General features: G+C 41.1%; 2 long non-coding RNA genes across 3 annotated transcripts in view; both read right to left on the bottom strand.

The window, feature by feature from the left end:
- Positions 1-32,274: 32,274 nt before the first annotated feature.
- Positions 32,275-39,409, bottom strand: LOC134316684 (uncharacterized). Its single transcript, XR_010013120.1, has 3 exons — positions 38,348-39,409; positions 32,519-32,705; positions 32,275-32,430 (listed from the first exon to the last, which is right to left on the bottom strand). It is a non-coding gene; the product is annotated as an uncharacterized LOC134316684 (long non-coding RNA).
- A 23,627-nt stretch (positions 39,410-63,036) lies between these two features.
- LOC134316682 (uncharacterized) overlaps positions 63,037-72,089 on the bottom strand; it is a 12,236-nt gene continuing 3,183 nt past the window's right edge. Inside the window, exons 2-3 of one of the 2 annotated variants that reach the window (XR_010013118.1) lie at positions 63,620-63,889; positions 63,037-63,413 (exon numbers count right to left, since the gene is read on the bottom strand). This is a non-coding gene — a long non-coding RNA (uncharacterized LOC134316682). The remainder of the gene's footprint in view (positions 63,414-63,619; positions 63,890-72,089) is intronic. The other variant, XR_010013117.1, reaches the window with a different exon arrangement.

The raw sequence follows: 72,089 nt of genomic DNA, 5'->3' as shown, positions 1-72,089 counted from the left end.
CTGGCGCCCCATCCAGGGTGTTACTGTGTGCCTTGTGCCCATTGAAAAGCTGGGCTAGGCTCCAGCACCCCCTTGCTTGAACCCTTGATTGGAAAAGCGGTTAAGAAAGTGAGTGAGTGAGTTTAAGGTCTTACTCTCGGGCACATTATGGGCATTTCTGGGATCGAACTCACAACCTTTTGGGCAGCTGATCATGCCCTTAACTTTGGAGCTACCAAAACCCATAATTGGTAATAAATATTATTATTATTATTTTTATGTGTGCATAGATTTGAACTACAGAACCCAGTACATCATTGTTGTGGTGCTGTACCAGATTGAAGCATTTTTGGAGCTGAAGTCCTAACCATGGTTATTGTCTCAGATAAAACACACTTAGCTCTGATCTTTCACTACGGTGAAATCCGTCTTGTCATCCTCTATATTCAAATAAGTGGCCATCAAGCTGTAAAAAAAGATAAGCCGGTGGAGTAAATATCTAATGGGTACATGAAAAACTCCAGTGAGAGCGGTGCCAAGTGAAAGTGCTTGAGTGATATTGGCAAAAAGGCCGAAGTGTGTAAGATTTAGGCATTTTCCTTAATGCTATAAGAGGTTATTGATATTTTGATTTTTGCTGTGGGGCAGCCTGTGCTGACGCAGCACCTTTTTACTCGTCCGTTTATGGGAGAAAGACGTGCAACTTGCTTCCAGAAAGCTGTCCTCAGAGAATACTCTAACACAGGAGGAGAGAGAGGGGCGTGGGTATACACGAAAAAAGATAAAACTGACCCTGATCTGGTGTGAGTATAAAACACAACATGTGGACTTTATTATTTTAGGGTCTGTTTTACCACTTTTTTTTATATCATATTTAGGGTTGCATTTCACACATTCCAAAAAAAAAGTTGGGACAGTAAAGCATTTACCACTGTGAAACGTTGCTGTTCCTTTTCACCACACTTAAAAGACGTTTTGGCACCGAGGAGACCAAGTGATTTACTGTTTCAGCTTTTATTTTGTCTCATTCTTCCTGCAAACACGTCTTAAGATGTGCAACAGTACGGGGGGTCGTTGTTGTTTCAAAATTCTCCACACATTCTCTATTGAGAACAGGTCAGGACTGCAGGCAGGCCAGTCCAGTACCCGTACCCTCTTCTTGCGCAGCCACGCCTTTGTAATGTGTGCAGCAGGTGGTTTTGCATAGTCTTGTTGAAAAATAATGGACGTCCCTGGAAAAGACGACGTGTTGAAGGCAGCACATGTTGCTCTAAGATCTCAATGTACTTTTCTGCATTAATGCTGCATCTCAGAAGAGTTAATGACCTTTGACACACCCCCATACCATGACAGACCCTGGAACTGACACATCCTATACCATGACAGACCCTGGTACTGACACACCCCCAAACCATGACAGACCCTGGTACTGACACGCCCCATACCATGACAGACCCTGGTACTGACACACCCCCATACCATGACAGACCCTGGTACTGACACGCCCCCATACCATGACAGACACTGGTACTGACACATCCTATACCATGACAGACCCTGGTACTGACACACCCCCATACCATGACAGACCCTGGTACTGACACACCCCATACCATGACAGACCCTGGCACTGACACACCCCCATACCATGACAGACCCTGGTACTGACACACCCCATACCATGACAGACACTGGTACTGACACATCCTATATCATGACAGACCCTGGTACTGACACACCCCCATACCATGACAGACCCTGGTACTGACACACCCCCATACCATGACAGACACTGGTACTGACACCCCCCATACCATGACAGACCCTGGTACTGACAAGCCCCATACCATGACAGACCCTGGTACTGACACACCCCCATACCATGACAGACCCTGGTACTGACACACCCCCATACCATGACAGACCCTGGTACTGACACATCCCCATACCATGACAGACACTGGTACTGACACACCCCCATACCATGACAGACCCTGGTACTGACACCCCCATACCATGACAGACCCTGGTACTGACAAGCCCCATACCATGACAGACCCTGGTACTGACACACCCCCATACCATGACAGACCCTGGTACTGACACACCCCCATACCATGACAGACCCTGGTACTGACACACCCCCATACCATGACAGACCCTGGTACTGACACGCCCCATATCATGACAGACCCTGGTACTGACACGCCCCATACCATGACAGACCCTGGTACTGACACACCCCCATACCATGACAGACCCTGGTACTGACACATCCCATACCATGACAGACCCTGGTACTGACACACCCCCATAACATGACAGACCCTGGTACTGACACGCCCCATACCATGACAGACCCTAGTACTGACACACCCCCATACCATGACAGACCCTGGCACTAACACACCCCCATACCATTACAGACCCTGGTACTAACACACCCCCATACCATGACAGACCCTGGTACTGACACACCCCCATACCATGACAGACCTTGGTACTGACATGCCCTATACCATGACAGACCCTGGTAGTGACACCCCCCCCCATACCATGACAGACCCTGGTACTGACACACCCCCATACCATGACAGACCTTGGTACTGACACGCCCTATACCATGACAGACCTTGGTACTGACACGCCCTATACCATGACAGACCCTGGTACTGACACACCACCATACCATGACAGACCTTGGTACTGACACGCCCCATACCATGACAGACCCTGGCACTAACACACCCCCATACCATGACAGACCCTGGTACTAACACACCCCCATACCATGACAGACCCTGGTACTGACACACCCCCATACCATGAAAGACCTTGGTACTGACACGCCCTATACCATGACAGACCCTGGTACTAACACACCCCCATAACATGACAGACCCTGGTACTAACACACCCCCATACCATGACAGACCCTGGTACTGACACACCCCCATACCATGAAAGACCTTGGTACTGACACGCCCTATACCATGACAGACCCTGGTACTGACACACCCCCATACCATGACAGACCCTGGTACTAATACACCCCCATACCATGACAGACCCTGGCATTGACACACCCCCATACCATGACAGACCCTGGTACTGACACACCCCCATACCATGACAGAACCTGGTACTAATACACCCCCATACCATGACAGACCCTGGCACTGACACGCCCCATACCCTGACAGACCCTGGTACTGACACACCCCCATACCATGACAGACCCTGGTACTAATACACCCCCATACCATGACAGACCCTGGTACTGACACACCCCCATACCATGACAGACCCTGGCACTGACACACCCCCATACCATGACAGACCCTGGTACTGACACACCCCCATACCATGACAGACACTGGTACTGACACACCCCCATACCATGACAGACACTGGTACTGACACACCCCCATACCATGACAGACCCTGGTACTGACACCCCCCATACCATGACAGACCCTGGTACTGACAAGCCCCATACCATGACAGACCCTGGTACTGACACACCCCCATACCATGACAGACCCTGGCACTGACACACCCCCATACCATGACAGACCCTGGTACTGACACACCCCCATACCATGACAGACCCTGGTACTGACACACCCCCATACCATGACAGACCCTGGTACTGACACACCCCCATACAATGACAGACACTGGTACTGACACACCCCCATACCATGACAGACCCTGGTACTGACACACCCCCATACCATGACAGACCCTGGTACTGACACCCCCCATACCATGACAGACCCTGGCTCTGACACGCCCTATACCATGACAGACCCTGGTACTGACACGCCCCATATCATGACAGACCCTGGTACTGACACGCCCCCATATCCTGACAGACCCTGGTACTGACACACCCCCATACCATGACAGACCCTGGTACTGACACACCCCCATACCATGACAGACCCTGGTACTGACACATCCCATACCATGACAGACCCTGGTACTGACACACCCCCATACCATGACAGACCCTGGTACTGACACGCCCCATACCATGACAGACCCTGGCACTGACACACCCCCATACCATGACAGACCCTGGTACTGACACGCCCCATATCATGACAGACCCTGGTACTAACACACCCCCATATCCTGACAGACCCTGGTACTGACACACCCCCATACCATGAAAGACCTTGGTACTGACACGCCCTATACCATGACAGACCCTGGTACTGACACACCCCCATACCATGACAGACCCTGGTACTAATACACCCCCATACCATGACAGACCCTGGCACTGACACACCCCCATACCATGACAGACCCTGGTACTGACACACCCCCATACCATGACAGACCCTGGTACTAATACACCCCCATACCATGACAGACCCTGGCACTGACACGCCCCATACCCTGACAGACCCTGGTACTGACACACCCCCATACCATGACAGACCCTGGTACTAATACACCCCCATACCATGACAGACCCTGGTACTGACACACCCCCATACCATGACAGACCCTGGCACTGACACACCCCCATACCATGACAGACCCTGGTACTGACACACCCCCATACCATGACAGACACTGGTACTGACACACCCCCATACCATGACAGACACTGGTACTGACACACCCCCATACCATGACAGACCCTGGTACTGACACCCCCCATACCATGACAGACCCTGGTACTGACAAGCCCCATACCATGACAGACCCTGGTACTGACACACCCCCATACCATGACAGACCCTGGCACTGACACACCCCCATACCATGACAGACCCTGGTACTGACACACCCCCATACCATGACAGACCCTGGTACTGACACACCCCCATACCATGACAGACCCTGGTACTGACACACCCCCATACAATGACAGACACTGGTACTGACACACCCCCATACCATGACAGACCCTGGTACTGACACACCCCCATACCATGACAGACCCTGGTACTGACACCCCCCATACCATGACAGACCCTGGCTCTGACACGCCCTATACCATGACAGACCCTGGTACTGACACGCCCCATATCATGACAGACCCTGGTACTGACACGCCCCCATATCCTGACAGACCCTGGTACTGACACACCCCCATACCATGACAGACCCTGGTACTGACACACCCCCATACCATGACAGACCCTGGTACTGACACATCCCATACCATGACAGACCCTGGTACTGACACACCCCCATACCATGACAGACCCTGGTACTGACACGCCCCATACCATGACAGACCCTGGCACTGACACACCCCCATACCATGACAGACCCTGGTACTGACACGCCCCATATCATGACAGACCCTGGTACTGACACGCCCCCATATCCTGACAGACCCTGGTACTGACACACCCCCATACCATGACAGACCCTGGTACTGACACACCCCCATACCATGACAACCCTGGTACTGACACATCCCATACCATGACAGACCCTGGTACTGACACACCCCCATACCATGACAGACCCTGGTACTGACACGCCCCATACCATGACAGACCCTGGCACTGACACACCCCCATACCATGACAGACCCTGGTACTGACACACCCCCATACCATGACAGACCCTGGTACTGACACCCCCCATACCATGACAGACCTTGGTACTGACACGCCCTATACCATGACAGACTCTGGCACTGACACACCCCTATACCATGACAGACCCTGGTACTGACACACCCGCATACCATGACAGACCCTGGCTCTGACACGCCCTATACCATGACAGACCCTGGTACTGACACACCCCCATACCATGACAGACCCTGGTACTGACACAGCCCCATACCATGACAGACCCTGGCTTTTGGACTTGTTACTGATAACAGTCTGGATCCTTTTCGTCTTTGGTCCGGAGCACACAGCGTCCATTTTTTCCAAAAAAGACCTGGAATGCTGATTCATCTGACCACAATACAAGTTTCCACTGTGTGATGGTCCATCCTAGATGCCTCCGAGCCCAGAGAAGTCGACGCCGCTTCTGGACATGGTTAAAATAAGGCTTCTTTTTTGCACAGTAAAGTTTTAAGTATGATTTGTGCAGTAACTCTGTATTGTAGAGCTTGATAAAGGTTTGATAAACTAATCCCTCACCCATGTGGTTATATCAGCTAGTGTTGAGTGGAGGTTCTTGATGCGGCACCGTCTGAGGGATGGAAGATCACGGGTGTTCATATTAAGCTGCACCCTCGACCTTTACACACTGAAATTCCTCCTGGTTCTTTGAGGTTTATTGTTTTTAAACATCTCCTGGTTCTTTGAGGTTCATTGATTTTAAACATTTCAATAATTTTCTCACACAATTGTTGACAATCTGGATCCTCTGATCATATTTACTCATCAGAGACTCTCAGCCTTTCCTGGATGCTGCTTTTGTACCAAATCATGATTACAATCACCTGTTTGGAATCACATCATTATTTAGTTTTTTCACCTCATTACTAGCCCTAAATTGCCCCCGTCCCAACTTTTTTTGGGAATGTGTTGCAGGCCTGAAATGCAGAAATGGATGCTTATTAATAAATGAAATGAAGTTGAGCAAATAAAACATGAAATATCTCAGGTTCATCCTGTCTGACATCAAATAAAAGTCACAGTAAATGTCGCTTTGGATAAAAAGGGTCCGCTAAATCCTGCAAATCATAATTTTATGATTAAGTCATGGCTCTCAGAACCATTACTCTTCCCATAGCACTGACCTGGAGCATGGTAAACAAATATTAGCTCCTCACCTTACTTGTTAATTCCCGGAAAACTGTAATCACCACAGACCCTCAGACCAGACACACACACACACACACACACACACACACATACACACACTGTCCCAGAATGCTCTTAATTTATGCAGTTTTCTAACGACCCCCGCTGGGATAAAGCTCATTTAGCTTATAACAGCTTCAGTGAAGCCCAACACTGAATTCCAGCAGGACACACAACTCTACAGAGAGAGAGAGAGAGAGTGTGTGTGTGTGTACGCACGTGTGTGTGTGTGTGTGTGTGTACGCACGTGTGTGTGTGTGTGTGTGTGTGTGTGTGTGTGTGTGTGTGTGTGTGCGAGAGAGAGAGATATCCTGGTCTTATACAGGTATTAGTTATTCTGGTACCACCTTGCCCAGTCAGACCCAGACCACTTTATCCTATTCAGGGTCACAGTGGGTTTGATTCACTGGGCGAAAGGCAGGAAAAACCCTGGACAGGTCACCAGTTCATTACAGGGCAAACACACACACACACACACACATCTAGGAGGACTTTTAGTGTCTCCAGGTAACCTGACTGCACATCTTTGTTCTGTGGGAGGAAACCGGAGCACCCAGAGGAAACCCACACAGACTCGAGGAGAACATGCAAACTCCATTTGATTGCAGACCGTTAATAAACAGCAACAGAAATTGTTCCAAAAAATTGTAATTGAGAGAAATATAAAAGACGGTTACTCTCAGTACTGTAAAATAAAACTCTGCAACTAATATAATTAAACCCTAATATTTCTTTCATTTATTTATCCAATTATTTAATTTTTCATTCATTCATTCATTCTTTTAATTATTCATTTATTCAATTATTCATATATTCATTCATTCATTCATTTAATTGTTTATTCATTCATTCAATTATTCATTTGTTTATTTTTTCAATTATTCATTTATTGATTTATTCATTCATTTATTTATTCAATTATTTATTCATTCATTCATTCATTTATTCTTTCAATTATTCCTTCATTAATTTTTTTTCAATTATTCATTCATTTATTCATTTTATAATTTCGTTCATGCATTCATTCAATCATTAATTTATTTATTTAAATTATTTATGCATTCATTCATATATTCATTTATTCATACATTTATTTATTCAATTATTTATTCATTCAATTATTCACGCATTCATATATTAATTAATTCATTTATCAATTATTTATTCAATTATTCAATAATTCATTTATTTAATTATTCATTCATTAATTCATTAATTAATTCATTCAATTTTTCATATATTAATTCATTCATTCATTCAATAATTCGTTCAATTATTCATTCATTCATTCATTCATTCATTTATTCATTTATTCATTTATTCATTTATTCATTTATTTATTTATTATTTAATTTATTTACTCATTTATTTATTTAATTATTCATTCATTCATTTAATTTTTCACATATTTATTCATTACATTTTTCATTCATTGTCTGCTATACCACTGCTGGGTCTGATTCATTGGACAAAAGGCAGAAAACACACCAGACAGGTCGCCAGTCCATCATAAAGCACACACACACACACACACACACACACACACACACACACACACACTAACCTGACACACACACCCAGAGTAGACCCACGTGGACACAGGGAGAACATGCAAACTCCACAGACTCGATTTTGTAATGAATGCAGCAGCGTTTTGTGTGTGTGTGTGTGTGTGTGTGTGTGTTATTTAAGGCTTGCTTTGACTTCCTGTCTGTATTGATAGTCATTTCCTCCTGCTGTAGGAAGCGTGGGGCAGTAAGAGGAGACAGGAGTGTGTTCACCACCTCACTGTGATTGTGTCTGCAGTAAAAAGAGCCTCCACATGAATAATGAATGAGACTCTGATGGAGGGACGATGGGAGGAGGAACCTAGCGAGGTAAAGAGGAAGGACAGAGAGATGAAGCTTACAGGATCTGTAATTATACTGAAACTGTATGATGATCTAATAAGTACACACCCTGTAATGCTTTAGGGTGGCACTATGGCACACTGGGTAGCAAGAGGGGCATGGGTTTGATTCCCCAGCCCGGGGTTGGCAGGTTCCTTTCTGTGTGGAGTTTGCATCTTCTCCCTGTGTCCATGTGGGTTTCCTCCAGTTTCCTCCCATAAGTCCAAAGACGTGCACTACTAAAAGTTTCCTAGTGTAAGTGTATGTGACAGACAGACAGACAGACAGACAGACAGACAGACAGACAGACAGAGAGATAGATAGATAGATAGATAGATAGATAGATAGATAGATAGATAGATAGATAGACAGACAGACATACAGACAGACAGACAGATAGATAGACCGACAGACTGACAGACAGGTCGACAGACAGACAGATAGACAGATATGTAGATAGACAGGAAATTCTTTAATTTTAATAATAAGAAAATTAAAGGAAATTAAGAATGAATTAATGAATGAATGAGTAAATGACTGAATGAATGAGTGAATAATTGGATGACTGAATTAATGAATTAATGAATGACTGACTGAATGAATGACTCAATGAATTAATGACTGAATGAATTAATTAATTAATTAATGACAATGAATTAATGACTGAATGAATTAATGACTGAATGAATTAATGAATTAATTAATGACTGAATGAATTAATAAATTAATTAATGACTGAATGAAATAATGACTGAATGACTAAATGAATAAAAACTTTATTGTATTTTCAGATCCTCGTGTGATTTACTCCTGAACTTTCTCTCCACTGTTCTCTCTCTCTCTCTCTCTCTCTCTCTTGACCAGCGTTGTGAGATGAAACTAAATGCTAAATCCGAGTCTTTTATTTTATCTATAATTGATTGATTCATGTGGCAGAGTTGTTAAGAAGTAGAAAGAAGGGCGGGGTCGATAGCGCTCCGGTTCGAGCTAACAAGCGCGTCTGCCGCATGACGGCTTCATGACCGCAGGTGGAGCACAGACAGGATCGCTCCTCTTCCCTTGATGTTTCGGTTTTAATGAGTGTCAGCACTGTTCTCGTTTCCACGGTGAGAGACGGAGAGGCGGGAAAAATCAGAACAACGAAACAACTAGAAAGCAGAAAAAAAGACCAAAAGAACGAGCAGCTTCTGATAAAGTGCTTATGGGGCGATTAGCAGGAGTTCTGCAGACGAGGCCAGAAATAAAGGTTCACATGTAGATGCACAGCGTACAGACTGACTGATGAAATCTATATACATACGTATTAAAGTCTGATATGAGTATTAAACTTTACTATATATATACAGTATATACTGTATATATATACTGTATATATATACAGTATATATACAGTATATGTACACACACACACACATACACACACACACACACACACACACACACATACACACACATATATCATTTTAGTGTTGATTTTAATGTGGTCTGTTTTTGACAAGGAATCCCTTTATATATTATCATCTTTTAGACTGGTCGGACGTACGGACGTACGGACTAACAGACAGACAGAGAGACAGACAGATATACACAAGATAAACAGACAGACAGACAGATAAATATAAAAGAGAGGCAAAAAAGATAGACTGAGAGACAGATAGATAGACAAATAAGATAGACAGACAAATAGACAGACAGATAGACAGACAGATAAATAGATAAAAAATATAAACAGACAGACAGACAAATAAGATAGACAGACAAATATAGACAGCCAGACAGAGAGGCAGACAGACAGATAGACAGATAAAAAAAGATAAACAGACAGACAGATACGTATATCTATATAGATAGACAGATATATACTGTATATGTAGGACCCTTAGTTGGTGGAGTTGTAAAGCCTGGGGACAAACAACCTGTCACTGAACATACTCTTTTATTTCATGGTAAATGTACATTTTTCTTACCACATTTAAAAGTAAAATGTATTTCAAATTATTTATATGGAAAGAAAATGAGTCAAACACTTTCTGAATACGCCAGAACAGCACAATATATCTCGTGTTTATTTCTTAGGGTGATGTTTTCAATAAACTATTTGCAAGTCTTTAAATATATGCAGATATGATCTGATAACTATAATCAGATTACAGTGACTCTTTTAGACAAAATTGAAACTGTTTATTAGCACACAGAATCTTTTTAAAATAAGTAAATAAAAAACAACAAAATATTTATTTCAAAAGTCTATTGTGGATTTTCTGAAAATGTGATGAAATTGACATAGAGCAACTTACATTAGTGATACAGTAACTGACCTTTGTGGCATTCATTCATTCATTCCTTCATTCATTCATCTGTTTTACCTCCACTTTATCTATTCAGGGTCACAGTGACCCATTGTTGCCTATTGTACGCACTATACAAATAAACTTACCAAAATTATACAATAAAAAACCTTCACAAGAATATGTTTAGAAGTAACAGAAGTTGAATAAAAATAAAATAATTGATGTGGCAGCCCCGTGTAACCGTACTCAGGAGTCTCGACAGTCTATCAAGCGACTACAAAGAGAAGAGCCTGACGTATTCACTTAGCTTCTGTTCAGAACTGAAAATAATAGAGCAGGAAAACAAATGAGGCTTTTATTTTCCACAAAAGTGACTTTTATCAGCGTTTACAGAGTGACATGAGATAAATAATGATCCAAAACCTGTCAGAGCTGGAAAGCTACAAGCAGTAATAAAAGCAGCGGCTTCTACAAACTCCTTAATCACACAAAAGACAGAGGAAGATCTGCAATACTAGATGTATGTAGACAAACTGCTGCTGTAAGATGGACATTCTACAACCCCAAATCAGAAAAAGTTGGGACAGTATGGAAAATGCAAATAAAATAAAAACAGTTTCTTACATTTACTTTGACTTTTATTTGATGTCAGACAGGATGAACCTGAGATATTTCATGTTTTATCTGCTCAACTTCATTTCATTTATTAATAAACATCCATTCCTGCATTTCAGGCCTGCAACACATTCCAAAAAAAGTTGGGATGGGGGCAATTTAGGGCTCGTAATGAGGTGAAAAAACTAAATAATGATGTGATTCCAAACAGGTGATTGTAATCATGGTTTGGTACAAAAGCAGCATCCAGGAAAGGCTGAGAGTCTCTGATGAGTAAAGATGATCAGAGGATCCAGATTGTCAACAATTGTGTGAGAAAATTATTGAAATGTTTAAAATCAATGAACCTCAAAGAAAGATTGGAAGGGATTTGAATATTTCTCCCTTTACAGTGCAGAATATCATTAAATCATTCAAGGAACCAGGAGGAATTTCAGTGTGTAAAGGTCGAGGGTGCGAGCTTAATCTGAACGCTCGTGATCTTCCATCCCTCAGACGGCGCCGCATCAAGAACCTCCACTCAACACTAGCTGATATAACCACATGGGTGAGGGATTAGTTTATCAAACCTTTATCAAGCTCTACAATACAGAGTTACTGCACAAATCATACTTAAAACTTTACTGTGCAAAAAAGAAGTCTTATGTTAACCATGTCCAGAAGCGGCGTCGACTTCTCTGGGCTCGGAGGCATCTAGGATGGACCGTCACACAGTGGAAACGTGTATTGTGGTCAGATGTATCAGCATTCCAGGTCTTTTTTGGAAAAAATGGACGCTGTGTGCTCCGGACCAAAGACGAAAAGGATCCAGACTGTTATCAGGAACAAGTCCAAAAGCCAGGGTCTGTCATGGTATGGGGGCGTGTCAGTACCAGGGTCTGTCATGGTATAGGGCGTGTCAGAGCCAGGGTCTGTCATGGTATGGGGCTGTGTCAGTACCAGGGTCTGTCATGGTATGGGGCTGTGTCAGTACCAGGGTCTGTCATGGTATGGGGGTGTGTCAGTACCAGGGTCTGTCATGGTATGGGGGTGTGTCAGTACCAGGGTCTGTCATGGTATAGGGCGTGTCAGTGCCAGGGTCTGTCATGGTATGGGGGTGTGTCAGTACCAGGGTCTGTCATGGTATAGGGGCGTGTCAGTGCCAGGGTCTGTCATGGTATGGGGGTGTGTCAGTGCCAGGGTCTGTCATGGTATGGGGGTGTGTCAGTACCAGGGTCTGTCATGGTATGGGGGCGTGTCAGAGCCAGGGTCTGTCATGGTATAGGGCGTGTCAGTGCCAGGGTCTGTCATGGTATGGGGGTGTGTCAGTGCCAGGGTCTGTCATGGTATGGGGGTGTGTCAGTAACAGGGTCTGTCATGGTATAGGGGCGTGTCAGTGCCAGGGTCTGTCATGGTATGGGGGTGTGTCAGTGCCAGGGTCTGTCATGGTATGGGGGTGTGTCAGTGCCAGGGTCTGTCATGGTATGGGGGTGTGTCAGTGCCAGGGTCTGTCATGGTATGGGGGTGTGTCAGTACCAGGGTCTGTCATGGTATAGGGCGTGTCAGAGCCAGGGTCTGTCATGGTATGGGGGCGTGTCAGTGCTCTTGGTAAAGGTCATTTACACTCTGTGATGCAGCATTAATACAGAAAAGTACATTGAGATCTTAGAGCAACATGTGCTGCCTTCAAGACATCGTCTTTTCCAGGGACGTCCAACATTTTTCAACAAGACGATACAAATCCACCTGCTGCACACATTACAAGGGCATGGCTGCGGAAGAAGAGGGTACGGGTACTGGACTGGCCTGCCTGCAGTCCTGACCTGTCGCTAATAGAGAACGTGTGGAGCATTTTGAAACAACGACGAGCCCCCGTACTGTTGCACATCTTAAGACGTGTCAGAAAGAACGAGACAAAATAAAAGCTGCACGGCAACATTACAAAGTGGTAAATGCTTTACTGTCCCAACTTTTTTGGAATGTGTTGGAGGCCTGAAATGCAGGAATGGATGTTTATTAATAAATGAAATGAAGTTGACCAGAGAAAAGTAAACGTAAGAAACGTTTTTTTATTATTTACATTTTCCATGCTGTCCCAACTTTTTCTGATTTGGGGTTGTATATTCTCATCTTGTTTGATTCCACTTGTTTAGATGAGACAGCGTACCTGACTGCTGGAGAGACTGGGACGTGATCTGGGCTGACTGGTAGCTTTTTGTGCACTGCCACAATTAGACGCTGCACCAGTGCTGTCATCATGGTTACAGATCACCAGTGTCACTGTGTCCCAACATATATGTTCTGGTGAATGAAATATATTGAAGTGGACTTAGGTACAATACTCAAATAACTGCCTACTGAATAAATGATTACATATACAGTATAAATAAACCCTCACAGACAAGGAAAGAACAAAATCAAAACTCCACACAGAAAGGACCTGGAACGCTCCATCTGGGAATCAAACCCAGGACCTTCTTGCTGTGAGGCTGTGCCTGATCTCTGGCCCCTAGGAACAAAGCTGCCCACCCCAATTATAGACAAAGGCGCAGAGCTTGGTGGTTCTTGGTCATAGAAACTTGTAGTGATCAGGGATGTTGGGTTGCTGTCGTTCTGTCTCTCTTGTCCGATCACTCAGGTTTGATGATGGTGGGGAGATGAGCGCTGATGTCCTGTGAAAACCTTCATGACTGTGTTACCTGATTGCTCTCCCTTTTAGTCTCAAGTTACTTTCTGTAAAACTGATATTTTAATCTTAACGATTTCACATTGTAACTACATTTTCTGTTATTTTACCCTGAGGTGGTTCTGACGGGAACCTGTTTACCCATCCAAGGTTGTCGAGACTGCCGTGCCAACAATGCTGCTCCTACTAGATGCGTGTTTGTACCAACAAAAAAGGTTAAGAACTCACTGCAGACTTTATCACAACCTGGACTGAATAATGAAGAACTCCAATTATTATTATTATTTTTATAATTAGTTTTTTGCCAATTATAACTTTTTGTTTAATGTAATTTTGTGTTTTTATGATTTGTGTAAATCCTGTTTATTCAAAGTATCCTCCAGGCCACCCGAGGAGGACGAGGGTCTTCCGTGTGTGTGTGTGTGTTTCAGGTACCGGCATAATTTGCCAGTGTATAAAAGGCTGGAAAGTGAGGACCGGATGGAGAGGGGGCGTATCGTTTGCATACTGTGCTTTGTTCAAGCGTGTGTGTTTGAAGTTTGGAAGCAGTCTCTGTTTGATAGAGATTGTGTGTTTTCTTTAGGTTAACATTGTTGTGTGATATATTTTACCGGTTATTGGTCTAATCATTTTTGTTCTTTTCTTTACAGAGTTTGCTTAGAGCTGGTTTTCTTTTTGTTGTGGTTTTCGTTGTGATCCTGAAATTCTACAAATAAATAGCGTGTTTTGGCTAGATTGTTTTCCTTGTTATTATTTAATTATTTTAAGTATTATATGTTACATCCCCTGTCACCCCAGATCGCTACAAGTCGTAACAGCTATACAAACAAAATTGACTTGACTTGAGGCGACAGTCTTATCACACTCTCAGACTTTCCATGTAAGACTTAGTCAGTGCGACCATGTAAAGGATTGATGGTGTGTGTGTGGGGTGTGTTCCTGTCTTCAGCTACCTTAAAAAGAATTAAGGGTGTAGTTAAAATAAATAAATGAATGAAAAAATAAATAATTCCATAATACTTACCAAATAACATAGATGATGAAGGTAGCTGCTTATCTGCGTCTTAGTTTTTTTTTTTACTTTACAGGTTTTTTCCCTAAATTGTAGGGTATATTTTACTATATTTTCTTTTAGTTTTTCATGTTCTTAATTTTTTATCTCTCTTGTTTGAATTTCATGTTCTCTTAATTGTAACTAAATGTTTGCAAGAAGTCTTTCTGAGGTTCTAGATCTCAGGAATGTTTTAATGCTTTTAATAAATTTTTTTTCCTTATGTAAAGCACTTTGAATTGCCAATGTGTATGAAAGGTTCTATACAAATAAACTTGCCTTGCCTTGCCTTTATTCTCAACAACTCTCAGTCTACGCTGCCATATGGAAAAGCCGTGGTTCAAACCCGAATCACAGCAGTAGTTTTCACCTCTACACTATGACGCTGTGCTTTTAAAGCCAACACTAAGGTAAAAAACTTTTAACTGCACAGATTAATCGTATAAAAGCTCAAATTCAGCGATGTGTTTTCGCTTGATAATCATCAAAAAGGCGTCACATTGATAAACACTACAAGCTTCGCTCCTGGACGGATCGGTACATATTGCAAATTGGACATTTTTCCGTTTGAACTCGGCTCCTCCGAGACCTGGGAGGTGTAGAAATGTGTGGATGTGTGAATATGTATACGGCCAGCGCTTCGTTTGTCGGTCAGCTCTGTTAGGTAACAGCACAGCACGTCGTCATCGCTGTTATTACCGGGATCATTTGTGAGCGTTTCTCATTGTGTGTTTTAAATCCCCACAGTGGTTTACCGAGCTCAGCAGCTGTGTGTTTAATAAAAGGTGTGTGTGTGTGTGTGTGCATATCGGGGCATTTATACACACAAGCAATTATGGGAATGTATATCTTGTTTTAAAAAATACTTTAAAATGTGTAAGTGAAATAATCTCCCTGCTTCTGTTCAGGATTCAGACACAGTCTCAATGTTCAAGTCTAGATTACAAACATATTTATTTACTCAGGCTTTTGATTAGTCCTTCCAAACCAGGGGTGTGTGGCTCCGGTCCTGAGGGTCGAGGTCTGGGTAGTCTGGTGCTCTCATGTTCGTCAGATTTGCTAGTGATGTGTGTTGGCTTCTGGCTGCGCCTGATCTCTGACCCCTAGGACCGGAGCTGCCCACGCCGACTAAAGACAAAGACGCAGAGCTTGGGGGTTCTTGGTCATAGAAACTTGTGGTGATCAGATGTTGGGTTGCTGTCATTCTACCTCTCTTGTCCGATCACTCAGGTTTGATGACAGTGGGGGAGGTGGGCACTGATGTCCTGTGAAAGCCCTCATGACCTTGTTACCTGCTCGCTCTCCCTTGTAGTTATGCTGTAATAATTAGGGGTGACGGAGTCTCATTCTATTCTCTGCAGAACTGATAGTTTTACTCTTAATGATTTCACATTGTAACTACATCTTCTGTTGTTTTATCCCGAGGTGGTTCTGACGGAAACCTGTTTACCCACCCGAGGTTGAATCCTGCAAGTCGAAACTGCCATGCCAACAATGCTGCTCCTGCTAGATGTGACGATAACCTGGCGTGTTTGCACCAAACACGGACTTTATCACAGACTGGACTGAATAATGAAGAACTCCAGTTGTTTATTATTTTCTGCTAGTTATAATTTTTAGTTTAATTTAATTTTGTGTTTGTATGATTTGTGTAAATCATATTTATTCAAATTATCCTCCAGGCCACCCATAGAGGATGGGGGTCCCTGCTGAGTCTGGTTCCTCTCAAGGTTTCTTCCTGTAATTTTAGGGTTGTTTCTCGCCACTGTCGCCCTTGGCTTGCTCAACAGGGTTTTTGGTCTGTTGGTCCTGGATTCTGTAAAGCAACCTATATAAATAATTTGACTTGACTTCACGTTATGTGATACTTAAAAAGCAAATGATATAAAATAGAGTGACCTGTACTGTATGTGATCTTTTCCGCTATAACAACAGCCGCTCTTCTGAAAAGGCTTCTCACAAGACTTTGAAGTATGTCTGTGGGAATTTACCCATTTGGTCAACAGATGACAGCATTTGTATGTCTGTCGAGAAAGCCTCGGGTTGATGTTCAAGTTCATTCCAGAGCTGTTCAGTATTGTTGAGTTCAGCGCTCTTTAAAGGGAGTTTCTTTAAATCGAGCTTTTGTTCATGTCGGAAGAGGCAAGAGCCTTCCCTAAACTGTTGCTGCAAAGCTGGAAGCATTTCAAACCCAGAACCTTCTTGCTGTTACATGACTGTTGGTCTTCAGCTGGTTAGATGGAGATTAGTTGGTTGAGATCTTGCTAAATGGGACTTTGCTGGGTGGCGTGATGGAAGTCTTGGCTGTGGATGGGAGGACTTGTTGGGATTATGTGATGATGGGTTTAATCCAAGCTAGGTTGATGAATTTATGGTGCCTTACTTGAGACAGCTCGGCAAAGATCTGTGGCTAAACCCTGAATGAGAAAGTCAATGGCAGCTGCATTAGAAAGAAACCTTAAAAGAAACCAGACTAAGAAGGAACCCAATCTCTTTTGAGATGCAGGGGGTAACGCTGGGGTGGCAAGACACCTAATAGATAGAAAGATAGACAGACAGACAGATGACTGTTAGATGACCGACCAAGCCGACGTGCCGCCCGTGTAAAAGCACATGAGTAAATAAATTATCTAAATTTGATTTGTTCGTGCTGCAGTGCACAACAATGATTAAAACACACGACCTGTTGATTGAGGACGGCAAATAAAAGTGGACAGTGGGAAGTTAAGTAGCGATTGGAGAATTGATGAATTGATTTCTCTGGTCATAAACACGGTAAGGCCGGTCCCATTAGGCAATGAGTGGGAGACTTAATGCGATTACAGACGACGCGCGAAGACGCAGGGATGCAAACTCACCAGAAAACGCTCAAATCCGCCGCCCTCGTGCTGCACGTGTGCGCATGTTTGTGATTATCCGCGGATCTAAACGCGTGCCAGCGCGGGAGTCCGAGCGCACGCTAGCGAAGCAGCATGGCGGATGATTAGATTTCCATTAATGAGAGGGGATAATGACGGGGGTGGGGGCTATAGTATGGCGGTGAATTAAAACAGCATTGACTATGTGGCAGCACGCGCTATAAATTCAGTGTGGTGTGGTCAGTCTGCCAAAGCTCCTATACATCTTCTCCTCTGTCCCAGATTAGAATACCCCCCAAATTAATTAACATTCTGCAGATCTTTAGCTCGTTAATCTATTTGTTGTGGTCAGCATAAATGCACCATGGGATTTTTTCTTCTCCCAGGCGTGCTTGTTCTTCCAAACAGGAAATAAAGATAAGTGGAAGATAGACAAGGCCTGGTGTCACATAGACACACCAGAGCTAATAAACAGCTTTTATTTTTACCACAGAGAACATGTCACTGACTTCTGATTATAAAGTACATGGGTGTGACTGTGGTGTAATTCAAAACCATTAAACAGACCAATTGAAGGGAAAAAACATGAATAATTAAGTGGATAAGGTGACGATATCTACAACCCCAAATCAGAAAAACTTGGGACAGTATGAAGACAGGATGAACCTGAGATGTTTCATGTTTTATCTGCTCAACTTCATTTCATTTATTAATAAACATCCATTCCTGCATTTCACTCCGGCAACACATTCCAAAAAAAGTTGGGACAGTAAAGCATTTACCACTTTGTAATGTCGCCGTTCCTTTTCACCACTTAAAAGACGTTTTGGCACCGAGGAGACCGAGTGATTTAGTGTTTCAGCTTTTATTTTGTCTCGTTCTTCCTGCAAACACGTCTTAAGATGTGTAACAGTACGAAGGGTCGTCGTTGTTTCAAAATTCTCCACACGTTCTCTATTGGGGACAGGTCAGGACTGCAGGCAGGCCAGTCCAGTACCCGTACCCTCGTCCTCCGCAGCCATGCCCTTGTAATGTGTGCACCAGGTGGATTTGCATCGTCTTGTTGAAAAATGCTGGACGTCCCTGGAAAAGACGCCGTTTTGAAGGCAGCACATGTTGCTCTAAGATCTCAATGTACTTTTCCGCATTAATGCTGCATCACAGAGTGTAAATGACCTTTACCAAGAGCACTGACACACCCCATACCATGACAGACCCTGGCTTTTGGATTTGTTGCTTGAATTGACCATCCTGTCATGCTGTGGTAGATCAACGGTTAAGGCACTGGACTGTTTGGCCCCAGTTCAGTTGTGGCCAATTAAAACGTATCTTTCTCTCATCGTTGCTGCCACACCCACCCGAGGCTGTCACACACCACACACCTGATCACGTCTTTTCAGTGATTGTAATCTTGTAATCAGTAATCTTACAGTGTGGGGTACTTTAAACACAAACTGGTGCATGCAGATGTTTATGACAGACATATTAACATGATACAACCTACATACACAGATGTTTATTTAATCTACTGATATATATATGATCCTTCACTTGCTGTCTAGCTTTTATTTGTAATGTTTTACCACAAACAATAAAACTAAATGGTTTCAGCACCCCTATGCTGATCCACCAGCGGGGGTTCCACTAGCACCCGGTTCCCAGCACATGCATATGCACGTTAACATGTAAATGTAAGTAAAGCCCAGGATTGTTATTTTCTCACCTGTTGTAGCTGTTTGTTTATCATTAACACTAAAAATTTAAGGGAAAGTTCACTGCTCTGTCACAACTGTGTTCTTTACTCCAGCTCAGGTTTTCTGTTCTTACTGTCTAACACTTACTGTACATTTATACCACTGCTGTGGAAATTCCTGCTTTCTGATTGGCTGAAAAAAAATAGATAAATGGATGGACAGACAGACAGATAGGTAGATAGACAGACAATTAGTTGAATAGATGATAGATAGATAGATAGATAGATAGATAGATAGATAGATAGATAGATAGATAGATAGATAGATAGATAGATAGACATATACTGTATATGTGGATAGATAGACAGACAGATGATAGATAGATAGATAGATAGATAGATAGATAGATAGATAGATAGATAGATAGATAGATAGACAGACAGACAGACAGACAGACAGACAGACAGACAGACAGACAGACAGACAGACAGATAGATACAGTGTATCACAAAAGTGAGTACACCCCTCACATTTCTGCAAATATTTCATTATATCTTTTCATGGGACAACACTATAGACATGAAACTTGGATATAACTTAGAGTTGTCAGTGTACAGCTTGTATAGCAGTGTAGATTTACTGTCTTCTGAAAATAACTCAACACACAGCCATTAATGTCTAAATAGCTGGCAACATAAGTGAGTACACCCCACAGTGAACATGTCCAAATTGTGCCCAAATGTGTCGTTGTCCCTCCCTGGTGTCATGTGTCAAGGTCCCAGGTGTAAATGGGGAGCAGGGCTGTTAAATTTGGTGTTTTGGGTACAATTCTCTCATACTGGCCACTGGATATTCAACATGGCACCTCATGACAAAGAACTCTCTGAGGATGTGAGAAATAGAATTGTTGCTCTCCACAAAGATGGCCTGGGCTATAAGAAGATTGCTAACACCCTGAAACTGAGCTACAGCATGGTGGCCAAGGTCATACAGCGGTTTTCCAGGACAGGTTCCACTCGGAACAGGCTTCGCCAGGGTCGACCAAAGAAGTTGAGTCCACGTGTTCGGCGTCATATCCAGAGGTTGGCTTTAAAAAATAGACACATGAGTGCTGCCAGCATTGCTGCAGAGGTTGAAGACGTGGGAGGTCAGCCTGTCAGTGCTCAGACCATACGCCGCACACTGCATCAACTCGGTCTGCATGGTCGTCATCCCAGAAGGAAGCTGACGCACAAGAAAGCCCGCAAACAGTTTGCTGAAGACAAGCAGTCCAAGAACATGGATTACTGGAATGCCCTGTGGTCTGACGAGACCAAGATAAACTTGTTTGGCTCAGATGGTGTCCAGCATGTGTGGCGGCGCCCTGGTGAGAAGTACCAAGACAACTGTATCTTGCCTACAGTCAAGCATGGTGGTGGTAGCATCATGGTCTTGGGCTGCATGAGTGTTGCTGGCACTGGGGAGCTGCAGTTCATTGAGGGAAACATGAATTCCAACATGTACTGTGACATTCTGAAACAGAGCATGATCCCCTCCCTTCGAAAACTGGGCCTCATGGCAGTTTTCCAACAGGATAACGACCCCAAACACAACCTCCAAGATGACAACTGCCTTGCTGAGGAAGCTGAAGGTAAAGGTGATGGACTAAACCCAATTGAGCACCTGTGGCGCATCCTCAAGTGGAAGGTGGAGGAGTTCAAGGTGTCTAACATCCACCAGCTCCGTGATGTCATCATGGAGGAGTGGAAGAGGATTCCAGTAGCAACCTGTGCAGCTCTGGTGAATTCCATGCCCAGGAGGGTTAAGGCAGTGATGATAATGGTGTTCACACAAAATATTGACACTTTGGGCACAATTTGGACATGTTCACTGTGGGGTGTACTCACTTATGTTGCCAGCCATTTAGACATTAATGGCTGTGTGTTGAGTTATTTTCAGAAGACAGTAAATCTACACTGCTATACAAGTTGTACACTGACTACTCTAAGTTATATCCAAGTTTCATGTCTATAGTGTTGTCCCATGAAAAGATATAATGAAATATTTGCAGAAATGTGAGGGGTGTACTCACTTTTGTGATACACTGTAGATAGGCATGCAGAGAGAGATAGATAGATGTACAGACAGTCAAAGAAACAGACAGATGAACAGTCAGGTAGGCAGACAGATAGACAGACAGGCAGACAGACAGATAGGCAGACAGACAGAAAGACAGATAGACAGACAGGCAGACAGACAGACAGATAAACAGACAGACAGACAAATAGTTGGAAAGATAGACAGACAAACAGACTGACAGATAGACAAACAGACAGATGGATGGACAGACAGACGGATGGACGGACAGATAGCTGGATAGAGGATCTTTCTCCACTCCTCCCCTGCTGTTTGGCTATCCCTGCACCCAAATACATCCTACACCCCACCATCCATCCTCACAGGCCTCTATTCCTAAATCCCCTCATCTCCAACCCCACCATTCCTCCATTCCCCACCCTTCTACCCCCCTAACCCCCCCCCCCCTCCCCCTCCCCCCTATTTTACTCAATTCCTCACCCAAACCATCTCGCTCAGTCATTTGCGCTGCCTTATGATGTCGTCATGCCACGTTATTGTAGCGTGGCTTTCTTCACCCCGCCACACACACTTATACCCAATTCTGACTGACCTGTGCTCACACACACACACACACACACACACACACACTGGTCAGTGCGAAAGGAAGAGCTGCTGACGCAGGATTGAAATGGTAACAAGCTTACCTGCGGATAATCTTCTCAAAGAAATTTCAAGGGAGAGGAAGAGGATCGGGAGAGGAAGGGAAGAAGGACCAGAGAGAGAGAGAGAGAGAGAGAGAGAGAGAGAGAGAGAGAGAGAGACATAGAGAGAGAGAGAGAGAGAGAGAGAGAGAGAGAGAGAGAGAGAGAGAGAGAGAGAGAGAGAGAGACAGAGAGAGTCTGAGGAATAAAGGAAGAAACTTGGTAAACTTTTCTAAGTCACTGGCTTGCTGTGCCAAGCAGTTTTTATTCTGACTGCCAACTTGACCTTGTGGTCGAGCATTTTCAGTGCATTTAAAACCATGAAGCGCAGATACAAATGGAATGGAGCGAAGAAAATGAAGGGATAGAAAAATAGAAGTATGAATTAGAATGAAAATCAGGAAGAATAAAAACAATATTAATTTCTTGACTGTGTACATTGGAACACAGATTGTGTAGATTTTTAACGGGATATTTTCTTGAGCTATGGGTACGGTACCTCACTGCAAAATTTATTTCTGCATTTTCTCTCATTTTCTCCCAATTTATCGTAGTCAATCTGTCTTCCCCTGCTGGTGGATCCCTGATTGCATTCGAGGTGGGTATATTGCCGCTCACGCCTCCTCCGACCCACATGCAGCCCTTAGTGGAACCCTTTTTCACCCATGCATTCTGCACAGGTGCCTCTCTATCTGCTAATCAGGGTCCTTACACAGCCTTTGAAGACCCCACCCACATAGTCCGGTCAACCCGCCCTAGCAGAACCGTGTCTGCTGCAGGCACTGCCATTTATGCCTGCTAGATAGCGCCCAGCCGACTGGTGGCAATGGCGAGTTTCGAACCGTAGGAATATCCGGCGCCACCTGAGCGCCCACAAGAAGGGCTCTGAGTTTGATTGCTCGGACGGGCAGGCAGGGTCCTTTCTGTGTGGAGTTTGCATGTTCTCCCTGTGTTCGTGTGAGTTCTCCCTGAGCAGTGTGGGAGCTCAGTGGTTAACGTACTGAACTAGTAATCATAAGGTTGCCAGTAATAGATAGATAGATAGATAGATAGATAGATAGATAGATAGATAGATAGATAGATAGATAGACAGACAGACAGACAGACAGACAGACAGACAGACAGACAGACAGACAGACAGATAGAGGATCTTTCTCCATATTTGAACTTCAATCCACCACATCTCTATTTTCACATATTTAATATGCCAATCTGCCACTGTTGGGCCCCTAAGCAAGGCTCCCAACCCCTTAAAATGCTTAAACTGTATCAGTCATAACTGTAATTGTAAGTCTCTTTAAAAGCGTCCGCTAAATCCGGGTCCAAAAACGAAAGTTCAAAGACGTGCAGTCAGGCCATCTGGAGCTACAAAATTGCCCTAAGTGTTTATGTGTGTGTGTGTGTGTGTGTGTGTGTGTGTGTGTGTGTGTACTAGTGACCTATCCAAGGTCTTACCTGCCTTTTCATTCAATAAATGAGGTCCACCATGACCCTGACCAGGATAAAGCGATGGTAAAAACAGACGATGGATGAATGAAACGCGACTTATACAGGAGTGTGTCGAGCTTAAACAAATACTGTGAAACCAATACTGGCATTCAAACACACTGGTACCTTGTAACTCAACGTCCCCTAAACTTGAAATCTTTAAAACTCGGTGTACTTTGTGAAGAAATTTGTACCTTTAAGCATCAAAAACAATAAAGAAATAAAACTAAAGTGCGGCTTTTATTGTATTCCAGTGTTTTTATATTATATTTGTGTTATTTTCAGTGTTTAAGTGTCACAAACAACCTCATTATTTTACATGAGACTAAAATATCTGCAGTTCCATGGGACCATGGAACACATTAACAGATTTCCCAAACATCCTTATGGATAGAAATACCTCGAAACTCAACGTCTTTAAAACTTGACGCCACTCCCAGGATCAACTGACGTCGAGTTTTAAAGTACCGCTGTATATCAGTCTGTTGTGTGTGTGTGAAAGACAGACAGAAAGTTAGACAGACAGACAGACAGACAGATAGACAGACAGACAAAAAAGATAGACAGACATACAGAGAGACAGATGTATATATAGACAGACAGACAGATATAGACATACAGACAAAAAATAGACAGACAGACAGCTAGAGAGACAGACAGACAGACAAAAAAGATAGACAGACAGACAGATAGATGATAGACAAAAAGATAGACAGACATACAGATATATAGACAGACAGACAGACAGACAGATAGATAGACAGACAGACAAAAGAAAGACAAAGACATGTGAGTGTTTGAGTAAATACAGTATCAGTGTTTCATCCTTGCCGCGCCCCTCCGACATGGGCTTCTTAACCTACAGCTCCCATCAAATGCTCACTAATTACTATCCTGGCCACTTCGTTAATTGACCGCTGCATTTAATTATGACAAACGGCATTATGACTCCATACAGGACGAGACGAAAGGAGGGAGGAGGAACTCAGCGGCCGGCTACGATCGGTAACAACTCGATTTTGAGTAGGAGGCGGATTTATCGAGCCAAAAGAGACATGATAGAATTAACATTAATCAGGGCATGATGGGAAATATGGAGTAAGATGGGAAACATGTGATTTAAATTGATTAAGAGTGTCTTTATATTAAGATCATTAAGCTGACATGTGATAATGCTACATATCTGAGCCGGTGTTGCTGAGGTGAGCGGGAGGTTGAATGGACGAGAGGATTTATGAGACTCGGGTATGTTTAAACGTAAAAAGCTCCACTTGACTACTGCACAATACGACGCCACGTAGCTCCAGGACTCTGGGTTCTATCCTAACTTCCACTTTCTGTCTGTTTGGATTTTCCTTGTTCTCTTATAGGCTTAATTGATTTTTGGACAGAACTCCAGTTTGGATCGGCTGTTGGTCTATGAATGAGTCTGAAAAACTGGTACAACAGGGGACTGTTGTGGCTAATGGTAGTTACACCCGTTCATGTCCTGCATTCATTCTGAAGGGTTTGGCCTCTTCCAATAGGACGCCAAATTTAGGTAAGAGGATAGACAGACAGACAGACAGACAGATAGATAGACAGACAGACAAATAGATAGACAGGTAGATATATAGACAGACAGACCAACAGACAGATAGATAGATATACAAATAGAAAGATAGATGATAGATAGACAGACAGACAGATATATAGATAGACAGCCAGCCAGCCAGATAGATAAACAGACATACAGACAGACAAATTAGATAGATGGACAGACAGATAGATAGACAAACAAATGGACAGATAGACAGACAGATTAGATAGATAAACAGACAGACAAAGAGAGAGAGACAGACAGACAGAGAGATAGATAGATAGACATAGACAGACAGACAGGCAAACAAATAGATACAGTGGGGTCAAAAAGTATTTAGTCAGCCACTGATTGTGCAGGTTCTCCTACTTAGAAAGATGAGAGAGGTCTGTAATTTTCATCATAGCTACACTTCAACTATGAGAGACAAAATGAGAAAAAAAAATCAGGGAAATCACATTGTAGGATTTTTAAAGAATTTATTTGTAAATTATGGTGGAAAATAAGTATTTGGTCACCCACAAACAAGCAAGATTTCTGGCTCTCACAGACCTGTAACTTCTTCTTTAAGAAGCTCTTCTGTCCTCCACTCGTTACCTGTATTAATGGCACCTGTTTGAACTCGTTATCTGTATAAAAGACACCTGTCCACAGCCTCAAACAGTCAGACTCCAAACTCAACCATGGCCAAGACCAAAGAGCTGTCGAAGGACACCAGGAAGAAAATTGTAGACCTGCACCAGGCTGGGAAGAGTGAATCTACAATAGGCAAGCAGGTTGGTGTGAATAAATCAACTGTGGGAACAATTGTAAGAAAATGGAAGACATACAAGACCATTGATAATCTCCCTTGGGGTCAAGATCTCATCCCGTGGGGTCAAAATGATCATGAGAACGGTGAGCAAAAATCCCAGAACTACACGGAGGGACCTGATGAATGACCTGCAGAGAGCTGGGACCAAAGTAACAAAGGCTACCATCAGTATACACACTACGCCGAGAGGGACTCAAATCCTGCAGTGCCAGGCGTGTCCCCCTGCTTAAGCCAGTACATGTTCAGGCCCGTCTGAAGTTTGCCAGAGAGCATATGGATGATCCAGAAGAGGATTGGGAGAATATCATGTGGTCAGATGAAACCAAAATGGAACTTTTTGGTAAAAACTCAACTCGTCGTGTTTGGAGGAAGAAGAAAAACCCAAGCACACCATACCTACTGTGAAGCATGGGGGTGGAAACATCATGCTTTGGGGCTGTTTTTCTGCAAAGGGGACAGGACGACTGATCCGTGTTAAGGGAAGAATGAACGGGGCCATGTATCGTGAGATTTTAAGCCAAAACCTCCTTCCATCAGTGAGAGCATTGAAGATGGAACGTGGCTGGGTCTTCCAGCATGACAATGATCCCAAACACACCGTTCGGGCAACAAAGGAGTGGCTCCGTAAAAAGCATTTCAAGGTCCTGGAGTGGCCTAGCCAGTCTCCAGACCTCAACCCCATAGAAAATTTGTGGAGTCCGTGTTGCCCAGCGACAGCCCCAAAACATCACTGCTCTAGAGGAGATCTGCATGGAGGAATGGGCCAAAATACCAGCTACAGTGTGTGCAAACCTGGTGAAAACTTACAGGAAACGTTTGACCTCTGTCATTGCCAACAAAGGTCATGTTACAAAGTATTGAGTTGAACTTTTGTTATTGACCAAATACTTATTTTCCACCATAATTTACAAATAAATTTTTTTTTCTCATTTTGTCTCTCATAGTTGAAGTGTAGCTATGATGAAAATTACAGACCTCTCTCATCTTTCTAAGTAGGAGAACTTGCACAATCAGTGGCTGACTAAATACTTTTTGGCCCCACTGTAGATAGATAGATAGATAGATAGATAGATAGATAGATAGATAGATAGATAGATAGATAGATAGATAGATAGATAGATAGATAGATAGATAGATAGATAGATAGATAGATAGATAGATAGATAGATAGACAGACAGACAGACAGACAGACAGACAGACAGACAGACAGACAGACAGACAGACAGATGATATAATAATCAGAATAATGGGCAGATGTACCTGTGATTAAAGGTAAAGTGGTCAGTTATTCTGTGTTTTATTTACATATCAGTAGAAGTAAATGACTGTTTTATACCTGAACCCATTAGTAGTTCTAATAAAAATCAAGAGAGTATTTAAGTGAGATACATTTTCTTTCTGAGCTCCATTCTTTAGCCATAATGTCCTTTAATGCTCCTTTTTAAAATAAATATTTAAAACAGCACGGCTGCTATCAGCTCTTAGCGGTAAGCATTTCGTATAAACGTGCATACGTTATTTTACGCTTTGATAGAGTGCTCCCATACGTACTAAACAAACCCCCGATAAAGCCGCACCAGTAAAAGTTGCATTAGCTCCGTCTAGGGCGGTTATCGACTCAGACAAAGTGCAGCACGGACCCGGAGAGAGCTGTAAAGCACGGCGGGGAGGTTAGCCTCGGCTCTGATCCGGCTTAATTAAAGCTGTACTGAAACAACTGGAGTGTGTTAAGTGTTATCAAACCTGAGCGGAACAATGTAACAGAGACGTTAAGCAAAGTTGTCAGGGGCCACGGTCATGCTACACAAGCCTAGCGTCGACAAATCGACTCAGCGCAGGCCGTGCTAGTTAGCGACTAGTGACGGGACGAGGGTATCGGACTGGATGTTCACGTGTTTGATCATCATGATGTGCTTAGTCATCGACACGCTGCCTTATTTTTAAATCATAAGTCAATGTAAGAGTATTTTATTTCATTTTACTTAGTACTTTTAAAGATTGGGTATTTGTTGTCATTGATGCTCCCAAGCTTGAATTCATTTAAATTTTTTGCATTTAGCGGACGCTTTTATCCAAAGTGACTTACAGTACTGTGACTGTTTATAGTCTTAGCAATCGAAGGTTAAGGGCCTTGCTCAAGGGTCCAACAGTGGCAACCTGGCAGGGGTGGGGCTTAAACCAGCGACCTTCTGCTTACTAGTCCAGGACCCTAACCACTCGGCTACAACTGCTTTTGAACTGGATTCAAAAGTAAAAAGGGTCAAAAATCCCAAAGATTTAAGATTAAAGATTTTATTTAAAATAGACTCTAAGTTGAAAGTCATTATATGAAAGTCACATAAGAGAGTTATTATTTTTAAGTGCTCGTTATATTTGTTGTACTTTTAGGTACAAGTTATTCTGACGTTCTTGGAGGCTCTCTTTTGGACAGCGTGTTCATCCATTTTCTTCCTGCAGTAAGAGCTTTTAATATGTTCTCAAATGGCCTTTATACTTTTTATTCTTTTTACTTAAACTTTAATTAAAATGGACACAAATGGTTTCAAAGGAACTTTAAAGATACCAGGTCCAAAAAGCCCCAGTGAGCAAGCCAACATCTTACACACTCCTGAGAAGAAGGCATGTCTACATTCGATGCTTGGCAATCCCAGCATTCAATGCGGCACGACTTTTCTCACAAAAAACAACAAACATGGCGGATGAACGGAATGTGGAGCAACCAACAGAGTTCTTTTCAAATGTAAAATTGTAATAGCTGTCTAAGTAGTGTGTCTAAATTATCTGTCTTATGAGTTGGATGTCTTATTAGAACCCTCTCTACCGAGGCAGCTGATCAGGTAGTGGACAGCAAGGCAGCTCACTTGGTAATCAAGTAGTTGTTTTACTTCCTGTGGACAGTGGTAGCCTAGTGGGTAGAGCTTTGGGCTATCAACCAGAAGATTGGTTCAAATCCAGACTCTGCTATGCAGCCACTGTTGGGTCCCTGAGCAAGACCTTTAACCCTGTCTGCTCCAGGGGCGCCGTACGATGGCTGACCCTGCGCTCTGACCCCAGCTTGCAAACAAGCTGAGATATGCGAAGAAATAATTTTATTGTACTGTACACCTGTATATGTATATATGACAAATAAAGTATATCTTCTTCAAACAGTACAAGTGTGTGACATGCCTCGGATGTCCTGTGGTGAAAAGTGAGGCAGGGTATTTTACTTTACTATACTGTACAGACAGAGACCATCTTTCTCTTCCACGCCCTTTCTAACCTGTTTATTCTCTCTTGGGTGCGTTTGTTCTTTCTAAGGACACGTTCAGGTAGTGCGGTGTTAATTGGGCCCTCTGGTATCCAACACAGAAGCAGGTACGTCATTATACAGGTGTGTACAGGCTAAGCTCACTCTTCATTTCTGATCTTCCAGGAAAACATTATCTACGGCATTACGAGAAGCTCAGAACGTTCGTCCCTCTTGCTTTTTGACGTAGTGTAAGAGCGCTGTGATAGATCAAGATGTTTATCATGTTAGTTTATACTCAGTGGTTCACACACACACACACACACACACACACACACACATTGATTGGTGTGTAGGATGCTGAGGTTAGCATATCTGATCATCCTTAAAGCGCATGGCTACCCTCAACCTCTATATATATGCAAATCTTCCCTGTTCTCCAAGCCTGCCTGCTACTGACAATCTATGAGCGGTATTGATTAACAAGAAAACAGCTTTGTGTGTGTGTGTGTGTGTGTGTGTGTGTGTGATATGATTTGGTTTTTTTAAAGAATTCTCACTCATTGTAAAACTTCAAACCACAGAACTCAGTTTATAACACAGAACTCAGTGTTATTTTAATGTGTTTATATTCTAATCATCAGTATGAACATGAAACATTATTGTGTGGATTTTGTAACAGGCCCCCTTGTGTAGCTACAGATTAAAGAATCATGCCCACCTGACATGCCATTAATGGCTGGCACAAGGCAATAGAAGCGCACATAAAAGAAAGAAAGAAAAAAATAAACAGTATTTTTACTGATAAAAGTAGAATAAAATAAAATAAAAAAGAAGGAAAGAGAAAATAAACTACTTTTACTGATAAAAGTAAAATAAAAAAGAAAGAAAGAAAAAAACAATACTTTTTCTGATAAAAGTAAAATAAGAAAGAAAGAAAAACAGCACTTCCACTGATACAAGTACAAGAAAAGAAAGAAAGAAAAAAATAAACAATACCTTTACTGATAAAAGTAAAAAGAAAGAAACAAAGAAAGAAACAAAGAAGGAGAAAATAAAAAATACTTTAACTGATAACAGTACAAATAAAAAAATAAAAAAGAAAGAGAAAAACAACACTTTTACTGATTAAAGTAAAAAGAGAGAAAGAAAAGAAAATAAACAATTATTTTAAGAAAGAAAGAAAGAAAGAAAGAAAGAAAGAAAGAAAGAAAGAAAGAAAGAAAGAAAGAAAGAAAGAAAGAAAGAAAGAAAGAAAGAAAGAAAGAAAGAAAGAGAAAAAAAGAAAGAAAGAAAGAAAGAAAGAAAATAAACAGTACCTTTTCTGGTAAAAGTAAAAAAGAAAGAATAAGCGCCGCTCAGGTGGCGCAGCGGTAAAGTACGCTAGCGCACCAGAGTTGGGTTTCTAGATACAGTACATCGTATCGAAACTCAGCTCCGCCTTTCCGACTGGGTTGGGCGGCAGTATGAACAACGTTTGGCTGTTGTTCAGGGGCTTAGTGGTAGAGTCGGATCATAGGTCCTCATAACTGGTACAACTGCGGCCCCTGCTGGTTGACTGACGGCGCCTGCACAGGGCTGAGGAATAACATTGAGGGGGGTGTGACCCTCCGTGCGCAGTGTCTCTCGGTGTATGAACTCGGCTCGTGTGGGTGAAAAATGCAGGCTGTACTGATTGTGTGCCGGAGGGGGCACAAGTCAGTTGAGTGGCATCCTCAGTCAGCGGCAAAGGGATCGAATCAGTATAGAGGAGCAATCAGGGTAACTGGACACAATTAGAATGGGGATAAAACATTTGGGGAAAAAGTGGGAAAAAATAGATAATTAAAAAAATAAATAAATAAATAAATAAATAAAAAAAAATAAACAATACTTTTACTGATAAAAGAAAGAAAGAAACAGTACTTTTACTGATAAAAGTAAAATTAAAAAGACAGAAGATAAGCAATGCTTTCAGTGATAACAGTAAAATAAGAAAAGGAAGGAAGGAAATAAAGGGTTTTACTGATAAAAGTAAAATGTAGCTGGAGAAGTCCCTTTAAATCTTAGCCTGGTTGCCAAATCCTTGCAGGCCATTTTGGTTTCAGCCTTTTTGCCATCACAATGAAACTGCCTTGAATGAGCCAGTGCAATGCCCCAAGAGGCAGTGGTAGCTCAGTGGTTAAGGTAGATCCAGCACAATCACTGCCAGGTTACCATGTTGGACCCTTGAGCAAGACCTTTAATCCTCAGTTTCTAAAATTGTGTTCAGTCAAAATCGTAAGTTGCCTTGGATAAAAGCGTCTTCTGCAAATGTAAATGTACAAGAGGTGTGATGGAACCCCTTTCAGCAGAACCCACACAGAAATCCACGCCGGATGCCGTCAGTCGGTGGAGTGGATGTTCCTCTTTCTTTTTACACTTTTTACAGCCACTGCTAGTTTGTACTGAGTTCCCTATTGTTAGTCTTTTTTAGACACAGTGGTGGATTGAACAGCTGGCACATGTAACCACAGAGTTCTCCCTGCTCCAGGCTGGAGATTTTAATCTGGTTTTATTTTTAATACTTTATTACTTTGATCTTTTTTGTATTTTATTATTAGTTTCTTCCTTTTTTTCAAGTGGCCACAGAATTGTTCTACCTTTTTTAATCATCCTGCAGTTGGGTTCATGTATTCCAAGCCTGTGAAAGTCGGGGGTCTTTAGCATCTCACACCAAATCAGTTCTTAGAAATGTGGATCCTAAAAGAAGTAAACAGACGTACAGTATGAGCAGTATGAGAGATGAAGCTCCTGGTTCTCCAGTATTTTAGCGATTAGAAGCTTCTACCTGACATGATTTATTAGTTTGTGTTTTTAATCTGCACTGATCGGCAAACCAACGTGCTGCATCCTGCTGGCTGTGCTTGTTTTCCTGTGACCTCCACGTGGGGTGATGATGCTTCTGTTGTTTCCCTCATGTACCCGGTCCTCCAGAGGTTCTGCTGGACCCTCATGCTTTACCCTGCATGTGTTTCCTAAAAGACGAGCTTCCTCAGCACACACACATTCTGACAAACTAAATAAAAAAGTAAAATAAAAATGAAAATATAAAATGATAAAAGTAAAATAATAAAAAATTTAATAGTAAATTAGCAAAATAATAAATAAAAAAATAAAAAAATATTACTTTTTTCTTATAAAAGTAAAATAAATAAAAATAATTAAATAAACAGTATTTTTACTGACATAACTAAAATGATTAATAAATAAAAAAGCAAAACAAAAATGAATATACAAATAAATAAACAATAATTTTACTAATGAAATAAATATAAAAATAAAAAGTAAATTAAAAAATAAAATAAACATTAATTTTACTAATAAAAAAAATAAATAAAAAAAATAAAAAATAAAATGAAAGATAGAAAGACAGGAAAATAAAAACAAATACAACTGTACTTTTACTGATAAAATACAACAGCAATAAATAAAGTAAAATTTATACAATGTATACAGTACATTTATTGATAAAAGTAAAATAAAAAAAAGGAAGGAGGAATGAAAAACATATAAACTGTACTTTTACTGATCAAATAAATAATAAAGAAATAAGTAAAAATAAAGAAAAATAAAGATATGAACAGTACATTTACTGATAAAAGTAAAATAAAAAACAAAGAAAGAAAAAAGAAAGAAAGGAATATAAATACTTTTAAAGATCATAATCATAATTATTAATCAATATTCTTCAGGACCTTTGTCAGAACAAACTTTTTCATATGTTTTATAAATGTAACAGCACAAACATTTAACTAGCTATTTTATTTATTTATAAAGAAACTTTAAATAACTGTTTTTATTCATATACAACAAAAGTTTAACCAACAGTTTTTATATTTAAACACAAAGAAAAAGATAATGAAGGAAAGAAAAAAAGAAAAAAACGAAAAGACAGAAAATAAGCAATACTTTTACTGATAAGTAAAAAGAAAAAAAGAAAGAAAGAAAGAAAGAAAGAAAGAAAGAAAGAAAGAAAGAAAGAAAGAAAGAAGAAAAAAAACAAAGAAAGAAAGAAAGAAAAACAGCACTGATAAAAGTAAAAGAAAAAAAAGAAAGAAAAAAATTAGACAGAAAATAAACAATACTTTTACTGATAAAAGTAAAAAGTAAAAAGAAAGAAACAAAGAAAAACAGCACTTTCTCTGATAAAGGTAAAAGAAAAGAAAGAAAAAATAAAAGACTGATAAAAGTCAACAATAAAAAGAAAGAATGAAAGAAAGAAACATTAGATAAAAATAAGATTTTAGTATTTAAACTTTTATACCTTCATAAAAAACAAGGCACACAATGTAAGAAATGTGAAAAAGAGATGATAACTGACTTTAAGTAGCTGTTTTTTATTTTTTTGTATATAAAGAATCTTTGAAGTCTATTGCAGAGCTCCGGCCAGACCACATCGAGCTCCATGACTAAAGAAGAATATGAAAGAGGAGAAGGCGTTTTATATGGTGGGCTCCCGTAATTACCCGCCGGCCCTGGGCTATGGCGTTAAGGGGGTATACCCCGCTGTGTTGGGGTCAGTGCAGAGAAGGGTGGGGTAAGATTGATTTCACAGCCCTAACACTGAGTAGAACTGAACTCATATTTATAGACACATTTTAACAGCATTAATCTGTTTTATTACATATTAACATTACTATGAAGAGTGTAAGTGTGTGTGTGTGTGTGTGTAAGTGTGTGTGTGCTTAAGTAAGTGTGTGCATGCTCCGTAAGAGGAGACTGACAGTTGTTTACGGCCAGCTTGTCACGTCTCTCTCTCAGGGACAATCAGGAAATTAAGCGGTGAGGGCCGGCCGGGGATCCGAGGGCCCGTCAGATAACATTACTCGCTCCCTGCATCACAATTAGTGCAAATGGTGCATTACAGAGAAATTATCATCGATATGATATTAGCAGACGCTCCCTAAACGAATCAAAGGGGAAAGTGCTTATTCCTCTGTCTATCTGGATAACTAGAGGACGGACTGAAGAGCTTGAGGGGACGAGAAGGTGGACCGACGCGGTCAGATCGAGTGATCGGAGGCCGCGGAGACAGAATTAAATTAATCCGGCTGTGTGTGTTCATTCTCACTCTGAATTAATTCATATTTATATTTTAATGACCTGTTTAATAAATTCCTCATGACTCAGGACTTGTGACAGTATATCAGATCACTCTTATTCACAGCTCATTTAACTACAATGTACACCGATCAGCCATAACATTAAAACCACCTCCTTGTTTCTACACTCACTGTCCATTTTATCAGCTCCACTTACCATATACAGTAGAAGGCGCTTTGTAGTTCTACAATTACTGACTGTTGTCCATCTGTTTCTCTGCATGCTTTGTTAGCCCCCTTTCATACTGTTCTTCAATGGTCAGGACCCCCACAGGACCACCACAGAGCAGGTATTATTTAGGTGGTGGATCATTCTCAGCACTGCAGTGACACTGACATGGTGGTGGTGTGTTAGTGTGTGTTGTGCTGGTATGAGTGGATGTTTTTAAATACCGTGTCCACTCACTGTCCACTCCTACCTAGTTGGTCCACCTTGTAGATGCTCATCTATTGCTGCTGTTTGAGTCTGTCATTTTCTAGACCTTCATCAGTGGTCACAGGACGCTGCCCATGGGGCGCTGTTGGCTGGATATATTTGGTTGGTGGACTATTCTCAGTCCAGCAGGGACAGTGAGGTGTTTAAAAACTCCATCAATGTCTTATCCACTCATACCAGCACAACACACACTAACACACCATCATGTCAGTGTCACTGCAGTGCTGAGAATGATCCACCACCTAAATAATACCTGCTCTGTGGTGGTCCTGACCATTGAAGAACAGGGTGAAAGGGGGCTAACAAAGCATGCAGAGAAACAGATGGACTACAGTCAGTAATTGTAGAACTACAAAGTGCTCCTATATGGTAAGTGGAGCTGATAAAATGGACAGTGAGTGTAGAAACAAGGAGGTGGTTTTAATGTAATTATCAATATTACGTAATTTATTTTTATGTTGGTTTATATTGACAGGGTATATTGAGAGAATTCACATTATCGATACATTAAAATGTATTTATATAAAATAAAAAGCACCTCCAGATGGAATACACGACTCTTTAATCGCTTTAACGGCTCGTAGCCAGCAATATAATGTTTAACCTGTAGAAAATTAAATCTCCCTCATGACAAAGCAAAACACCATTATACAAAGCAAAGAGTGGGGTGGAGGGGGGGGGGCACATTTTGCTAATGCTATCGTGCTACCGTCTTGGCCGTCGCCGCTATTCGGTCTATCTCAGTTCATTTGCCGACTCAGCTAAACACAGACGCCAAACAATAATGTATCTGAATATGGAAAAGTAATGCATGTGTGACCGAGGCGGTGCTTTACGTTCTGATTAAAGAGAAGTACGCGCAGGAAAAGCATTCCTCAATGATGCTGAAAACAGTCCATTACAATAATGAGGCTAATGTCTCATCGTTTTCTATAGCCGCATCGTAAATGGTGCGCTTTCCATCCTTTTAGTCAAAGTAGCATGCTCATACCGGGAGAACAGGGAACGTATAGTGGGCTGAAATAACCAGAGTGGTCCAACAGAGAAGTGTTAAGCACAATATCTCAGAAGATGCCACAGTCGCCTATGACCAGAAGCTTGATCTATTAAAACGAGGCAAAATGAGCTAATAATAATATAATAATAATAATTATAATTATAATAATAATTTCTTCCTGATGTTTTACCATCGCTATCCTGGTCAGGTTAACAGTGGGTCCAGTTTTCTCTAAATTACTGGGCACAATGCAATCAAACACCCCCAACAGGACGGCAATCCATTGTGGGGTTTAGATCACAAAAAAACAATCAAACAAAAAAAAAAAACATAGCAAATCATGTCTTTATGGAAACGCCTGACCGGCCGATAGCACCAGTGGGGATTTATTACAACTGTAATTAAGTAGTGTGTCACCTGAGTACCATATAATAATAATAATAATAATAATAATAATAATAATAATAATAATAATAATAATAATAATAATAATTTCTTCTTCATGTTTTACCGCTTTATCCTTGTCAGGCTCACGGTGGGTCCAGTTTTCACTAAATCACTGGACACAATACAATAAAACACCCCTGACAGAATGCCAGTCCATTTTGGACTCTACTGTAGATCACCCCTCACTCCCCATCACTATGTAGATGCCTGTCCGGCTGATAGCACCAGTGTGTCACCTGAGTACCAAATAATAATAATGATAATAATAATAAAAATAAAAATGATAATTATAATAACAATAATAATAATAATAATAACAACAATAATAATAGTAATAATAATAATAATAACAATAAAAATAATAATATCCATAATAATATCATAATAATAATGATGATGATGATAATAATAATGATGATGATAATAATAATAATAATGATAATAATAATAATAACAATAATAATGATAACAATAATAATAATAACGATGATAATAATAATAATAACAATAATAATAACGATAATAATAATAATGATAATAATAATAATAATAACAATAATAATAATAATGATAATAATAATAATAATAATAATAATAATAATAATAGGAAACAAAAAATAGAAGGATCAAGCATTATTATTATTATTATTATTATTATTATTATTATTATTATCATTGTTGTTGTTGTTGATGATGATGATGTTGCTTACTTTAATGTGTGTTTTTAACTTTATAATTTTATTTAATCAATTTTTGCCAAAGTTTAATATTTTAAACTAAGTTTTTATTACTTTGTGCGCCGGCTGGATCTGGTGACTAACACCGCCGCTGTTGGATCTGCGCACCGGCTGGATCTGGTGACTAACACCGCCGCTGTTGGATCTGCGCACCGGCTGGATCTGGTGACTAACACCGCCGCTGTTGGATCTGCGCACCGGCTGGATCTGGTGACTAACACCGCCGCTGTTGGATCTGCGCACCGGCTGGATCTGGTGACACTGCCGCTGTTGGATCTGCGCACCGGCTGGATCTGGTGACACTGCCGCTGTTGGATCTGCGCACCGGCTGGATCTGGTGACACTGCCGCTGTTGGATCTGCGCACCGGCTGGATCTGGTGACTAACACCGCCGCTGTTGGATCTGCGCACCGGCTGGATCTGGTGACACTGCCGCTGTTGGATCTGCGCACCGGCTGGATCTGGTGACTAACACCGCCGCTGTTGGATCTGCGCACCGGCTGGATCTGGTGACACCGCCGCTGTTGGATCTGCGCACCGGCTGGATCTGCGCGCCAACTGGACTATCTTTTATTTATTTTTATTTATTTGTATCTTTTTCCTGTATTGGGTAAGCAAATCTGCTGCGCTAATTGCGTGTCTGTTAGTTCAATTATTTTAACTAGTCTGTGTGGCCTGTGACATGATGGCGCCGGTGTGTGTGGCTGGCCGTCTGTTACTCTCGCTTTGGTTAGCGTTGTTAATGTTGCTAAGCTTTGGCATCTCACATATTAAGTCTCTACTGGTGTATGATCGCCAATCTCTCCTGGATCTTAGACATAATGTCAGCTATCTAAATGTGTTTAATTATGATAGACAAAACACTCTGCCCCCGCTCCTATCGGATATTCCGACTCACCTGTACCGGGCCTCGGCTCTAATCCCCCGGCGGAAGCGCCGTCGCCGCCGCGGTAAACGTGCCGGTCGGTTAGTGAAGCTGAAAGTCTATCTGGCAAATTCTCCGTCCATTTCCCGGACAGGACATGAATTACCCCCTCCATTTAGTGTGTCCCGGCGCTTTCTGGAGCCCATCGACATCTCCCTGGTACCTGTCACCGACTTGGATGAAGGTTTCGGGCCCCGCCGCCCCTGCTCTCCTCGGCTCCGCCAGCGTGGGGTGAATCCAGGTAATTTGAGGACGTTGCTCCGGGCTTCCAGATTCGCTAAACCACAGGCCCCAGTTCCCGCCAGGATCGGTTTGGTGAATGCCAGATCACTGGCAAATAAAACTTTTATCCTAAAGGATTTCTTCTGTTTCCGAAGCCTGGATTTTCTCTGTGTGACTGAGACTTGGATTGGTGCCGGTGAGTACAGCGCTCTTGTTGAACTTTTACCGGCTGGCTGTAATTATTTTAATTCACCGCGGACGTCAGGCCGGGGAGGAGGAACGGCGGCTGTGTTTAAAAATGACTTTAAATGTAAACAGCACGCTGTATCATCTTCTTTCTCCAGTTTTGAAGTCACCTTATTTGAGGTGGGTCGCGCTGACCTGGTGCTGTGCGCTGTCATCTACCGACCCCCTAAATACAATAAGGACTTTGTGAATGACTTTTCTGATTTCCTGGCTGGACTTATGCCAAATTATGATCGCATCCTTATTGTCGGGGATTTTAACATTCATGTATGTTGTCCTGATAAACCGCTGGTGAGGGAATTTTTAAACATCATTGACTCTTTTAATTTAGTGCAGTATGTGTCCGGTCCCACACATGAACATGGTCATACCTTAGACCTTGTTCTTTCTCATGGTTTGTCTGTGTCAAATTTAGAGATCTGTGACAGTGGGTTTTCTGATCACATGCCTGTTTTATTCGATGTTGTTTTATCCTGTGCTGCAGTTAAATCTTGCGTTCCTGCTCGGCTTTGTCGGAGTGTTAACCCCCTCACTGCTGGTCAATTCTCTGCTGCTTTCGATCAGCTTTGTCCCCCTCCTGACTCAGCCTCTGTTGATACGGGGGAGCTCAGCTCCTGGTTTGATGTCTCTTGCAGAACCATACTGGACTCAGTGGCCCCATTAAGAACCATACAGCCGAAAGTTAAACCCGAGCCCTGGCTTAATGACAGAACTCGTGCAGCAAAGCGGGAGTGTCGCAAAGCTGAGCGCAAATGGAAGAAGGACAAGCTGCAGGTTTCATTTCAAATCTTAAAAGATTGCTGGCGTTCTTACCAGAACACTATCAAAGAAGCCAAAAGAAAATATTTGTCAAATATTATCATGGCAAATTGTCATAATCCACGGGTGTTATTTAAAACCATTGACTCTGTTCTTAAGGCCCCTCAGCCCATCTGTTCAGAAGCATCCCCTGAAATGTGTGATAACTTTCTGCACTTTTTTATTGACAAGATTGTCGCAGCACGAGCTCATACCACAGCTTCTGCCTTCGACCCCTCTGACTCTGTCCCTTGCCTGACTGTGTTTGATAGTTTTGAGCCGGTGACTCTGTCGCACTTGGAGGATGTGGTAGGCCATTTAAAGCCTTCTGGTTCTCCCTGTGACGATATGCCTCCTCACTTTTTTAAAGAGATTTTTCATAGTATAGGGCAACAGGTTCTGGCCATTATTAACAGGAGTCTATCCTCTGGTGTTGTTCCTGTGAGTTTTAAACATGCTGTAGTGCAACCCCTGCTTAAGAAACCTGGCCTTGACCACACGGTATTGGCTAATTATAGGCCTATTTCCAAGCTGCCCTTTATTTCAAAGATCTTGGAGAAAGTTGTTTATGCTCAGCTGAAAGTTTTTCTGGATGAGCATAATATCCTGGAGGTCTTTCAGTCTGGTTTTAAAACCCTGCACAGCACAGAGTCAGCGTTGCTTAGGGTTTTCAATGACATCCTCCTGGCCAATGATTCTGGTGACCATGTGATCCTTGTCCTGTTGGATCTAACCGCGGCTTTTGACACGGTAGATCATAACATTTTAGTCTCCCGGTTGCAGCACCTAGTGGGCATTTGTGGTAGTGCTTTGGAATGGTTTAGGTCCTATCTGACGGACAGAACTTTGTGTGTGAGTTTTGCTGGTTCAGACTCCTCCCCAGCTCCCCTGCCGTATGGGGTTCCACAGGGCTCAATTTTAGGACCCCTCCTCTTCTCACTTTATCTGCTTCCACTGGGCTCCATTTTGAGAAAGCATGGCATCTCATTTCATTGCTACGCTGATGACAGTCAGATATATGTCCCGCTGAAGAAGAAAGATGCTTTCTCTATTAAGCCACTTCTGTTATGTCTTAATGACATTAAAGCCTGGATGGCCTTAAATTTTCTGAATTTCAATGAAAAGAAAACAGAAGTGATGGTGTTTGGTCCCAGTGGTTCCTGTGAAGCCCCTCCTGTTGATTTGGGCCCTTTGACACAGCATGTGAAGCATACAATCTCTAACTTGGGTTTTAAGATGGACAGTGATTTTAAATTGGACCGTCAAATTGGTGCAGTAGTCAAATCCAGCTTTTTCCATTTGAGGCAGCTGGCAAAGGTGAAGTCAATCCTTTCACATGAGCACTTTCAAACAGTGATCCATGCCTTCATCACATCTCGGCTGGACTACTGTAATGCACTTTATTTTGGAGTCAGCCAGTCCTCCCTCAAACGTCTCCAGTTAGTGCAAAATGCTGCGGCCCGACTTTTAATGGGATCACGTAAGAGAGAGCATATAACCCCCATTCTGGCCTCCCTCCATTGGCTGCCCGTGCATTTCAGAGTACATTTTAAGATTCTGTTGTTTGTTTTTAAATCTTTAAATGGACTTGCCCCGCCTTACCTCGCTGAACTGCTCCATCCCCACACTTCTGCTCGGTGCCTCAGGTCAGCTGATCAGCTGCTCCTGGAGGTACCAAGGTCAAAGCGTAAGCTCAGAGGGGATAGAGCTTTTTCAATCGCTGCCCCTAAATTATGGAACAACCTACCACTCCATATTAGACAGGCCTCTTCACTGGCTATTTTTAAAACTAGTCTTAAAACCCATTTTTATTCCTTGGCTTTCAATCCAGCATGAGACTTCTCATTGTTTCTAGTGTTTGTTTTATGTTTTATAATTATCTATGTACAGCACTTTGTCACAGCTGTTGTTGTTTTTAAAGTGCTCTATAAATAAAGTTGACTTGACTTGACTTGACTTGACTTTATACTGAATCACTGGGCACAATGCAATAAAACATCCCTGACAGGATGCCAATCCATTGTGGGGTCTAGATCACCCCCCACTCCCCATTACCACCCCCAGAGATAAAGACATGATTCATAGTAAATCATGTCTTTATGTAGACGCCTGACTGGCTGATAGCACCAGTGAGAATTTAACACTAGTGTAATTTATCAGTGTGTCACCTGAGTACCAAATAATAATAATAATAATAATAATAATAATTATTATTATTATTATTATTATTATAATTAATAACACTGTAATATTTATTTTTATTATTTTATTTATTTATTTATTTGTTTTATTATTTAGTAATAGTATAAAGATTGTTTTACACTAAATGTCATTTTTGAATTCTGTAAACAGGTGATTTTACTCTTATTGTTTCTGTTTGATACTTATTTTGCTGTAATTAAGTAGTGTGTCACCTGAGTACCATATAATAATAATAATAATAATAATAATAATAATAATAATAATAATAATAATAATAATAATAATAATAATAATTTCTTCTTCATGTTTTACCGCTTTATCCTTGTCAGGCTCACGGTGGGTCCAGTTTTCACTAAATCACTGGACACAATACAATAAAACACCCCTGACAGAATGCCAGTCCATTTTGGACTCTACTGTAGATCACCCCTCACTCCCCATCACTATGTAGATGCCTGTCCGGCTGATAGCACCAGTGTGTCACCTGAGTACCAAATAATAATAATGATAATAATAATAAAAATAAAAATGATAATTATAATAACAATAATAATAATAATAATAACAACAATAATAATAGTAATAATAATAATAATAACAATAAAAATAATAATATCCATAATAATATCATAATAATAATGATGATGATGATAATAATAATGATGATGATAATAATAATAATAATGATAATAATAATAATAACAATAATAATGATAACAATAATAATAATAACGATGATAATAATAATAATAACAATAATAATAACGATAATAATAATAATGATAATAATAATAACAATAATAATAATAATGATAATAATAATAATAATAATAATAATAATAATAATAATAGGAAACAAAAAATAGAAGGATCAAGCATTATTATTATTATTATTATTATTATTATTATTATTATTATTATTATCATTGTTGTTGTTGTTGATGATGATGATGTTGCTTACTTTATACTGAATCACTGGGCACAATGCAATAAAACATCCCTGACAGGATGCCAATCCATTGTGGGGTCTAGATCACCCCCCACTCCCCATTACCACCCCCAGAGATAAAGACATGATTCATAGTAAATCATGTCTTTATGTAGACGCCTGACTGGCTGATAGCACCAGTGAGAATTTAACACTAGTGTAATTTATCAGTGTGTCACCTGAGTACCAAATAATAATAATAATAATAATAATAATTATTATTATTATTATTATTATTATTATAATTAATAACACTGTAATATTTATTTTTATTATTTTATTTATTTATTTATTTGTTTTATTATTTAGTAATAGTATAAAGATTGTTTTACACTAAATGTCATTTTTGAATTCTGTAAACAGGTGATTTTACTCTTATTGTTTCTGTTTGATACTTATTTTGCTCGATGTGATTTACTAATTTCCCCCCTCATTGCTTTATATATATATTTTTTTCCCATCGATTAGCTGAACTGCCACAGTAAATAAAAACGTCACCCAGCTGATTGATGGTCGCCGGGGGAATTTCTTTCTGCTTTTAAAGTGTTTTTTGGCTTGAAATGAAGGGATGGAGGGATGCTGAGGAGGAAAGGGGGAGTAATTGCAGGTGTCTCATATCAGAGTTTTGTAAGGAAATAATAACAGCAGTAATTAGGTGCCCGTCGTGTATGTGTGAGACCAAACCCAGTGAGTGTCGGGGTACCAGCTCACAGACGGGCGCGGGTGGAATCTGGAGTCCAGTTCAGACCAGTGTGTGTGAGAGAAGCAGGTAAAGGTGCGGGTGGCCGGCACAGGCCTGTTCTTTTCACAGCTGTAGTAGGATTATGTGCAGGAGAGGCGAGGGGGGTAAGTCTGACCCTTTTATCTCATTCAAACATGCTGCTAATTCAGCAGCACACGACTGGCACTGTGGCTGGTGTGCTAATCAGCGCATCACTCTCCCTGCAGTGAATAAACCGCCATTTAATCCTCGATCAGCCACCCTGTCAACCGTTTACACAACCTGACACCCATACACCCACCTACACACCGTGGTAAAGACACAGAGCACCGTTTCTTATATAAATTAGCTTTGTTATGTACGTATTGTTTACAAACTTTTAGTGTTTTAGCCACAAGGTTCGTAGCCACATTCAAATTTACATTTTAAGCATTTAGCAGACATTTTCTTCCAAAGCAACTTACAGACTTACAGTAATAGTACATTGTGTAAGCAGTTGAGGGTTAAGGGCCTTGCTCAAGGTCCCAACAGTGGCAAGCTGGCAGTGGTGGGGCGTAAACCAGCAACTTGATTACTAGTCCAGTACCTTAACCACTAGGGTTACAAATGCCACAAATAATGGAAGATGACAAAAGTTAATAAAGCAATAAAATAATTTTTAAAGATATTTAATTGAAAACAGCAGGGAAAATATTTTATTTATGTGTCTATCTATCTATCTATCTATCTATCTATCTATCTATCTATCTAGTTATTTATTTATCTATCTCTCTATCTATCTATCTGTCTATCTATCTATATAGTTATTTATTTATCTATATATCTGTCTATCTATCTATATAGTTATTTATTTATCTATCTGTCTGTCTGTCTGTCTGTCTGTCTGTCTGTCTATCTATCTATCTATCTATCTATCTATCTATCTATCTTGTAGTTATTTATTTATCTATCTATCTATGGAAAAATATTTTATTTATTTATCTAGTTATTTATTTCTCTATAAAATATTTTATTTATTCATCTATTTATCTACTTATTTATTCATTTATCTATGGAAAAATATTTTTTTCATTTATTTATTTATTTGTCGCCTCACAGCAAGAAGGTCCTGGGTTCGATCCCCAGGTGGGGCGATCCGGGTCCTTTCTGTGTGGAGTTTACATGTTCTCCCCATGTCTGCGTGGGTTTCCTTCGGGTGCTCCGTTTTCCTTTCACAATCCAAAGACATGCAGTCAGGTTAATTGGAGACACTGAATTGCCCCATAGATGAATACAGTGCCTTGCAAAAGTATTCAGCCCCCTTGAACTTTTCAACCTTTTGCCACATTTCAGGCTTCAAACATAACGATATGAAATTGTAATTTTTTGTGAAGAATCAACAACAAGTTGGACACAATCGTGAAGTGGAACGAAATTTATTGGATATTTTAAACTTTTTTTAGAAATAAAAAACTGAAAAGTGGGGCGTGCAATATTATTCAGCCCCCTTGCGTTAATACTTTGTAGCGCCACCTTTTGCTGCGATTACAGCTGCAAGTCGCTTGGGGTATGTCTCTGTATCAGTTTTGCACATCGAGAGACAGAAATTTTTGCCCATTCTTCCTTGCAAAACAGCTCGAGCTCAGTGAGGTTGGATGGAGAGCGTTTGTGAACAGCAGTTTTCAGCTCTTTCCACAGATTCTCGATGGGATTCAGGTCTGGACTTTGACTTGGCCATTCTAACACCTGGATACGTTTATTTGTGAACCATTCCATTGTAGATTTTGCTTTATGTTTTGGATCATTGTCTTGTTGGAAGATAAATCTCCGTCCCAGTCTCAGGTCTTTTGCAGACTGCAACAGGTTTTCTTCCAGAATGGTCCTGTATTTGGCTCCATCCATCTTCCCATCAATTTTAACCATCTTCCCTGTCCCTGCTGAAGAAAAGCAGGCCCAAACCATGATGCTGCCACCACCATGTTTGACAGTGGGGATGGTGTGTTCAGGGTGATGAGCTGTGTTGCTTTTACGCCAAACATAACGTTTTGCATTGTGGCCAAAAAGTTCGATTTTGGTTTCATCTGACCAGAGCACCTTCTTCCACATGTTTGGTGTGTCTCCCAGGTGACTTTTTATAGATATCTTTGAGAAATGGCTTTCTTCTTGCCACTCTTCCATAAAGGCCAGATTTGTGCAGTGTACGACTGATTGTGTCCTATGGACAGAGTCTCCCACCTCAGCTGTAGATCTCTGCAGTTCATTCAGAGTGATCATGGGCCTCTTGGCTGCATCTCTGATCAGTCTTCTCCTTGTTTGAGCTGAAAGTTTAGAGGGACGGCCGGGTCTTGGTAGATTTGCAGTGGTCTGATACTCCTTCCATTTCAATATGATCGCTTGCACTGTGCTCCTTGAGATGTTTAAAGCTTGGGAAACAGTATCTCGGACCTGCCTGGTGTGTTCCTTGGTCTTCATGATGCTCTCTGCGCTTTAAACAGAACTCTGAGACTGTCACAGAGCAGGTGCATTTATACGGAGACACAGGTGGATTCTATTTATCACCATCAGTCATTTAGGTCAACATTGGATCATTCAGAGATCCTCACTGAACTTCTGGAGTGAGTTTGCTGCACTGAAAGTAAAGGGGCTGAATAATATTGCACGCCCCACTTTTTAGTTTTTTATTTTTAAAAAAAGTTTAAAATATCCAATAAATTTCGTTCTACTTCACGATTGTGTCCCACTTGTTGTTGATTCTTCACAAAAAATTACAATTTCATATCGTTATGTTTGAAGCCTGAAATGTGGCAAAAGGTTGAAAAGTTCAAGGGGGCTGAATACTTTTGCAAGGCACTGTAGATGTGTGTTTGAGTGTGTGTGTCTGCCCCCTCTCACACGTGTGCAGTAGCCGACTGCATCTTTTTACCTACACGAGGTGAGTTCATACGCCGATCAGCATTGTGCACGGACAGCCACACCCTGATCAGCATTATTCCTCTGCTCTGCGCAGACGCCATCAACCAGCCAGCAGAGGTCATAATTGCATCAGTTATGAGGTCCCTATCCGGCTCCCTACCTGGATGAACAACAGCCAAATGTTGTTCATGTGGTCGCTCAGCCCAGCCTGCTGGCAGAGCAGAGATTCGATACGATGTATTCGAAATCCCAGCTCTGGTGTGCTAGCGTATTTGACCACTGTGCCACCTGAGCTGCTTTTTATTTGATTTATTAGGTTTTTTTTATTCCATCTGCCCCCCAACAAGAAAAGTTTGGACACCCCTGGTATAAACTGCAAATAAATCACTCGCAGTGCGTGTGATTTCAAGCAGCTCTTCTAAGATAAGTGAAAGTGTGAAAGACTAACATCGGATTCCAGAAAGTTGAGTTTTTATTGTTTAAAGTGATTAAAGTAGAAGCTAATTTTCCACCATGTTGGATAACAAGCAATGACCAGAGGTAAGGACTGAACCCTGGTACCCACAACTCTACCAGCTGCCCCACGATGCCACCCTGCGTAACAAATAAACGTCCAAAGTTTTGATAGATATAAGACGCATTGCATAACTCATAAAGCAGGTTAGCAAAAACTAGCAAGTACTCATCGCACTAACGTTAATCTTCACTGATACATTATGGGCCACATGTATTTTAAATAAGCTTCTGTTGGGAAGAGGCAGAGCTTTATTAAGCATATAAAAAAGTGATGAGATATTGATATAGCTATCAAAGGCGCATTTCAAAACATGCCATCTCATCAAACAGACAACTGTATTATTAAACATGTCCCAATAGAAAATTACACCACGCTGGTGGAGAGTAATCACTTTCATGCACATCAGATCGATCGCCGCTTCATGTTTTATGCCGTGTCCTCTCGTAATCTTTAACGCAGAGAAAGATGATTTAGCGACCGTCACTGTTACGCAAACACACTTACCAACAACTGCTCATGCGTCCACTGACGTACGGATGCTGTAGACCTTCTGTATGCTTGTTATGAAAGTTAAAAATAAGTTTAGTGGATAATTACATACATTATAAATGACCAATAGTGCTGCACAGTAAGGAGGACCTGGGTTTGATTCCTTTCTGTGTGGAGTTGTCAATGTGGGTTTCCTACGGGTGCTCCGGTTTCCTCCCACCAGTCCAAACACATGCAGTCAGGTTAACTGGAGCTATTATAATTGCCCTCAGTGTGTTTGTGTGCTTATGCTGTGATGGACTGGCAAACAGTCTAAGGTGTTTCCAGCCTTTTGCCCATTGAATTGGACCAACAGCAACCCTGACCAGGATAAAACGCTGGTAAAACAGACAATGAATTAATACAAGCTGCACATGTTCTGTTAGTGTGAGCGAGAGGCAGGTATACTGGTAAACACTTTTTTTTTACAGAATTAGTATTCTTTTGTTTTCTTTATATTTTAATTTCCCAATAATATAAATATTCTCACTCATTCCTATTTCCACGTTTGAATATTCTCAGTCTGTGTGTAGGTACATTTGTCAGCTTTGACTTAAATTTGTATTAAAGCCTTTCAAGAAATAGAGTTGTTCTATTAGTAATGGCAATTTAATTAAGGGGGCGTATTAAAATGAAATACAATTAGATAATCTTTTTTCTCCATTTACATAATCAACATGTATTTTTTAATCATTGGGTTTTAAGTTTAAGTTCGAAAACATGCATTTTTATTTCTTTACCTCATACATCACTTTAAGCCAGTATCAATAGCTTGGCTGTCATCATTCATGCACAAATCAAGCCTTGAATATATTTCTGGCTTCAAAAACATGACTATCAACATGCCCCCTCATTAGGTTTTACTGCCCCCCCAAGCAAAGCAGTCCAGAACCGGGGCTGGTCATGGAGATGCTTGATGTTGGAAGAACTTATGAGCAGTAATAATTAAGAGAAGTTTAGTGCTCCTGCCTCGTTCTTTTAATGCATTAGTACATTATTAGTACATTAGTATGTTAGTACATTAGTCTACAATAAGCGTTTTAGACTCTGGGAGAAGCTGATTCTGATTCTCACCATTTCTCAGAAGCTGGAGCTGTAACACAAGTTTAAAAGTGCAACAGGGAGGAAAATCCAGATAAACACAGATACATGTGGAGCTGTAACACTGGATCTGACACTTATTCCACACTAATGTATATTTGTCTCATATTCGCACTTTGATGACGTTTTACCGCACCGTGGTTAATATGATTAATAATTGTTAAGATTTCGAGCTCAGAAGACGTTGAGTTACAAGGTACCGCTGTATATTAATGGCATTGCGTTTTACATCAAGCTTTCCGATGTAGTTTACGTCATTTCGAGCATTAGGGCAACTTAAACACTAATAACAGATAATTTGGACATTTAGCTCTTCAGGACTTGGAAAGGCAAATGATGCTCAATGGACTGAAATGTAACTTCAATAAAAATACAATTAACATGCAATTATTTTAATATAATAATTTATATTAATTAGGGCTGGCACAGATCCGATACTCTGTATTGGAATTGGTCCGATATTGGCCCAAATGGCTGGATCGGATATTGGAAGGAAAAAAACGTGTAATCCGATCTGATACTGTTGCTTAATGTAAATAACACTTAATGTAAATAACACAATGTAAATAAGGCCACTGTTTGTGTATAAAGCAAATAACACACGAAGATACGTTCCAACAGAGCGCCGTTTATTACCAACGCACTCGGCAGTTGCCATAACAAATGAAAACACACTGATCTACTTCAACTTTTAGCATTTAAAAAAATCATCTACTACTGCCACAACTAAAAACACTGTTTAAACACAATAAAAATCACTTTATAAATGATACATCGCTCACCTGAGATAAAGAAAACCTATCCTGTCCTGGCTTGGAGATCTCTCACATCCTCAACCATTAATCCATCAGTGTTATGAAATAAAACAAACTACACCATTTCCCGTTTAGCCACAGACGTCCTCTTCAAAATCCAGCAGGGTTTAATCATCTAAAAACGTGACAGAACTTTAACGGAAAATCTCAACCAAACTCTGCATCAATTCTAATTGGTTCATCGCGTTTGATTGACATCTACATCTTCCGATTGTAGACACTTTGGATGACACGCCGTAAAGCGAGACGTGTCACGTGAACGACAGCTCGACAACGTAACTGAAACCAAAAATGCTGCTAAATGTTCTGTGTGTACAAGTGAAAATAAAAACAGCAGTTGTGTATAAGTGTGATGTTGTAGCTTCTGTATTTATTCTTTTAGAATATTTGTTACACAGTCTGAGCGTTGTTATTTAGATAGCTAGTTTACCCATGGTGCATTGAGACATGTATTACTGCTTAGTTGTTTGAAAGGAGAAATGACGGTATCGGATTGGTATCAGTATCGGCAGATACTCAATTTGCAGTAGCGTTATTGGACATACAGAAGTGGTATCGAGCCAGTCCTAATATTAATATACAATTATAATACAAGCACCATCACATTTACATTTTCAGCATTTAGCAGACACTTATTTTCCAAAGCAACTTACAGTACAGTCTGAGCAATTGAGGGTTAAGGGCCTTGCTCAAGGGCCCAACAGTAACAGCCTGGCAGTGGTGAGGCTTGAACCAGCGACCTTTTGATTACTAGTCCAGTACCCAAACCGCTGGGCTACAACTGTCCACATCTATCATCTTTTTTTCCCCTAATAGTTAAGCTTTTGTTATAAGTCTAATTAGAAGCATATAATTCAGTCCAGAAATATATATTTGTTAATTAAATGAAATATATGACTACGGTTGAACTCTGACAGTTTTGGTTAGTTTCTACGCACCCAAACAAACACCCACACGCACACACTCACACAAACACTCACACAAACACCTCTAATGACTGAAAAAGGGCCGATGGGACTGTCTCAGGCTTGGTTTTGGGAGTCATTTCAATTAGTCTAAACCCCTTTACACACCAGTGCTCGACAACATACACACATAAAGAAGCCGCCGTAGACACACGGAGACGCAGCAGCAGCCCCGGGGGTAATTACACACATAAGCTGTTGAAATCTGAGTATGTTACTCAGGTCCGTAACACACGAGCCATGAGGGAACTGTGATTATTTTCCTATTGACCGTCCCACACAGGGTCCCCAACCTGTCACAACTCAGAATTCAGCTGCTGTGAAGTCGTGTGTGTGTGTGTGTGTGTGTGTGTGTGTGTGGCTGAATAATAAACGTGCTGTAAAACTAAGCTACTGAACTTCTGCTGCATCTCAGAATCATTCAATTACAGTATGAATGCAGAGATCTACGTATAACAGAATTAATCACAATAAAGCTATTAAAGATTGAAGCACCCTGGTATAGTAGAGTTACACCCCACACACACTTATGGCAACCACCTGATCTTGTGTTTATGCTGTGGGATCTGCTGTAAGATTTAGGCTGTATTTTGTTTCTGGGTTGTGGGTTTGTGTTTGTTTTGGTTTGTATTAAGTTTCAGCACCTTTTTCTGCATCTGTATTTAAATCTCTTATTTAAAAAATGGTATCGTGCTGCTTTTTGAGACCTTCTAACCTGCTTCACATTACCTGACAGGTTGTTTAGATTCAGCAGGTCTGGCAGTGATCATGCCAGGGTGTGGATAGTGAAGTTGTCAATTAAATTGGGTCAACTGGTTGATTTACAATAATAACAATATTAATAATAATAATAATAATAACAATAATAATAACAACAGCAACAACAATAATAACAATAATAATACAGCGGTACCTTGAAATTCAATGTCAATTGATTCTGGGAGTGGTGTTGAGTTTCAAGGTATTTTTTCCCATAAAGATGTTTGGGAAACCTGTTAGTGCATCCATGGTCCCGTGAAACTGCATATATTTTAGGCTAATATAAAATAATGAGGTTGTTTTTGACACTTATACACTAAAAATAACACAAATATAATATAAAAACTCTAAAATATAATTAAAAACTGTTAAAAATCAATAAAAATACAGTAAAAGCTGCACTTTAGTTTTACTTCTTTATCGTTTCCTGACGCTTCTTAATGGTGGAGATGCTTGATCTTGCAATATTGTATTCCGTTCTGTACCGGCGCATTCACATGAGAGGTGACAAAACCGCTTTTGCACTGCTGTGCCGTTATTTCCTATGAAGTGTGACGGCGGTGCACAAAACCTCAACATGACTTATTGTAGTAAAACAGCGAGTGAGGAATGTGATTAGTGGAGGAACTTATGAGCAGTAATAATGAAGAGAAGTTTAGTGCTCCTGTCTCCTTCTTTTACTACATTAAACCACGTTAAGCTTTATTTTGAAATTTTTCACACCACTGTCATTTTGTAAAGACAAACATTGATCAGCCATGACATTAAAACCACCTCCTTGTTTCTACACTCACTGTCCGTTTTATCAGCTCCACTTACCATATAGAAGCACTTTGTAGTTCTACAATTACTGACTGTAGTCCATCTGTTTCTCTGCATGCTTTGTTAGCCCCCTTTCAGGCTGTTCTTCAATGGTCAGGACCCCCACAGGACCACTACAAAGCAGTTATTATTTAGGTGGTGGATAATTCTCAGCACTGCAGTGACACTGACATGGTGCTGGTGTGTTAGTGTGTGTTGTGCTGGTATGAGTGGACCAAACACAGCAGTGCTGCTGGAGTTTTTAAACACCTCACTGTCACTGCTGGACTGAGAATAGTCCACCAACCAATAATATATCCAGCCAACAGCACCCCTGTGGGCAGCGTGGTGTGACCACTGATAAAGGTCTAGAAGATGACCGACTCAAACAGCAGCAATAGATGAGCGCTCGTCTCTGACTTTACATCTACAAGGTTGACCAGCTAGGTAGGAGTGTACAGTGAGTGGACACGGTATTTAAAACCTTCAGCAGCGCTGCTGTGTCTGATCCAGCACAACACACACTAACACACCACCACCATGTCAGTGTCACTGCAGTGCTGAGAATGATCCACCACCTAAATAATACCTGCTCTGTGGTGGTCCTGACCATTGAAGAACAGCATGAAAGCAGGTTAAAAAGTTATGTAGAGAAATAGATGGACTACAGTCAGTAATTGTAGAACGACAAAGTGCTCCTATATGGTAAGTGGAGCTGATAAAATGGACAGTGAGTGTAGAAACAAGGAGGTGGTTTTAATGTTATGGCTGATCGGTGTATTTTATTTCTCCCTCTGCTCTACTTCGATAAGGAGTTATGATTTATTTTATTATTACCTTGTTGTTTTTTTTAATTTATTTAATATTTTAGCCTGGCTTTTATTCGAATTTTGCCTTTTTTCTTCAACCTCGTCTTACTTTATGCATCTTTCTACAGAATTTTAGGCAAAAGCCCGACAGCAGATGAGACACTGAGCCATGAATTGGCTGTAAAAATCTCCACCAATCCTTTGCGCTCATCTTCAGATCCCTGTGAAATGGACTAATCCTCAACCTCATTTCTCTGTGAATCACTCGCTTTCCTTCTTTCCATGACAATGTGGTGTGGGTGCTGCACAGGAACACATCCCTGAGGTTCTAGGTTCTTTACTTCAGGAATAATATATAATATATATAATATAATATATACAACACAAATATATTAATATATAACACGTGCAGAAGGTGGACTGGCTACTTCAAATTGCCCCCAGGTTTAATTTAGTGAGTGTGCTGCCATGCAATGGCTTGTCCCTTATCTACGGTGTGTTCTCAGCCACCACAACCCTGACCATGTATTGTAAACACTTGCTGACGATTATAATTCTGTGTGATCATCAGAGTGATGAATTCTGTGTCGTATTATTTAATTTAGGATAATTAACATCAAATTATTAAAAGACTGAGATTCCACACTGCAGCAGAAGGTGAAAACGTGCAGCAAGAGAAAAACACGACTGGACGGGATGAAAAAATTGCGAAGACGGGGAGAAAAAGGAGAATTAAGGAGAACAGAGGGGTGAGAGTGAAAGTTTGTGGTCAGCAGCACCACGGGCATCATAAATCAGATTTCCCACAATCCCTGTGGAGGAGCCCGGCGCTCGGCCTGCCGTGGACACGCTCAGTGGGGCACAGCACATCGATTGGTGCCGCTGCAGCAATGATGAGTGGGGTGGGATCCTGGGGTGAGAGGGGGGGTTTGTGTGTGTGAGTGTGTGTGTGTGTTTGTATTTGTGTGTATGTGTTTATTTGTGTGTGTGTGTGTGTGTGTGTGTGTTGGGGGGGGGGGGGGGGGGGGGGGTCTTTCATAAAGAAGTCTACCTCAGCACCTGCCCCCCAAAAACACATTGAGTAGGACCTGGCGAATGTGCAGACTCGGGGCCTATTTCCTCTCAGATCAGCATTCACACCCTTCCGATCACACACACACACACACACACACACACACACACACATTTTAATATTACCATATTCAACAAAATAAAACAGCTGGTGTTTTGTTTATAGCGTAAACACCTCACTCATCATTAACTGCACTATTGTTTTATTATTACTTTTACTTCACAGCGACTTTTTACGTTTCATAAAGTGTACAAAAATTATGAAATATTTTGCAAAAAGTTTACACAGACGTTCCAGCATGATCTAAAAGTTTATATAGGTGATCCAACATGACTTAAAAGTTTACACAGACGTTTCAGCATGATCTAAAAGTTTACACAGATGTTCCAGCAAGATCCAGAAGATTACACAGACGTTCCAGCATGATCTAAAGGTTTACACAGACGTTCCAGCATGATCCAAAAGTTTACACAGACGTTCCAGCATGATCCAAAAGTTTACACAGACGTTCCAACATGACTCAAAAGTTTACACAGACGTTCCAGCATGATTCAAAAGTTTACATAGACATTCCATCATGATCCAAAAGTTTACACAGACGTTCCATCATGATCCAAAAGTTTACATGGACGTTCCATCACAATCCAAAAGTTTACACAGATGTTCCATCATGATCCAAAAGTTTACACAGATGTTCCATCATGATCCAAAAGTTTACACAGACGTTCCATCATGATCCAAAAGATTACACAGACATTCCAAAATGATTCAAAAGTTTACACAAACGTTTCAGCATGATCATGTTGGAACGTCTGTGTAAACTTTTGAATCATACTGGATCGTCTGTGTAAACTCTTAAATCATGCTGGATCGTCTGTCTAAACTTTTGGATCGTCTGTGTAAACTTTTGGATCACGCTGGAATGTCTGTGTAAACGTTTGAATCATGCTGGAACGTCTGTGTAAACTTTTGAGTCGTGCTGGAATGTCTGTGTAAACTTTTGGATCATTATGGATCGTCTGTGTAAACTTTTGGATCATTATGGATTGTCTGTGTAAACTTTTGTATCGTGCTGGAACGTCTGTGTAAACTTTTGTATCGTGCTGAAATGTCTGTGTAAACTTTTGGATCATTATGGATTGTCTGTGTAAACTTTTGGATCATTTTGTATCGTCTGTGTAAACTTTTGTATCATGCTGGAACATCTGTGTAAACTTTTGTATTGTGCTGAAACATCTGTGTAAACTTTTGGATCATTATGGATTGTCTGTGTAAACTTTTGGATCATTTTGTATCGTCTGTGTAAACTTTTGTATCATGCAGGAACGTCTGTGTAAACTTTTGTATCGTGCTGAAACGTCTGTGTAAACTTTTGCATCATTATGGAACATCTGTGTAAACTTTTGTATCATGCTGAAACGTCTGTGTAAACTTTTGTATCATGCTGGAACATCTGTGTAAACTTTTGTATCATGCTGGAACATCTGTGTAAACTTTTGTATCATGCTGGAACGTCTGTGTAAACTTTTGAATCGTGATGGAACGTCTGTGTAAACTTTTAGATCATGCTGGAACATCTGAACCAAAACTTTGGAAACTGCTTAGACCTGCTGTCTGCTTCCTGGAGGTAAGAATGAAAAGAGAAAATGAGGTTTTCCTAATATGCTAACTGATGTAGCATTTTCTAACCCAGACAGCGTCTATGCTTTGCGTAACAGAAGGTTCAGGGTATCTCACGCCGGCCGCAGTGTAAAAAATACTGTCCTCGTTCTCGCTTTCAGAAATTTCATTAAGAAGAAATCACGTTAGACTGTTTCCTCGGCTTGACTCGCAGGGGTTAACCACTTTGCTTAGCCATGTAAATTCTCAGCTTAGTCATACCCATTCTCCACAGCCGCGCCGTATCCACGCCGAGCGCTATCTATGTAAATGTGTGTGTGCGCGTGCGACGGACACGGACCGAGCCTGTGAGGGGTGTGTAAACCCATTTGACTGGATTATTGGAGGTGTGTGTGTATGGGTGTGCATGTGAAAGACTCTCCAGTCTTCTTATTCATGCAGGATGAGCAGGTGGGTTTAACCCTATCTGCTGGATTATCCGGGCACAGAGGGGCACTTATCGTCTCCCTGCAGAAGATGGACGTTCGCACTGGTTACGTAAAGGGTTAAACGCTGACCTGTAGATACTCCTGAGTCCTGAGACCTGTCAGAAACAGTTTACTGTTTATAGCTCTTTAATTGGTGCTCTAGAAATAAAATTACTCAAATAAACATACAGCATACACCGATCAGCCATAACATTAAAACCACCTCCTTGTTTCTACACTCACTGTCCATTTTATCAGCTCCACTTACCATATAGAATCACTTTGTAGTTCTACAATTACTGACTGTAGTCCATCTGTTTCTCTACATACTTTTTAGCCTGCTTTCACCCTGTTCTTCAATGGTCAGGACCACCACAGGACCACCACAGAGCCGGTATTATTTAGGTGGTGGATCATTCTCAGCACTGCAGTGACACTGACATGGTGGTGGTGTGTTAGTGCTGGTATGAGTGGATCATGAGTTTTTAAATACCGTGTCCACTCACTGTCCACTCTATTAGACACTCCTACTTAGTCGGTCCACCTTGTAGATGTAAAGTCAGAGATGATCGCTCATCTATTGCTGCTGTTTGTCATCTTCTAGACCTTCATCAGTGGTCACAGGACGCTGCCCACGGGGCGCTGTTGGCTGGATGTTTTTGGTTGGTGGACTATTCTCAGTCCAGCAGTGACAGTGAGGTGTTTAAAAACTCCAGCAGTGCTGCTGTGTCTGATCCACTCATACCAGCACAACACACACTAACACACCACCACCATGTCAGTGTCACTGCAGTGCTGAGAATGATCCACCACCCAAATAATACCTGCTCTGTGGGGGTCCTGTGGGGGTCCTGACCATTGAAGAACAGCATGAAAGGTGGCTGAAAAAGCATGCAGAGAAACTACCGTATATGGTAAGTGGAGCTGATAAAATGGACAGTGAGTGTAAAAACAAGGAGGTGGTTTTAATGTTATGGCTAGTAGCTCGAGATGTCTGTACAAAAGTGGATGAATGTGGAGATCAGCGTGTGACTCTCCATGTGCTAGACTGGCCTCACGTGCCAATCCACCAAAGTAAGAGTAAATAAGAAGTGGTCAGTGGACCGAGCACATGTGTGTTAGGTGAATATACCCTCCTTGGATGCCATCAGGGTCTCCAGCAGCGGAAGACTAATCGGCAGACTAAGAGTCCTGAGACCTGTCAGAAACAGTTTACTGTTTATAGCTCTTTAATTGGTGCTCTAGAAATAAAATTACTCAAATAAACATACAGCATACACCGATCAGCCATAACATTAAAACCACCTCCTTGTTTCTACACTCACTGTCCATTTTATCAGCTCCACTTACCATATAGAATCACTTTGTAGTTCTACAATTACTGACTGTAGTCCATCTGTTTCTCTACATACTTTTTAGCCTGCTTTCACCCTGTTCTTCAATGGTCAGGACCACCACAGGACCACCACAGAGCCGGTATTATTTAGGTGGTGGATCATTCTCAGCACTGCAGTGACACTGACATGGTGGTGGTGTGTTAGTGCTGGTATGAGTGGATCATGAGTTTTTAAATACCGTGTCCACTCACTGTCCACTCTATTAGACACTCCTACTTAGTCGGTCCACCTTGTAGATGTAAAGTCAGAGACGATCGCTCATCTATTGCTGCTGTTTGTCATCTTCTAGACCTTCATCAGTGGTCACAGGACGCTGCCCACGGGGCGCTGTTGGCTGGATGTTTTTGGTTGGTGGACTATTCTCAGTCCAGCAGTGACAGTGAGGTGTTTAAAAACTCCAGCAGTGCTGCTGTGTCTGATCCACTCATACCAGCACAACACACACTAACACACCACCACCATGTCAGTGTCACTGCAGTGCTGAGAATGATCCACCACCCAAATAATACCTGCTCTGTGGGGGTCCTGTGGGGGTCCTGACCATTGAAGAACAGCATGAAAGGTGGCTGAAAAAGCATGCAGAGAAACTACCGTATATGGTAAGTGGAGCTGATAAAATGGACAGTGAGTGTAAAAACAAGGAGGTGGTTTTAATGTTATGGCTAGTAGCTCGAGATGTCTGTACAAAAGTGGATGAATGTGGAGATCAGCGTGTGACTCTCCATGTGCTAGACTGGCCTCACGTGCCAATCCACCAAAGTAAGAGTAAATAAGAAGTGGTCAGTGGACCGAGCACATGTGTGTTAGGTGAATATACCCTCCTTGGATGCCATCAGGGTCTCCAGCAGCGGAAGACTAATCGGCAGACTAATTTACAGTAGTAAAACGATACGTCTGTGTAATCAAGTCACTTATTTATTCTGAATTTAATCCTAAAAGCACAGTGGGAATTTAACAGTCTGTTTTATAACACCGGACAGAGTAACGGTCAAATCCCCTGACCGGTATGCACTGTAGGATTAGCATTTATCCTGTTAATACTGAATTAGCCTTCTAATGAAGCAAAAACTCCTCGGGCTTGATCTGCCTCCACCCACCATCCATTTACCTCTCCAGCCATCCATCTGCTTACTTGCTCCAGGATATTCAGCAGGATATAATTTAGGGATCCGAACCATACATCACTGGATTTGTCAATTTGTTGTAACACTGCAGTTGACTTGATGGGTCAACAATAGGTCAGATGGTCAGAGAAGTACAGAGAGGGAAGCTGGAGGTACCCAGACACCGCGGGTTTGTATCAAACAGGGAATGGACAGGACAGGACAGAGTCACCGGTCCGTCCGTAAACACTACGATAGCCAGACGGATAGGTGACCCTTGTCCTACGACTCCAGTCTGCCTTCTTTCCTCCAGACTTCTAATTCTGGAGCGGCTTGTCGTTTTTCCCTCGCGCTCGATCAATCACTTCCTCATCGATTCTGATCGTGATCAATCCCTGGCAGGACAGTGGACTCTGTTTCAGTCTCTAATCTATAGCTATACATACAAACACCCATTCAAACCACCTTAAACCCTAATCTATACTGTCACTGTCTGCTTCCTTTTAAGGTTGAGTGAGCCTGGGTGAGAGGAAGGAGAAAATACAAGGGATCTTCAAAGGGCACATTATTTAGACACACAACTTAGACTACTTATTACGTCACCGTTATTTAGCTCACTAAGCTAACACAGTTAGTTTCAGGCCATTCAAACCGACGGGCTGAGGCAGCACAACCCACCAACTAACGTCTCCCTCCGTGTACCGAAAACTCTTAAACTGTCCCTGACGAGCCCGAATTTACAAATACTCGTGCACCTTTATACAGATTAAACATCAGTGAGAATTCATTTACATTTGAAAAGAACTCCGTTGGTTGCTGTGCATTCGTCCAGCATGTTTGTGCTGCACTGAATGTTGGGATTGCCTTCAGCGCTGAGGAAGCGTCGGACGCTCCCTCGTCATTCAGTCAGATTATCACTCAGAATTAAGGCGCCTCAGTAGGAGCATTTTAGGGGATCTAAGAATTTAGACACGCCCTCTTCTCTGGAGTTTGTTAGTTTATTAGGATTTTAACGTCATGTTTTACACTTTGGTTACATTCATGACAGGAACGGTAGTTACTCATTACACAAGGTTCATCAGTTCTCAAGTTTATATCGAACACACTTATGGACAGTTTTGTATCTGTATCTTTGGACTGTGGGAGGAAACCGGAGCTCCCGGAGGAGCTCCACATGGACACGGGGAGAACATGCAAACTCCACACAGAAAGGACCCGGACCGCCCCGTCTGGGGATCAAACCCAGGACCTTCTTGCTGTGAGGTGACAGTGCTACCCACTTAGCCACCGTGCCGCTCTTTCTCGGGAGTGTAGATGACGTAAAATGCGTCTGTTTCGAGAGATCACTCGGTTTTTAGAGTGTTTAAATAAAGTCAATAGATATGCAAGGACTCCTGAGGTATAAATCTATTTGTTTGCCTGTTTGCTGCCCTATTTACGTCCTGAATTGGACAAACATCTGAGCTGATAATGTAGATAGTGTTTTTGTTGTGAAATATGCTGATTTTGGCACTACACTTTGTACCGGTCCTGTCCAGAGCGACTATCAGACGAGACAAATCAATTGGGCTCAAACTATGAACCGAGACCTGTGTGTTTTTGGAGGTGCCGTAATGCATCTCTGTAAAGTGTCCAAGTAACGCTTCAGTCTAAAGTTACACCTCTGCTTTTAAATGCTGATGTGCAGAATTTCAGGATTAACTGTCTACTGAGCACTCAAGTCAAAATACGGCTTAAATTTATTCATTATGACTGTAATGTTATCCTGGCTGTGACACACAGCAACACCCAATACACCCAGGGACACCCACAGACACCAGAATGACACCCAACAACAATATGTCAAAGGGTACACCCAGTATCAAACATTACACCCAAAATGACACCAGTGACACAAACACCCAGTGATACCCAGTGATACGTGTGTGTGAGTTTGTCAGTATGCATGTATGTGAGAGTGTGTGTGACTGTGTATGTGTCTGCATGTGCAAGTGTGCATGTGTGTGTTACTGTATTTTTGTATGTGATTGTGCAAGTGTGTGTTTGAGTTTATGTATTGTGTGTATGTATGTGTCTGTGTGTGTGTGTGTGTGGTTGTGTGTATGAGTTTGTGTGTGAGACTGTATATGTACAGTATGTGTCCGCATGTGCGTGTGTGCACGTGTGAGTGTGTGTCAGTGTGTGTATGTATGGATGTGTATGTGCAAGTGTGTGAGTTTATGTATTGTGGGTATGTGTGTGTGTGTGTGTGTGTGTGTGTGTGTGTGTGTGTGTGTGTGTGTGCGTGCGTGTGTAAGAGAGAGGGGGTGGCAGGCCTCAAAAAAATCACATGCTAATCACTCCAAAATCCAAAAAAATTAATTACAAGACTTAAACATGACGTAGGTTTTTAAATTGTCAGGATAAATTGAGGGACAAGCTAACATTTATAAAATAAAAAAATATTGTTATGTTATTGATATAAATTTTGATAAATCCGGCTACACATCAGCCTTCATCTTCCAGGGTGTTCCGAATTTTTTATGAGACGTCTTGTCGTGTCAAAAGCGAACTGTGAGCTTCCGTCGTCTGACAGCGTTGGTTCAGTATGTGGGACAAAAAAGTAGCACTCACACGGCGTGTACAGACAAAAGGATTAAGCATGTGTGTGTAAAGGAGAAGCTAATAAATAAATGATGACCATAAAAATCAAAGCATGGACAAGTGGCCACGAAGGGCACGAGAGAGAGAGAGAGCGAGAGAGAGAGAGAGAGAGAGAGAGAGAGAGAATGGAGATTTATACTAAGTGTTGTGACTATAGAAGCATCATTACTGATGGAACCCGCGACTGCGTCACTAACCTCACTGGTTTTACAGTAATGAGCAAATACTGTACATCATGTGTGTGCGCTCTGTGTGCTGCCTGCACCTCAAGGTACGTGAGTTCAACTGTTCCAGCTAAAGCTAGATATATTACAAGCTACTGAACTTTGACCTTTAGCTGCTGGGAACTGAACCAGAAAATGTCTTTTATGAGTGCTTGTATAAAAAAGGGTCTTTTTTGTGTTTGAAAAATCATCTTCAAGGACTGTGTGCTTCTGTAGCTGGAAGACTATTTGTAAATGATTAAATAAGGAAGCAACAACAGAGGTGTGTGTGTGTGTGTGTGTGTGTGTGTGTGTGTGTGTGTGTGCCTGTATTTTATATACTTAAGATATACATCAATTAGACATAACATTATGACCACCTTCCTAATATTGTGTTGGTCCCCTTTTTGCTGCCAAAACAGCCCTGACCTTCTTAAGGCATGGACTCCACTAGACCCCTGAAGGTGTGCTGTGGTATCTGGCACCAAGATGTCAGCAGCAGATCCTTTAACTCCTGTAAGTTGTGACGTGGCGCCTCCATGGATCGGACTTGTTTGTCCAGCACGTCCCACAGACGCTCGATTGGATTGAGATCTGGGGAATTCAGAGGCCGAGTCAACACCTCAAACTGGTTGTTGTGCTCCTCAAACCGTACCTTGTGGAAGGGCGCATCATCCTGCTGAAAGAGGCCACAGATATCAGGGAATAGCGTCTTCATGAAAGGGTGAACATGGTCTGCAACAATGCTTAGGTAGGTGGGACGTGTCAAAGTAACATCCACATGGATGCCAGGATCCGAGGTTTCCCAGCAGAACGTTGCCTTCGCTCCCCATGTGCATCAATGAGCCTTGGCCACCCATGACCCTGTCGCTGGATTACCACTGTTCCTTCCTTGGACCACTTTTAATAGATACTGACCACTGCAGACCAGGAACACCCCACAAGAGCTGCAGATTTGGAGATGCTCTGACCCAGTCGTCTAGCCATCACAATTTGGGCCTCGTCAGACTCGCTCAAATCCTCATGCTCGCCCATTTTCCCTGCTTCTAACATCAACTTTGATGATAAAATGTTCACTTGCTGCCTAATATATGTGTATGCCCTTATGTACCATAAGAGGAGTGGAACTAACAATCAGAAGGTTGCCGGTTCAAGCCCTAGAGCAAGGCTCTCAATCCTCAACTGTTTTTGTATTTGATGATTTACACTTGCAGCATTTTTTTCACAGCGACTTACAATTATGACTGAATACATGTACAATTGAAGGTTAACCCACTGATTGCTAGTCAAGTACCTTAACTGTTGAGCTACCTTTGGACAAAAAAACCTGTATAAGGACATCCAACCATGACCTTGTTGCATGGACATTTATATCTATACAGACCTGCATCCCTCCTATTTGCAACTATAACAGCCTTGACTCTTCTGGGTTTTATTTCTGGGTTACTAGGGACTTCTGAGTTTTATTTCATGTCTGTGGGAGTTCAGTGACCATTCAGTCCAAATCTTATTTGCGAGATCAGGTACTGATGCTGGACAGGAAGACCTGGCTTGCCATTGATGCTCCAGTTCATCCCAAAGGTCTGTAGTAGGGTTGAGGTCCACTGCAACCGCATTGTCACTCTCTGGTGTCAGACCACTTCTGGTGCTGACCTTTCCCAGTCGTATCTTGCTAGGTCATTTTATTGTCCTTTCGTACCTTCTCAAAGTCTGGTGCCACCCTAGACGATCTGTGAGTCCATTTCAGGGCTGGAACATGCAAGAACACGACAAACTTTACACAGACAATAACCTGAGCGCAGGATCTGACCACAGTGCCAGTATTTATTCAGCTAATAAAATTATTCACATTTATTAAAACTATGAGAGTGCATTAATGTCATGTGTAGTCACTGAGCCGGAATGGCTATCTGTTGTGTCAGAAGTCAGCACTTATTTAGTCTCGAGCTCTAACAGGATGTGACTGGCCCACCAAACCCATTTTGCACCATTAGACTTTTATCACACACCTAGTTGGTGAGAACCCAATTTCCTGGGTATCTGCCAGCTTAGTACTTTTTTGAGGGCTTTCCTCCTTCCAAAAGCATTTTGGCTCAACATGACCTCAAATCCGGACACTGGGACTTCCAGGTACAACAGGGGTTTGTAGGTAGCACGTTCAGTTGATCATCTAATCATGCAAGAACAAACATGAATATTTTTATATGAATATATTTAATGCTTGTAGAGTCACTTCAAATGCACAAATTTTTACACACACACACACACTTGCGCAGTCTCTCAATCGTGGGAGGTCCTGCTTGATTGACGCTGCTCTCATAAGGGAAGACGTGTGCAGCCTATTGAAATACTTACTATTAATTATTCAGCCTTTACCTCTCGCGCTCTTTCTTTAGGAACGGGTCGGGACGGGAGGTCGATGGCGATTCCTCCACACCGAGTGCTCTCTGCGGCATCATCTCCCTTTATCCATCCATCCATCTATCCATCCATCTATCCATTTATCCACCTGTCCGCACATCCTACTTGTTTTTTTTCTAGCCACCAGTTTGCTAGGAACCTGTCAACGTCTCCGTCTGTAGGAATATGTACCGTACGTAGAGAGCGGTCAACGTCCATTACCTCGTCTTTACCTCGTGTCCTCGTCTACTCCGGAGCCACGGAGAGAACGAAGTCAATGAGACGAAACCGGCCTGTTCAGCTAAAGCGTTCATCAGAAATGAACTACATTCGTTTTACATGATCTGAAATAGTTTGTGTCACCATCTATATTCACCACACGGCCAAAACTGTGACGGCTGCTGAAGGTCACACGCCTATTTTATATTTAAACATGTTTCTTATTCTGAAAGCATTGAGATTAATTTGGATATTTGCTTCCACTAATTTGGGAATAATTTCAGCAATTGGTGAGATTAAACCTTCTTTTTATCCAGAAGGTGTTAAAGACTTGATCAAGGTATTCGTCCTCCCCAGTTTAGTTTTTTAATTATTTATTAAACTCTTTATACTGTTTCTTTTGGGATTATCGCAATTTTAAGGAAAGGACATTCTCTTGTTAGGATGCTGTGTGGGCTTGTGTCAATAGAAAGGGAGAGTGAATGTAATTCTATTTCATTCGCACCCATAAAGCAGAAAAATGAAAATCATGCAGACAGTGTGTATTGTATTGGTTTGAGTGAATTTTCTGAGTTAGGTAATAACCCTGATTGATGCTGTATAGTCTTTAACTGAAACTGAAATAGTCCAATCTAAACCATATACAGTGGACCCTTGACTTACGAATGTAATTGGTTCTGAAGAGCTGTTCTTAAGTCAAAATGTTCGTTAGTTAAACCCGTTTTTCCCATAAGAAATCATGTAAATAGTATTAATCCGTGCCAGACCTCCCAAAACCCCCCTTACCCCTAACCTCTCTAATGTCTTAAATGCTCTTTTTTCTTATAAATACAAGTATATTTTCCCTTTAATCTTAAATTATAGAATAGACATTACTGTAAAAAACAATAATAAACAACAATACACAGTAGTACTGTACATAAACACATCACATTTCAGTACAGTACGTGTGCTGTATCATACACCATAATACATTTCTGTCTTTTTATATAAAATGTATCTACCAGAAACAACAATAACTCTCATATTTCTCTATTATTTCCTTCTTTATTTCAGTAGTGTTGTATTTTGTAGGTGTAATTACATGAAAGAAAGAATACTTTACTGAGCCAAATTCCTTCTTCTCTCTCACTCACTGTCCCCTCTGTCTGATACACAGTGACACCTACAGGCAGGAGTAATTATACAACAACAGATAGTAATAGATTCATTTTCTCACCACTGCGCTTCCTCTGAATATAAAGAAAACACTGGAAATATAAAGAAAACACCGGAAAAACACCATCCGCTGTCCGAATGTTCACTCACTGTATATACAGTCATGTGAAAAAGTTAGGACACCCCATGAAATCCTTTGTCTTTTTGAACATATTTAAACATATGAACATTTGAGCTTCATTTGAACAGTACTGAGAGATGGAGCAAATTACTTTTAAACACAAGCTGTAAAATTTAATGAACAAAAATGGAAATTTATTGTGAGGAAAAAAGTTAGGACACCCCCACATATATTACTACTTAAAATGTCTAAAATTAGAATCCGGTGCACCACATCAGCTGCAATGATTAGACCATCGTTAGAGGACAGTGGAGTTTTATTTAAACCTCAGACATTAGTCTGGTTTGCTCTTGATTGTTGAAGTAAGTGATATCACCATGGTGAGATCTAAAGAGCTTTCTGAGGCCTTCAGAAAGAAGGTTGTAAATGCATATGAGTCTGGGAAGGGATTTAAAAAGATCTTAAAACAATTAGAAATCAGCCATTCCACTGTCCGGAAAATCATTTACATGTGGTGAACATTTAAAACAACTGCCAACATGGCCAGGCCAGGCTGTCCTAGCAAGTTCAGCCCAAGAGCAGACTGCAAGATGCGTAAAGAAATCTCCAATAATCCTACAATGTCATCACGGGACCTACAGCTAGCTCTTGCCACAGTTGATGTCAAGGTACATGCATCTACCATCAGAAAGAGACTGCACAAGTTTGATTTTCATGGGAGGTGAGCAAGGAGGAAACCCTTGCTGTGAAAAAAACATCAGGGCAAGACTAAAGTTTACCAGAGAACACCTAGACAAAGACCAGGACTTCTGGAACAATGTGCTTTGAACAGATGAATCCAAAGCTGAATTATTTGGGCACAGTAACAGAAGACATGTTTGGCGCAAACCAAACACAGCATTTGGGAGCAAGAACCTCATACCAACTGTGAAGCATGGAGGTGGAAATGTCATGGTTTGGGGCTGCTTTGCAGCAGCACGGCCTGGCAAGCTCTCCATGATGAATTCTTCATTGTATCAGAGGGTGCTTGAGAAAAATGTAAGACCATCTGTCCAAAAACTGAAGCTGAAGCGGAGGTGGACCATGCAACATGCCAACAACCCAAAACATCCAAGTAAATCCACCAAGGAATGGCTCAAAAGAAAGAAATGGAGAGTTCTGGAATGGCCAAGTCAATGCCCGGATCTTAATCCTATTGAGATGCTGTGGGATGATTTGAAACTGGCTGTGCATGCAAGAAACCCATCAAACCTCACACAGCTGAAGAAATTCTGCATGGAGGAGTGGGGAAAACTTTCTTCCAGTCGATGTCAGAGACTGGTAGATGGTTATAGGAAACGTCTAATTGAGGTTATTTCAGCTAAAGGGGGAAACACCAGCTATTAGGACATAGGGTGTCCTAACTTTTTCCTCACAATAAATTTTCTTTTTTGTTTATTACATTTTACAACTTGTGTTTAAAAGTAATTTTTTTCAGTTTTATTTGTTTAGTTATATAAGCTCCATCTCTCAATACTGTTCAAATGAAGCTCAAATGTTCAATTGTTTAAATATGTTCAAAAAGACAAAGGTTCTCATGGGGTGTCCTAACTTTTTCACATGACTATATTTATAGAGATAGAGAGAGAGACGGTTGGACTTAACTTGCTCGTGACATCACGTGTTTCGCGAACTTCTGTTCGTAATCCGAAATTTGTTCGTACGTAAAGTTCAAAAAGATTGTTCGTAACCCGAAATGTTCATATGGTAAACCGTTCGTAACTCAAGGGTCCACTGTACACCTTTATTCTTCCTCTACCAGTCTTGACACTGTGGTGGACAACTGAACTCAGTTAGCTCTCTCTGCACTTTATACTAAGTAACCACAGCATGTTTACATTCTCTGCACCTTGTATCAAATATTTAATGTATAGCCAAAGTATTTTCTCATTTTACTGCGCCTTGTTTTAACTTATAATGTACAATTCCACTCTACCTGCACACTAGGCTACCTCCTACTGCATAATAAACTACTCACTGTATTGTCTGCACTGTATTGCATTTCTGTCTTTGATATTGAATTGTTTGGTATTGTACTCTATTGTAATGCTGTTTTTGCACCAGAGGACTACATTTAGTTAAGAGCATTTAACAGCTAGACTAGTTATTTTGACAGGGTTTATCTATTGTATGTTATGTATAAGGTCTTACCTAATTCACAGCCATGAATATCACATCACGAACTGTGAAATGAGCCGTTTGTGTTAAGCGATTTAACATTTTTCATCCATGTAGCATTCAAGTGCCTCATACTTACTGGTTAATCTGCTTTATGAGGTGGTCTAATCCTACGGCAATTCAGTTAGCAGATGTCGAAGTGTAAAGCAGCTAAAAACTCAACTCAGATAACTGAGTTTGGAAAACTTTCTAAATATTCACAAAGTTGAATCAGTTCATCTGGACACAAGTTTGTTGTAGAGATACGTTTCGTCACTCAATCCGAATGACTTCTTCAGTCTGAGCTGGTGTTGAATACCCCAACGTTATATGCAGTTGATTTGCATAACGACTGATCACTGCCCATTGCATAACAATGGAACTGGTGATCAGGTCCATATGAAATTCACAGCACGGAACACCACATTCAGAACACCATGGATTTTGTGGACAAGGTGAAGGGCATCATCATTGAGACGGAGGAAACAATGGTCTCGTATGATGTTACATCCCTCTTCACGTGCATTCCGGTTGCTGAGGCAGTGGAGGTGGTCCGTAGGAAACTACAAGGCGACCCCACCCGGAGCACGAGGACCACCCTTACCACGGACCAGGTGTGCACACTTCTAGAACTGTGTCTTCAGTCCACCTACTTCTCGTACAGAGGACAGTTCTACAAACAGAAACATGGGTGTGCTATGGGGTCCCCAGTCTCACCTATTGTTGCAAACCTGTACATGGAGGAAGTGGAAAAGAAGGCACTAAGGACCTACTCAGGGACACCACCGAGTCATTGGTTCAGATATGTGGACGACACCTGGGTTAAAATAAAATCAGAGGAAGTACCACATTTCACGGACCACATCAACTCGGTGGACAAACACATCAAGTTCACAAGGGAGGATGCAAGCGACAACGTTTTAGCCTTCTTAGACTGTGAAATTGCTAGTAAAGATGGGGGACGGTTGAAAGTAAATGTTTACCGCAAACCAACGCACACAGACCAGTACTTAAGGTTTGACTCCCATCATCCTTTGGAGCACAAACTAGGAGTCATCAGGACGCTGCACCACCGGGCAAACAGCATCCCCACAGACACTACGGCCAAGGATAGAGAGAAATCTCATGTCAAGAAGGCCCTGGGTGAATGTGGTTATCCCAACTGGGCATTCGTAAAAGCGGGGAAAATGCCCAAACACAGCTCCAGTGGATCGAAGGGAGGAGAAGAACAACCACGGTCTAAGCGCAAACCAGTGGTGATTCCGTATGTGGCGGGAGTATCGGAACAATTAAGACAGATATTCTCCAAACACCATGTTTCAGTTGCTTTCAAACCACAGAACACGCTACGCCAGAAATTAGTTCACCCTAAGGACCGGGTTCCTCGACACAAACAGAGTAACGTAGTGTATGCTGTTAGGTGCCGGGAGGATTGTCGGGAACTGTACATCGGGGAAACTAAACAGCCACTGGCGAAACGGATGGCCCAACATAGAAGATCGACCTCTTCTGGCCAGGACTCTGCGGTTTACACCCACCTGCAAGCCAGCGGCCACTCATTTAATGATGAAGATGTGCAGATCCTTGACAAGGAGGAACGCTGGTTTGAACGTGGAGTCAAAGAGGCCATCTATGTGAAGAGGGAACGACCATCTCTGAACCGGGGAGGGGGCCTGAGAGTACATCTCTCACCATCTTACAACGCCATAATTGGAGCTTTACCCCAATCATGTGTGAAAGACACACATGACCATTGTAATTAATGGTCATTGTGAATTTCATATGGACCTGATCACCAGTTCCATTGTTATGCAATGGGCAGTGATCAGTCGTTATGCAAATCAACTGCATATAACGTTGGGGTATTCAACACCAGCTCAGACTGAAGAAGTCATTCGGATTGAGTGACGAAACGTATCTCTACAACAAACTTGTGTCCAGATGAACTGATTCAACTTTGTGGATTTGTGTACCTGGATTATTGAGCATGCATCAACAGTTTCTAAATATTGCAACCCATGATACACACTTTAATATTTTAAAGTCTACTTTTGTAAGGATTTGTAAGCTTGCACTTCATAGCTAAGCTGATCCTACAACAGTGTGGTTGGTTGGTTAAATGGTTGGTTAAATTTCTTTTTTTAATAAATCAGTGTTAAAGCGCAAACATGGCATCTAAGACAAAACCAGTTGACCAGTGATTTTACTGTCACATGAAATAACTTGCATTGGAGGGTCAGTAATTAAGGTACTAAATTGTTGACTGGAATGTTAAGGGGTCAAGTCACAGCACCACCCCACTACTGCCAAGATGCCAATGTAGGATTATATCTTATATCAACTAGAAGAAAGAAACCAAGCCACGTGCTCATAAACCTCAGCAACAACCTCCTTTTGATTTGTACATCTGAACACGCTCTCATATCCGAAGAGGATTTCATGTGGCTAAAATCACACAATGACGTCTTTTGAGTTTTCCTGAAATTCAAATTTCACAAGACTTCTCTGCGCAATCGCCTGCAGACTTCCGAGCCTTTTCGGACTAAATATGTACATCACAGGATTAGGTTTGAGGTTCCCCTGTAACTCACACTCGTACACACACTGCTACGTCTGCAGAGGCAAAAGATTATAGTCAAATAACTGTGACACGGCCCGCTTAAAAGGATTTCTAGCATGTCTGAGATAGAGGTAAAGCTGGGGCTGGATGGAACAACTCAGATGCTGTGGTGGGGCGAAAGTAACTACTGCATTCTGATTACTGTTGTATTTGCATCTCTGTCAAACTGACTGTGTTCAGATCATTATACAAAACATAATACACAAAACTAAACACATGTAGCAAAAATAATGATCCATTTATAGCATTTGGCAGATGCCTTAATCTAAAGCGACTTACAGTTAAGACTCAATTCCATTCCGAGGTTTAACTGTGGCGACAGTGGGGAATTAACCAGCAACTTACCACTAACCACTGACAGTAACACTGCCCAACAGGAAAGCTATAAATATACAAAATGTTTATACTACAATTCTCACTTTATTCCTTAATTAACAAATCAGCCTCTACAGAAATACATTTCCATGATTTGGGGAAAATTTAGAACTGACGTTGAATTACATTAGTTTCAAAAAAATAAAAGAGCAACATCTAAGTAATAACCATAACCCTAAAATAAAGAAATTAAAATATAGAATAAATCTACCCAAAAGTGGCCACCATGCTGAAGTGTCTCCAAGGTCTTGGTGAACTTCAAAAATCACAAAAGTTTTCAGACAAATGTCAGTGCATGATTTCACTGGTAAAGGCAGAAAGTGTGTTTTAACCAGGGTACTGTGAATGCTGGATGATTTTTATAAATGAAATTTTGTTTACACAACCGTTCTCTTATAAGTTACAGTAGTTAAGGTACCAAACTAGTAACTGGAGCATTAAGGGTTCAAGCCACCACCCCACTACTGCCAAGGTGCCAATATAGAGAAGTTCAACTAGGTTCTTAAGTGGGAAAGTAAGTAAAAAGTAAGTAAGTAGGTAAGTAAAGTAATAAGAAGAAGTAAGTAAATAAGTAGGTAAGTAAGTAGGTAAGTAAAGTAAGAAGTAAGTAAAGTAAGTAGGTAAGTAAAGTAAGTAAGTAAAGTAAGTAAGTAGGTAAGTAAAGTAAGAATAAGAAGTAAGTAAAGTAAGAAGTAAGTTAAGTAAGTAAGTAAAGTAAGTAGGTAAGTAAAGTAATAATAAGAAGTGAGTAAAGTAAGAAGTAGGTTAAGTAAGTAAGTAAAGTAAGTAGGTAAGTAAAGTAATAATAAGAAGTAAGTAAAATAAGAAGTAAGTTAAGTAAGTAAAGTAAGTAAAGTAAGAAGGTAAGTAAAGCAAGAATAAGAAGTAAGTAAAGTAATAATAAGAAGTAAGTAAAGTAAGTAGGTAAGTAAAGTAAGAATAAGAAGTAAGTAAAGTAATAATAAGAAGTAAGTAAAGTAAGAATTAAGTTAAGTAAGTAGGTAAGTAAAGTAATAATAAGAAGTAAGTAAAGTAAGAAGTAGGTTAAGTAAGTAAGTAAAGTAGGTAGGTAAGTAAAGTAATAATAAGGAAGTAAGTAAAGTAAGTAGGTAAGTAAAGTAAGAAGTAAGTAAAGTAAGAAGTAAGTTAAGTAAGTAGGTAAGTAAAGTAAGTAGGTAAGTAAAGTAATAATAAGAAGTAAGTAAAGTAAGAAGTAAGTTAAGTAAGTAAGTAAGGAAAGTAGGTAGGTAAGTAAAGTAATAATAAGAAGTAAGTAAAATAAGAAGTAAGTAAAGTAAGTAAAGTAAGTAAAGTAAGCAGGTAAGTAAAGTAAGAAAAAGAAGTAAGTAAAGTAATAATAAGAAATAAGTAAAGTAAGTAGGTAAGTAAAGTAAGAATAAGAAGTAAGTAAAGTAAGAAGTAAGTAAAGTAAGAAGTAAGTAAAGTAAGTAAAGTAAGTAAAGTAAGTAAAGTAATAATAAGAAGTAAGTAAAGTAATAATAAGAAGTAAGTAAAGTAAGTAGGTAAGTAAAGTAAGAATAAGAAGTAAGTAAAGTAATAATAAGAAGTAAGTAAAGTAAGAAGTAAGTTAAGTAAGTAAGTAAGTAAAGTAAGTAGGTAAGTAAAGTAAAAAGTAAGTTAAGTAAGTAAAGTAAGTAAGTAAGTAAAGTAATAATAAGAAGTAAGAAGTAAGTACAATAAGTAAGTAAGTAAGTAAAGTAAGTAGGTAAGTAAAGTAATAAGAAGAAGTAAGTAAA

The sequence above is a fragment of the Trichomycterus rosablanca genome, chromosome 6, assembly GCF_030014385.1.
Source record: "Trichomycterus rosablanca isolate fTriRos1 chromosome 6, fTriRos1.hap1, whole genome shotgun sequence".
NCBI classification, from domain to species: Eukaryota; Metazoa; Chordata; class Actinopteri; order Siluriformes; family Trichomycteridae; genus Trichomycterus; species Trichomycterus rosablanca.
This window is presented reverse-complemented; position numbering and strand designations above follow the sequence as displayed.